Source organism: Cucumis sativus, chromosome 5 (genome assembly GCF_000004075.3).
Source record: "Cucumis sativus cultivar 9930 chromosome 5, Cucumber_9930_V3, whole genome shotgun sequence".
In the NCBI taxonomy this organism is placed as follows: domain Eukaryota; kingdom Viridiplantae; phylum Streptophyta; class Magnoliopsida; order Cucurbitales; family Cucurbitaceae; genus Cucumis; species Cucumis sativus.
In genome coordinates this window covers 13,689,620-13,761,708 of record NC_026659.2, presented here as the reverse complement: position 1 = coordinate 13,761,708, position 72,089 = coordinate 13,689,620, and the positions used below count along the sequence as shown (strand labels likewise).

The 72,089-nt window shown below is 31.9% G+C and overlaps 5 protein-coding genes across 10 annotated transcripts; 3 read left to right on the top strand and 2 right to left on the bottom strand.

Annotated features, from left to right (window-relative positions):
• Window positions 1-20,722: 20,722 nt before the first annotated feature.
• Window positions 20,723-24,597, top strand: LOC101208987 (serine/threonine-protein kinase BRI1-like 2). Its single transcript, XM_004150104.3, has one exon. It carries the CDS (start codon window positions 20,977-20,979, stop codon window positions 24,448-24,450), a length of 3,474 nt encoding a protein of 1,157 aa, XP_004150152.1. The 5' UTR covers window positions 20,723-20,976; the 3' UTR covers window positions 24,451-24,597.
• An 8,251-nt stretch (window positions 24,598-32,848) lies between these two features.
• Window positions 32,849-35,414, bottom strand: LOC101210468 (zinc finger protein SHOOT GRAVITROPISM 5). Its single transcript, XM_004150109.3, has 3 exons — window positions 35,096-35,414; window positions 34,590-35,010; window positions 32,849-34,010 (listed from the first exon to the last, which is right to left on the bottom strand). The coding sequence occupies exons 1-3, from the start codon at window positions 35,220-35,222 to the stop codon at window positions 33,359-33,361; spliced, it is 1,200 nt and encodes a 399-aa protein (XP_004150157.2). The 5' UTR covers window positions 35,223-35,414; the 3' UTR covers window positions 32,849-33,358.
• Window positions 35,415-54,144: 18,730 nt separating this feature from the next.
• On the top strand, window positions 54,145-57,744 carry LOC101208745 (protein BASIC PENTACYSTEINE2). Of its 5 annotated transcripts, XR_004216791.1 has the most exons (4): window positions 54,145-54,294; window positions 55,086-55,920; window positions 57,263-57,339; window positions 57,667-57,744. XR_004216791.1 is itself a non-coding variant. In XM_031885735.1 (3 exons), the coding sequence occupies exons 2-3, from the start codon at window positions 55,091-55,093 to the stop codon at window positions 57,719-57,721; spliced, it is 885 nt and encodes a 294-aa protein (XP_031741595.1). In that variant the 5' UTR covers window positions 54,145-54,294; window positions 55,086-55,090; the 3' UTR covers window positions 57,722-57,744. The 5 variants fall into 5 exon arrangements, 4 of the variants coding, with proteins under 4 accessions (XP_031741595.1, XP_031741597.1, XP_004150151.1 ...); XM_031885735.1 differs by lacking the exon at window positions 57,263-57,339; XM_031885737.1 differs by lacking the exon at window positions 57,667-57,744 and having other exon boundaries at window positions 57,263-57,648.
• An 834-nt stretch (window positions 57,745-58,578) lies between these two features.
• LOC101208504 (protein BASIC PENTACYSTEINE2) lies at window positions 58,579-60,680 on the top strand. Its single transcript, XM_011656223.2, has 2 exons — window positions 58,579-58,801; window positions 59,578-60,680. The coding sequence occupies exon 2, from the start codon at window positions 59,583-59,585 to the stop codon at window positions 60,420-60,422; it is 840 nt and encodes a 279-aa protein (XP_011654525.1). The 5' UTR covers window positions 58,579-58,801; window positions 59,578-59,582; the 3' UTR covers window positions 60,423-60,680.
• A 777-nt stretch (window positions 60,681-61,457) lies between these two features.
• On the bottom strand, window positions 61,458-66,608 carry LOC101208264 (65-kDa microtubule-associated protein 6). Of its 2 annotated transcripts, none has more exons than XM_004150101.3 (12): window positions 65,990-66,580; window positions 65,273-65,470; window positions 64,824-65,096; window positions 64,464-64,679; window positions 64,223-64,378; window positions 63,986-64,145; window positions 63,708-63,859; window positions 63,436-63,523; window positions 62,761-62,834; window positions 62,609-62,683; window positions 62,159-62,516; window positions 61,458-61,863 (listed from the first exon to the last, which is right to left on the bottom strand). In XM_004150101.3, exons 1-11 carry the CDS (start codon window positions 66,062-66,064, stop codon window positions 62,181-62,183), a joined length of 1,803 nt encoding a protein of 600 aa, XP_004150149.1. In that variant the 5' UTR covers window positions 66,065-66,580; the 3' UTR covers window positions 61,458-61,863; window positions 62,159-62,180. The 2 variants fall into 2 exon arrangements, 1 of the variants encoding a protein (XP_004150149.1); XR_004216790.1 differs by lacking the exon at window positions 61,458-61,863 and adding an exon at window positions 63,044-63,179 and having other exon boundaries at window positions 62,452-62,516; window positions 65,990-66,608.
• Between the last annotated feature and the right edge of the window lie 5,481 nt (window positions 66,609-72,089).

Sequence of the window (72,089 nt, the reverse complement as noted above, 5' to 3'; positions counted from 1 at the left end):
AGAAGACAATTCACAGCTGAAATCACTTGCAAGTAGGGAACAATATGAAAGTATAAGAACCTTTAACTCTGGAAAGGGTGAACTACACACTAGCAACACAAAAAGTATGATCGTGAAGGATAAAAAGGCTTCAAACCCATTGATTTTGCGCTATGTCCCTCTGTCGAGGTGCAAGAAAGCAAGTCACCGTTCGTGGAGTCTCTAAAAGGATTGAAGGTTGGTGACATCGAAGTCTTAAAAGAAAGTTTTACTACGCCACTAACTAAGATAACAAAGTATGAAATAAAGATAGACCTGACAGAAACAAACTTGCCTCAAAGGCGAACGACAGATGAATCTGACTCCAAGGCTTACAAATTGATGGTGAAAGCAGGTTATGACTTCACAACTCATACTGAGTTCAAAAGCTTGAAAATTCATGACCGACTTAAACTCTCATCAACTCAAAAGACGCTTTTACGGGAATGACATGTTATACTCTTGTCGAGAAAATGACTCGAATAGAAGTTTCCAGAGCCGATCCATATAACTAGAAAGGGGAAGGAGAGAGTGGTTGACAAAAATCATATAATTATAGAGGAGATTGACAGTATGAACGAAAAAGGAGGCGATAATCAAAGAATAGGCATTTGACTGAATTAGACCACATATTGCACGGCCCAAAGTATTTGAAAGACTAAGCATGACAGAGGCAGAAAGAGAAAGTCACTGGTCAGCGTTGAGCCTTGAGCTATAACCTCTATAAAGGAGAAAAGCATATGTCAGATCTCGACGACTACAAGACCATTAGCCTTTTAAAGGCTAGGTGTGTCTAAAAAGAAAATTGTACAAACACCCCATGCTCCAATTTTTAATCATCTTGGGGATAGAGGACTACATTTCAACATTGATTCCAACATAGATACATGAAGAAGGAATCAATATATCATTTGTCAGTTTGGCGTCGAATTCAACACACAAACATCAAGAATTTTCATAGTAAGGACTTTCCTTGTGAGGCAAAGAAAGGAAAAATTCATAGCAATGTTCCTTCTCAAATGAAAAGAAAAACCTGTGTTACTCTCAATACAAGTAAGGTTCGTTGAAGGTAAAAAGACATACTGTTATACTAACGAATCTTGAAAAGGAAGACTCAGAACAAGGAAAAGGTGAAACTTCATGTCATCACATCCCATTATTGAGGAATCAGAGATTGAAACTCATGAAGAAGACGCAGAAGATGTCCCACAGAGTTTAGAGGATGGTGGTCAATCTACCGTAGATGAGCTAAAAGAGGTGAACCTTGGTACAATTGAGGAACCACATCCAACTTTCATTAGTGCATCTCTCTTTAATGAAGAGGAGGATAAGTACATGAGTTTGCTCACTGAATACAAGGACATCTTTGCTTGGTTGTACAAGCAGATGTCAGAACTTGATTCAAAAGTAGCAGTCCATCCTCTCGCAATTAAACCAGGATATTGATTGATTAAACAAGCGCAACGACGTTTTCGATCAGAGCTTATTCCCTAAATCGACTGTAAGTCAACAAGTTGATTGAAGCAGGATTTATTCGTGAGGTTAAATATCCAACGTGGATAGCAAGCATTGTCCCTGTCAGAGAAAAGAACTGACAACTTCGTGTTTGTGTAGACTTTCATGACATGAATAATGCATGCCCTAAGGATGATTTTCTTTTTTCCATCACAAAAATCATGGGTGATGCATTTATGGATGGGTTGTATGGATATAACCAAATACGAATGACCCTTTCAAATGAAGAAATTATAGCTTTTAGGACTTCAAAGGGAATATACTGTTACAAGGTGATGCCCTTTAGATTGAAAAATGTTGGTACTACTTATCAACGCCCTATGTAGAAAGTGTTTCGATGATATGTTGCATAAGTATGTCGAATCCTATGTTGATGACCTTGTGGTCAAATTCAAGAAACGACAAGACCATTTGAAGGATCTAAAAGTTGTGTTCGATCGCTTGCGAAAATATCAGCTGAGAATGAAGCCTTTTAAGTGGGCATTTGGTTTCACTTTAGGAAAGTTTCTTGGTTTCAATGTAAGGCACCAAGGGATCAAAATAGACCAGTCCAAGATTGATGTCATTCAAAAGATGCCAAGGCCAAAGATTTTGCATGACCTAAGAAGGTTCGTCTCTAACCTGGCGAGTCGGTGTCAACCTTTTCAAAAGTTGATGAGAAAAGGAGAAAATTTTGTGTGGGATGAGACTTGTTAGAATGTCTTTGATAGCATAAATAAATACTTGCTTAGTCCTCTAGTGCTAGGAGCTCCAGTACCTGGAAAACCATTAATAATGTACATTGCTACATAAGAAAGATTATATATCCTTACGAGCATTACCGGCGCAAGGGGAGAAAAAGGGAAAAGAGCGTGCTCTCTACTATCTAAGTAGAACATTAATTGGGGCTGAAGTTAACTATTTTCTTATCAAGAAGATATGCCTCACACTTTTCTTTGCCATTGATAAGTTGAGGCATTATATGCAGGTCTTCATGGTTCATCTATTGGCAAAAGTGGACCCTATAAAGTATGTTCTGTCTAGGCCAATCATCTCTAGACGCTTTGCCAAATGAGCGATTCTACACAAACAATATGACATTGTCTATATTTTCCAAAAGGCGATAAAAGGACAAGCGCTATCAGACTTTTTAGCAAACTACACAATTCCTTCAGATTGGAAGTTATGTGAAGACCTGCCAGACGTTGAGGTTTTCTTCATGGAAGTTATGGAACCTTGGACTATGTACTTCGATGGTGCAACATGAAAAAGTGGTGCGAGGGCAAGTATCGTTCTCATTTCTCCTGAGAAGCATATGTTACCTTATAGCTTTGCACTGACTGAACTGTGCTGGAACAATGTGGCTGAATATCAGGCTTTGATAATTGACCTTCAAATGACATTGAAAATTGGAGTATCATTCATAGAAATTTATAGTGATACAAAGTTAATAATCAATCAACTCTCACTTTAGTATGATGTGAAACATGAAGACTTGAAGCCATACTTTGCTTATGCTCGTCAATTGATGGAAAGGTTCAATAGCATGATGTTGGAACATGTCCCTAGAGCAGAAAATAAGAGGGTGGATGCATTGGCAATTTAGCCATTGCCTTGATGATGTAACTCTGAATATACCCTACTTTGTCAATAATGGAAATTGCCTCCAATTATGTCAAGAAGTGAACGTGACATCCTATTTGATTAATGAAGAAGATCGGCGTCAACCCATCAATGAGTATCTTGAACATTGAAAGCTTTCAAAGGATTTTTGTCATAAAACTGAGGTACGAAGGGGAGCTGCGCACTTCATTTATTCGAAGTAACCTTACATCGTCATTCTCTTGAAGGACTCTTCCTTCGCTGTCTTGTAAAGGAAGAGTCGATAAAAGCTCTAAAGGAAGCACATGCAGGTGTTTGTGGAGCAAATCAATCTGGACCAAAGTTTCAATTCTAGCTAGAAAGAATGGGCTACTATTGACATAAGATGATCTAAGATTCAATAGACTATGCAAAGAAGTGCAAGGCTTGTTAATACCATGCAAACTTCAAACACCAACCTCTAGAGCCCCTTCATCCGACTATGGCTTCTTGGCCGTTCGAGGCTTGAAGACTCGATTTGATTGGTCACATTACACCAAAATCATCAGCAGGACATTCTTATATCCTTGCAGCAACAGACTATTTTTCAAGGTAGACTGAGGTCATGCCCTTGAGAGAAGCCAAGAAGGAGAATGTGGCAAATTTTATTCGAACGCACATCATCTATCAATATGGTATTCCTCACTAAACTATGATGGATAATGGAAGGAAAATCTTCAATAGCATGATAGACAAATTATGTGAAAAATTCAAGTTGAAGCAATACAAGTCATCCATGTACAATGCAGCCGCGAATGGGCTAGCAAAAGCATTCAACAAAATTTTGTGCAATCTTTTGAAAAAAATTGTCACCAAGTCAAAGAGAGATTGGCAAGGAAGGATTGGTGAGGCATTGTGGGCTTATCAAACTACTCATCGTACCCCTAGAGTGGTCACGCCATATTTGCTTGTTTACGGTGTGGAGGTTGTTCCTCCCTTTTAAGAGAAATTTCATCGCTAAGAATGGGAGTGCAAGAGGGATTGACTACTTTTGATAATGTCAAGTTACATCTTCAAGAGTTAGAAGCACTTGATGAAAAGCGATTAGAGACTCAACAAGCATTAGAATGCTATCCAGCGAGAATGTCCAAAGCTTTTGATAAGCATGCTAAACCTCGCTCCTTTCAAGTTGGTGATCTCGTACTTGCTCTAAGAAGACGAATCATCACAACAAATCATACAAGAAATAAGTTCACACCCAAATGGGATGGACTCTACATTGTTAAAGAAGTTTATACAAATGGTGCATACAAGATCGTTGATCAAAACAAACTACGAATTGGTCCAATCAACAATAATTTTTTAAAGAAATTTTATGTTTAATTTTGCTATGTAAAAAAGAAGAAAAATAAAGTTGAACTATGTTATGACTTAAGAAAAAAACAGTTGAACTACGTTATGACTTTATCCCTACATTATAAAGGGTACGTAGGCAACTTAAAGAAAACCTTAAGTCCAGTCCAGTAAAAAAAATTGTGAACTACGTTATGACTTGATCCCTACATTATAAAAGGTACAAAGACACTAAAGAAATTTAAGTTCAGTCGTATATTGGATAAAAAAAAAGGTCATTTGAGTTAATAAAGAGCATCATCTATCACAGTAAAGTGTACCATTGCGAAAAGCAAAATTCGTACCTAAGGGAAGCAATAGTCAGTAAAAAGAATGAAGAGAAAAAGAACAAAAAAATGAAAAGAAGAAAAAAAACAAAGCGAAAAAAAGAAAAATATGAAAGAAAAGAAAAGTGAAAACAAAAAACAAAAAAATAAAAAAATGAAGAAAAGAAAAGAACAAAGAATAAAGAAAAACGAAAAGAAGAAAAAAAATGAAGCAAAGAAAAGAAAATAAAAATGAAAACAAAAAAAGAGAAAAAAAGAAAAAGAAAAAGAAAAAGAGAAGAAGAACAAAGAAGCTCGATTGCTCCTACTAGGAAGGTGAATCTTCCAACAAAAGCCAAATCATCCTCTAGTAGAAGTTGGATCGTTGACGGAGAAGCAGAGCTGAGATGCCTGATCACTTCTACTAGAGAGGTGGATCTGACGATATGATCGTTCCCTAGTAGAAGTTGGATCGCTGACGGTGAAAAGAACTGAGATAACTGATCGTTCCTACGAGGGAGGTGGATCTGATGGCAAAAGTAAGAGGTGGATCTGATGGCAAAGTAGGAGTTGGATAGTTGACGACAAAGAAGAATCGAGATGTCTAATTGTTCCTACTAGGTGAATCTGACGAAAAAAAACTCGATCCTCTAGTAGAAGTTGGATCGCTAACGGCAAAGCAGAACCGAGATGGTCGATCTCGCTCCTACTAAAGAGGTGGATCTAACGATAAAAGCCATATCGTCCCTTTGTAGAAGTTAGATCGTTGATGGCAAAGCAGAATCGAGATGTCTGATTGCTCTTACTAGGAAGGTGGATCTGACGACAAAAGCCTGATCATCTCCTAGTAGAAGTTGGATGGCAAACGAGAGCCAAGATGTCTGATCGCTCCTACTAGGGTGGTGGATCTGACGGCCAAAGTCAGATCATCCCCTAGTAGAAGTTGGATCACTAATGGCGAAGAACCTAGATGTCCGATCGTTCCAGAGAGGTAGATCTGAATATCGTCTCCTAGTAGGAGTTGGATCGCTGACGATAAAGAACTGAAATGCCTAATCGTTTCTACTAGTGAGATGGATCTGGCTGCAAATGTCCGATCATACACTACTACAAAAAATGGCTTTCTTGACGTTTGTAGTTTTAATTACTTGACGTTTTTTTCAAAAAAACATCAAGAAATAGGTTATTTTAAATAATAAAATAAAAGTCATTAGACAAACAAAAGAAAAAACTGTTTTGGTAACATTTGTGATCAAGAGTTTGTTCCCACTAGAAGGTAAAGAAATTATGATCCTAAACATGCTAATTATCACATTTTTTTAATTGATGATGTGAGTTATTGAAATATGCACACATGTATTGATCAGGTTCTTGCGGCTTCTTGTTGATGTTTTGGCATTAGCTGCATCTTGTTTGGTAGATTGTGATCCATATGATTTTTACATTTTGACGACATATATTTTCAGTTCTATGGTTAGGCTCCTCAAATTGAACAATTAACTACTCATTTTCCCTTCAATTTTTTCGACCCATTTTCTTTTCAAATGTTATTTTCATATAGGTTTAAATATTCATGAGACGAGATTTGTGACTAATTGGAAATATATTCAACTGTTGATGTTTCTATTTTCTGAATATGTTTGTATCTTGTTTTGTATTCTTTGTAGGATGAACTCATCACTTGGTGACTAGGCTTCAAGGTAATATTGTTGAACAATGTTTAATGACATTAGCTATGAAGTATTTCTATAGTTGGGAAGTCTTGATAACTATCATGAGAACTTTTCATAGCTTGCTTCTAATACTTCTATCTTGAAATTAATCTTTCACTTATTCTCATTTGTGAAATTTGATCTCTTGTTGCCTTGGTTTGATATCAAACTCATACAAACACTTTAAGCTAAACTGAGAAGTAAAGAAACAAGGTTACTTTATGATGTGAATTACCTTTAACATCTTTTTTCTAGTGTATCCTTCTGATAAATCTATCATTTTTTTTTTTTTTTGTGGAGATTTAGAATGATTTTGACCATGTGGTTATATGGGTACAATATGTAGTTTATTAAAAATGGACTTGAAGAAGATGCCGATTTTGACGATGAAGAATATGAAATGGAGGACACTTGATGGTGTGGAAGTGGAACATCTATACATTTCAGATTGTCAAGGTTTTGCATTAATATTCGATTGATTTACTATAGTGATGAAACTACCAAGCAAGTGATTGATGTTTGATTCGTGACAAGACTTGTTGTAATTTAGTTATCAACGACAATACATTGTATTTAGTTTCTTTGAAAAAATATATTACCAAGGTTTAGTTTCTATTTTACTTGTATTTATTCCTTTTGGGAAAATTCGATAGATTTTGTGTACTTAGTTTCTTTGTAAAAAATATATCTATGTTACTGTTATATATGAAAGTTCTTATTTATATGTGTACTAGTTTTGTGTTGAAATAGAATCATTGAATTACATGAACAAAAATATAAATGAATTTCAATTTTTTTTTAAAAAAATCATAACATACTTGACGGTTTTAAAATGTCATAAACAAGTGCATCCTTGACGGTTTTTCAATGTTATAGACAATCAATTTCTTGACAGTTATTAAATGTCATAAACACTAAACTCTTGATGGTTTTAAACTGTCATAAACATTCACACTTTTGACAGTTTTTAACTGTCATGAACATTTGTATATTTGACGTTTATAAAACGTCAACGTTCAATATTTTTGACGTTTTTATCAATCGTCAAGAACTTTGGCTTTCTTGACACTGGCTTCAAGGACAGTTTTAAAACCGTCAAGAATAATGATTATTGACAGTTTAAAAACGTCAAGAGAGCCTGTTTTTGTAGTAGTGATCTTCTAGTAGAAGTTGAAGCGGTGATGACATAGTCACCGCTACAAACGATTGCAAAAAAAAAAAAAAAAAAAAAAGAGGAAATAAGAAGTTCTTATCTTTATCTTCTCAAAAAGGAGGACAAAAAAAAAAAAAAAAAATACAAAGACAAAAAAGACAAAAAGAGGAAGAGAGAAAGGGAGAATAGAAGTTTTTCATACATTTCTTTTGTTGGATGAGGAATAAATGATTAAAGCATTGTGTATTTATAAGGCCAACAAATTCAATTCCTACAAAGATTAGGAATGATATTTTAAATTGTTTCATTTTTGGGATAAATTTCAATTTTAACTTTTTAATAATTAAAATATTTAGATATTTAAAAATTAAAAAATTAAATTAGATCTTATTTCCAATTTTAAAATTAGAATTTGGGTTCCAATTCAAGTCAAATTAACTTGCATATATGACTTTTTTTTTTATCTCAAATTTAAAGCAAAGATGTAAATTCAATATTATCTCAAGATTGAGGGTCTCTTTTTATCTTAAATTAAAATTGATCATTTCAAACTCTTGTGCATCCTCAAGACAAATTAAAGTACGGTATAAACCTCATCATTATTTCAAACTAAAATTTAGGTTATGTTCCTAATTTTATTTTACTTTTAAAAAATCAAATTAAAATTTTTATCCTCAAATCAAATTAAATTGCGGATAAAACCGTGAACTTTTCAATTTGAATCAAACTCTTGTACTAAATAAAAAATACGTATTTTGACTTCAAATTTATCTTTTCCGAGATTCATTCACCCATATACGTGCATAAACCTCAAAAAGGGACATTTGTTGAATATGAAGTTTTTCGACCAATCACAAATTAGCCACATCATTAAAAAGTACAAATAATTGAATTTGAGACTAATTAAAAAAAAAAATACAAGATTGAAGTTTCTTTAAAGATACAAGCTTTCTGCCAAGGCTCCAACTTCTACAAGCTTTCTTGCAAGACTCTAACTTCCCTCGAAGATTGAAGTTCCTTAGAAGATACAAACCTTCTTCCAAGACTTCAACTTCAAGAACACTACGTGTTATGCTTTCTCAAATTAAGTGTAAGCATCCAATCAAAAGAGAATCAAATGATCAAATTCTAGAGATCAAACCACATCGCATCAAATCAACAAAAATATAACATAAGTTCAATTCCACGAATCAAATTTCTTCAAAAATCTCGTGCGAACTGTCTCTTTATGAGATATTTTGACTTCGATTTATTATGTAACGACCCAACTTTTCTAGGTAAGTCGAGGTCATTAATTTTTAACAAATAAAAGACTTTGATTAATATAAAACGAAACGTAAGCTAATTTAAAAACATCTTTAAGTCAGGCCTGATTTTCAAATATTCAAGAAAACATAAAAATAATACTATTTACAATAAACGTTTGTAAACTAAATTTCAATTCATCTTAAACCTCACAAGAACCCATAAGCGGAAGCAAATAACACGTTTCCTATGGCAATCACGCTTCCTTCTCGCCGGTTTGCCGCCTTTATTACCTTTGCCTGAAAATTAAACATAAGAAGGGTGAGTATTTAAATACTCAGTAAGAGACTCTCTACTGGTCCCGTCAGGGGAAAATAAATTGTTAACGTTCTATTGGGACACCCTATATCCCGTAGGATACACATCTCAGTCTAACGCCCCGAGGGACGTACATATCAGTCTAGTGTTCTGCAGAAACACATATCAGTCTAATGCTCCAGAATGTGCAAAATAAATTGGTGATCCTGTGGGACACCTACAAGGTACACATCCCAATACAAACTAACAATTTTCCCCTCATTCCATTCAATCCATCTTTCAATTACTTCAAAACATAAAGTTCTTTCAATCCATCTTTCAATTACTTCAAAACATAAAGTTCTTTCTCTCAACGTCCTAACAGTCAATTTATCTCACTTTAGTCATATGTCTATCAATAATATACTAATATGTCAGTCCCTCAGTTCACCAGCACATAGTCATACTTTAGCGTAACGTACGAAAATCACAAGTTCACATCTGCATCTCATACAAACACAATCTACAATCTTCGTCCTGTCCACATACACACTTATATATATACAATCACGATATAAATTCGTCGTTAAGTCTAACAATTCACAAACTGGTTGTGAATGTAAGGGAGCCTAACGTTACTCCCAACACCTCAACGCACGAATGTCGAACTCGCAGCAAAAATCCTAAGTGTGGGTCGGTCAGCGGTCGGCCAAATGAGACATGGCGGCTGCCTCAAAATCGATCGACGATCTGACGTGGCGACCGGGCGGAGGTGAAGACAGACGCGGTCGGAGAGTCGTGCGGCAGTGCAGAAAACAGAGGAGGACGGAACGGGCGGCGGCTGGAAACGGAGGTTGCGCGGCAGGACTGCACGAACCGGCCGACAGTTGCGAGCGGCGGATCTGGGTTACTGCGAACTACCAGGGTGAAGCACGAGCGTCGGCGAGGACCTGGACGGCTCGGCGTTGCAGATCTGGACGACGGTTGTGAGCGGAGGGCGTGGCGGTTACTGTTTCACGCGGCGGCTTTGGCTTCGACGGAGACAGAGCAATGGCGCGGAGATGGTTGCAGCGGCGGTGAGGACTGGGCACGGCGACGCAGATCTGGACGGAAAGTTACGCGGCGGCCGACGGTTTTGGATTGAAGAAGAAAAGAATGTGGGTTCGGCTTCGGTGAACGGAGGAAGAAACAGATGAGACGTTGCGGTTGAGTTCGGCTCGACCTGGTGGAACGGAGAGGAGAAGAGAAGAAGGGGATGGTCGGCGGCTTGCTGCGAACGGAAGGAGAAGAAGACGGATTGGAGGGTCGCGGCGCACGGGAGGAAGAAGAAGAGAAAAAAAAAGAAAGAAAAAAAAATAAAATAAAATAAAAACAAATATTTATATATAATATATATTATATATATAATATATAATATATATATCTTTGGGGCGTTACAGTATCTACTTTTGTTTATATTGTTGAGTCATTTGTTTGGCATGACAGACTAGGACATGTTAATTTTAATTCTTTGCGAAGACTAATTAATATGAACTTGATTTCAAAATTCACTTTTGACACAAATCATCGATGTGAGGTGTGTGTGGAATCAAAGATGACTAAAGCACATTTTCATTCAACTCATAGAATTACCAAACCTTTAGAGTTAATTCATAGTGATATTTGTGACTTGAAATTTGTGCAAACTAGAGGTGGAAAAAAGTACTTTATTACTTTTATCGATGATAGCACAAGATATTGTTATGTTTATCTGCTAAAAAGCAAAGATGAGGCAATTAAAGTGTTTAAGCTTTATAAAAAAGAGGTTGAAAATCAACTTAGCACAAAAATTAAGGCAATAAGAAGTGATCGAGGTGGTGAATATGATCCTCCTTTTTTACAATTTTGTTCAGAACATGACATTATTCATCAAACTACTGCTCCTTACTCACCTCAATCCAATGGAATTGATGAACGCAAAAACCGAACACTTAAGGAAATGATGAACGCAATGCTTATAAGTTCAGGTTTACCCCAAAATTTGTGGGGAGAAGCTTTGTTAACAGCAAATTATTTATTATACAGAATTCCTCATAAGAAGTCACAAAATATTCCTTATGAAAAATGAAAAGGAAGAAAACCTTCATATAAATTCTTAAAAGTATGGGGGTGCCTAGCAAACGTTGTCGTGCCTAAACCTAAAATGGTTAAAATTGGACCAAAAACTGTTGATTGCATATTCATTGGTTATGCTAGTAACAGTTGTGCATATCGATTTATAGTTCATAAATTAGATATTTCAGATATACATGTTAATATAATCATGGAATCAAGGAATGCAACATTCTTTGAGAATATTTTTCCTCATAAAATGTTTTGTGAAGCAAGGTTACAAAAACGTGCGTTTGATGCTATAACGAGTGAATCTCACAATAGATCAAATGTTGAGTTAACGAACAATGAGGAACTTCGACGAAGTAAAAGGATGAGGATCTCAAAATCATTTGGGCCTGATTATTTAACTTATTTGTTAGAAAACGAACCTCAAACATTTAAAGAGGCCATGTCCTCTCTTGAAGCTCCATATTGGAAAGAGGTTGTGAATAGTGAAATTGAGTCCATTATGCATAACCATACTTGGGAACTAGTTGATCTTCCATTAGGAAGTAAACCACTTGGTTGCAAGTTGATTTTCAAACGAAAATTGAAGACTGATGGATCAATAGATAAATATAAAGCAAGACTTGTCGCTAAAGGTTACAAGCAACAAGAAGGACTTGACTATTTTGATACATACTCACCAGTTACTCGAATTACTTCCATTCGCATGCTCATAGCAATATCAGCTTTGCATGGATTTGAGATACATCAGATGGATGTCAAGACGACATTTTTAAACGCTGAGTTAGATGAAGAGATCTACATGCAACAACCTGAAGGGTTTGTTTCTTTAGGTCAAGAAAAGAAAGTCTGCAAATTAATTATGTCTCTTTATGGACTAAAACAAGCACCGAAACAATGGCATGAAAATTTTGACAGTGTAATGATGGCCAATGGATTTAAAATCAATGAATGTGACAAATGTGTCTATGTCAAAAGCAATGAGCATGACCATGTCATTGTGTGCTTATATGTTGATGATATGCTAATTATAGGTAGCAATATCAACATTATTAAGAAAACCAAACAAATATTGGCCAATAAATTTGAGATGAAAGACATGGGTGTCACAGATGTTATTCTAGGTATCAAAATTTCTACAACCCCACAAGGGTTAGTGCTATCTCAATCACATTATATTGATAAAATATTGAAGAAATATACAAAACATGAAATTGTGATTGCAAAGACCCCAATTGATGGAAGTCTCCATTTAAGTAAAAATAATGGAGATAGTATAGCACAGTTAGAATACTCTTGCATCATTGGTAGTTTGATGTACATCATGAGTTGTACACGTCCTGATATAGAGTATGCGGTAAGCAAGTTAAGTCGTTATACAAGTAATCCAGGTCATGATCATTGGAAAGCTATCTTGAGAGTTTTGGTATACTTAAAGCATACTAAAAATTATGGAATACACTATACTCGATATCCTGCTGTACTTGAAGGCTATAGTGATGCCAATTGGATATCGAGCACTAAAGACTCCAAATCCACCGGTGGTTACATTTTTACCCTTAGAGGCGGTGCTGTTTCTTAGAAATCTTCCAAACAAACATGTATAGCACGATCCACAATGGAATCTGAATTTATAGCCTTAGACAAGGCTGGAGAAGAAGCAGAATGGCTTCGAAATTTTTTGGAAGATATTCCCAATTGGTCTAAACCAGTGCCTGCAATATGTATACATAGTGATAGCCAGGCAGCTATTGGAAGGGCACATAATATTATGTATAATGGTAAGTCTTGACATATACGACGGAGACATAATACAATGAGGCAACTACTCTCTAGTGGAATTATCACAATTGACTTTGTGAGGTCAAAAGATAATATAGCGGATCTACTTACTAAAGGCCTAATTAGGGAGTTGGTTGAAAATTCATAAAAAAGAATGGGATTAAAGCCTATAATATGAAGTTATCTAAAGAGGCAACCCAACCTAGTTGACTGGAGATCCCAAGATCTAGGTTCAACGGGAAAACCGATCTCTAAATAATACAACAAGCACTGCATTAAAAGATTTTCCCATTTTACGAATGATGAGGTAGTGTCAGTATAGTTTTAGGGTAAGCTTTATGCTTTTAATGATTTTTGTTAGTGATATTTATTAACAAAAGAACATATACGATGTTCTATACAGGAATCACCTATGTGAGTGTGAAGGGGCCGTTTCTGTGAGAATTTTTAAGGCAACATTCTCTAAAACACTCATGAGACTAGGCGGTGTTCAAGGCCAAAACGAACACAAAACATGAGAACAAACTTTGTTATAATGAGAAGCTGTGTGATATCTATTGTTTTAGTTTACTCTAGAACGGTTGACAGTTCAAGACATCATGTTCACTAATTAACCAAGTAAACTCGATTGATTTTCACTAAGGAAAGTTTAAATTTTATACTACTTATCCTCATGCAGGTTCTCCATTGGAAAATACCGACCGCTTATTTTCTCTCATTTGTCAAATTACCATTTATGGGGGGGGGATTGTTGGAATAAATGGTTATGATTCTTCATGAATGGATGTACTTAGGGTGAGTAAATTTGTCTTAAGGAGACAACGTTAATTCGTTGAGCTCAGATCTATATTTGTGTATGATTTTTCTGTTCACTGTGATAATAATATACCTAGCAATTGATAATCTACATAACAATAAGTTAAGCCAACAAATCAAGTTGGCAATCGTTTCATGTGGTGGAAATTTTAGGTGCACAAAGAGTCTCAACAACTTTATTAAATTAATGAAGTATTCGTTATGAGCCAAGGTCTCCGTTACATAATACAAATCATATATAAACAATCAAGATCATTTGTCAAGTGTATGCTAAAAATACTTCATACTCCTCTATACTACCGCAATATTCATCCTAACTTCTTGCTAACTTATAAATTGTCAAATGTTGGTATCTTGACACTGCACATTAGCGAGAATTTCTTCATTTGTGCACACTCCAGTTGAACTATTCTCCTTAAAAAATATAAATTTACGGTTGTTCCATTTTTTTAGCATCAACAATATTAAATAAAAGATAGAGGCTTATATGATATTATTTACAACTATGTAACTAAAAACAAAATCTACGACCAGTTATTTCATTTCAAACGACGTCGATAAAATCATTTACACAATCAAACATGTAGTTGTCATGTCTAGACAAAGTTTGTTTAGTTTCATTCCTTCATTTTTCTTTTCTTTGTTTATTGAGGAAGAATGCATGATAAGTTTTCTTATCGTCTAGCTAATTTTGAGATAACATTCTCCATTAACTTAGGGTCGAATTAGATTACCTATGAAAAAACTACTTTTTTTTTGTAAAAATATATTTTTTTAAAAAACTTTTTTTTAATGAGTTTAAAATCTAAATACTTACATGTTTAGTTTGACATCTTTATAAATATTTATATGCAAAATTGTATTTGATTTGTCCTATACTAACAATGTTTATACTTGGGTCAAATTATCATAAAAGACTATTAAACATTATGAACTAATTTCATAAATAAATACACACATTTAAAATTTTTTTTTTAAATATATTTTAAAATTTATTGTAGGTTATCTTGAAATTATTGATTTCTTTATTTACTTGAAACCAAATATTAATTTCTTCTTCTTTTTTTGTATTAATTTTTTTAGATAATTCAATTTTAAAAGCACAAATATCTTGAAATGTAAATACATAACCATACATTGAAAAAATATTCAAAGAATTAAAAAAAAAAAAACAACAGAGTGAAGAATAGATAGTAAATAGAAATACAAAAAAATAGAGAGAGATAGATATTTGTGAGAAATTTTTCATTAAACACACAAAATAGACATTTATTCTAAAATTTGGGTATGTTTTCTCTAAAATGATTTATTTCGTAATCCTATGTTTCTAAAAGTTATTTTAAATCAACGTCAAACACCCGTTTATCTTAAAATAAATTATTTTAATAATTAAATACTTTAAAAAGCAACCCAAATACATCTTAAAAAGTTTAAACTAATTCATTAAAAGCAAGATTAATATCATATAGTAAAAGAAAAAATATAGCAGAGTGCAAATAGAAGGAAATTGATTTTTTTTAAAAAAAAAATAATCATTTTAGGAGGATTATTATTTAAGAACAAAATTATGTACAACTGGAAAACCTAAAATGAATGAAATTAAAATGACCTAATTATTAAACCAACAAATCTCACTTTGTAGTCTAATTGATAGACGTGCAGTCCAAAATAAACACTCTCATCATTTGAAAAGTCCCCCTTCCTATGTCTTTCATTTTTTGTTTCCTTAATTTAGAAAATTAAACATATTTTCTTTAGTTTTTTTAAACTTAACCAATCATATACTAAAAAAAATTATCTGAATAATTGAAATTATTAGTTCATTAATAGCTATCTACTATGTAGTAATTCATTTTTACCGATCTTATTTGCCATAGATATATCTAGAAAATGAACTGCTTCTTTACGATTTCTTCAGTTTATAAAGAAGTTTATTTTTTATCTTTTCTACAGTTTGACTATCTTAATGAAAATTGTTTTTTATATACATGAAACTGGGCGTTTGAATATAGGGATCATCACCAATGATTTGGATAGTGTGGAAAAGTGACATCACAAATTTCTGAAAAAGAAAAAAATCCCATAAAAATTAGGCATTAGCTTGGCGTGCCATTCACGACAACGTCTCTTTTCTTTTCTTTTCTTTTCTTTTCTTTTCCAACAAAAAGGAAAAAACTTAAATGGCATTGAAAGACTCAAAAATTCCCATAAGAAATTGTGAGGTAAGAAGAACTAAGATTACATACATATCATCACCACCGTCCCATTAAACCATATATTTTCAACACTGCCACGTGCTTGAGATCTAACGCCCTTATGGTTTCTTTTGAAAAACCTTGGAGTCCCCAAAACATTACAATTCATAGCTTATCCAAATCCATTACCTATTCTTTTTCCATTTTTCTTTTTCTAAGAATCATATTTTCCCTATTTATTGGTTCTCAATTATTCAACACTTTTTTTTTCTCCTACTCAAACTATTAGTACGTACTGCCTTTTTATTTTTTATATATATACATATCACTTTTGCTAATAATGATGTCACTTACTATAAGGTAATCATATTTTACATCAATCTTAAAACTTATGTTACGCCACTGTTTTGACTAAAATCAGATTCCAAACTATATATTACATTTCTATACTCCTTCTTTGTAGCCTTTCTTTTTTTTAGAAAATATAACAATTTACTTTACTTTTAATTTATTAATAGTAATGATGGTTGTGACATATTCATAATTTTTTCATCCCTTTTCATCATTTTTTCATTGTAATATTAATGATATCAGTAATTGTAACAATATTCTCACATAATTTTCAACTACTATTGAATTCATCACCCTTCGTTGCGAAATTAGATTGCAACATTGGGGTTTTGATTACATACTTCAAAATGGACCTCTCGTCTCATTGTAATTATGAAACACTAGTAAAACAACATCGAACAAACATATTTAAATGTGGCATTTTTTTATATTACGTTTGATTTATTATGTTTCTAGTAGGTAAATATGGTCTTAATTAACTCCCGTAAATGTGACCTTGATTGGTTCTTAATTACCTTCCTTGAGTTTTACATAAAGGTCAATTATTCTTTAGGTGATACATATTCTTTAGAGAATTCAATCAATGCGATCGATGACCTTTTCAAGTTGTTTGTTGCCTCAACAAAGTTGTTCCTATGTTGAGGGAGATTACCGGGGCATCGTTGTGCAAATGGAGGTGGATCTATGTCTCTTTCTTCGATGAAGTCGATCAACCGGCTCAATTTTATCGTCTTGACTAGCAAAACTCCTTCGGGCTATTCTCTACAAGTCTCTTAAGGATCAACCTTTTCTTTTTTGCCCAATGGGTCCTCTAGGCAGTCCTTAAAAGATTGTCAAAATTTTCTTTAGGCGCATGACCTCTTCAATTTGATCTTTAAGGGTAACACAACCACCCATGTTGTGCTTGTGATTGTGAAGAAACTTACAATATTCGTTATAATCCCTACAACTTAAGGCAGACGGTTTGTTTTTTTCTTTTTCCCATGTGAGAATCCTACATTCCTCCATTGCAACCCAAGATCTGGTGAATAGGTCAATGAACAAAGGTGTACCACTTATGCCCAACATCATTGTTTTTTTTTTTAGCTTGGGTGGGAACATGAAAGTCATATAGCATGGAATCATTAGGTTGTTCATGCTCTTTGACTCAGTGCGACAAATTTTCCCCCCTTTACGACCCACTTGCCTCGACATGCTTAGTTGCTGTGATATGCCTCTAAGCTCGAGACAAGATTTTAGCGTAGGAGGTTGAAGCTTAATGAATGGAGGAGGCTAACAACAAGGGCTAAGCAAATAGTATCTTTGGAGCACTCTTCCATTTTTAGTGTCTCAACTTTGAAATGCATGATGTAATCTCAAAGTACCTCGTCTTATCACTAGCGCACTAAGAACAATTGCGTAAACGAGTGCAAGGCTTCATGATCAACCACAAATTAGTCGATAAAGGTGTAGGAGAGCTCCTATAACGAACCAAACAACCTCTTGGGCAATTATCAACACTAAGTTTGAGCTACAATGGTGAGGTATATATGGAAAAACACAATAGCATATGGCTTTTAGCACCCTATGCAGCTCCATGGCCGACTGGTACGTTTGAGAATCTTAATCGATTAAGTGTTCTCATCATATTCTTTGGTAGTGAGGAGCTTGAGAGTTTGAGAAGCTCTTTTGCTATGATATTAGTGAATGAGACACTATCTTTTTTTAACCGTTTTACAACGAGCTCTATATGCCTTAGCGATGTGCTGCTTTTTTTAGTTGTTCTAGCCTATACTCTATTAAAATTTCCAAATTCAAACTTTCATAGTCAGAGACTCCTTTCTTGATTTGATCAATCGATTTGTTGGTTGATCTCATAGTTGATACAAGTGGTGCAATCTTCTTGTAAATGACGCATACTAGTAGAGGAGAGGTCCAACCATAATCACTAGGACACGTCTTGCAAGAGACCTCTAGGAGTGGGCTAGTTTGGTGTTCTAAGACCTTTTTCTTCCAGCGTTGAGTTAATGTTACCATTTTCCACGTGCTGAAAAAACGTAGCCTTCCTCTTGGCTTCTTTCTAAGTAACAACTTAGTCATCTCTATTTGGATTTTGAAAAGTTATTGACGGCCGCCCTCATCGGGGCTTGTGGCTTGCTCGACTTTCATGATAGTTTTGTAGTTTGGTTGTCTAGCCTCCCGATGGTCCCTTCCCTTTGGGTTTGAGATCTCATTGCTAGGCTCAGCTCACCCTATATCAACAAATAAAGAGGTTAGAGATACAAAGTTGAAAGTTGTAATTTTTTTTTAATATATACTGTATTTTCAAGAATCTAAAACAGGGTGAAGTAAGATTAAAAAGAAAAGATCCAAAATAAAGAATTAATTAATTAATAAATGCACTATTTTGTACTTTTGGAAACAAAGTCCTCTTTCACATATACAATGTGAATATATATATGTAATGGGAATTGGTATCCAGTTTGTATCCCCAAAGAAAAGGAAATAGAAAGTTGTAATTATGGACCCAAAGCCAAAATGATTAATAAAAGGGCCACCATCTTCATCTTGGATACTGAGATCTTATATCTAATAATTACCCATTTCTACCATTCTGTTTCATGGTCAATATCCCAATCAACATTTATCATATCACTCCCCAACTTTCTTCAACCACATCTCAACATTTACACTAACTAATTATGTATATTTCAAGAGTCAAATCAAGAGGAGGAACTCATTCTTGCCCTTGCCTAGGACCATTGCCCTATAACTTCTATTATCATCAATCATATATAATTGCATTCTTCTCAACTTTTCTGATTCATGTTTATAATGCAATTTGATTGATTCATGCGCCTTTAAAGTTATAGTAGGAATCTTGGTTTTAGAGTATGTAGACCAATTCAACTTAAACTCACGATTATATTTTTTTGTCAAGTAGAAAAAATATTCATATTTTCTAAAAATTTTCAATATTACAATTGTCCTTTCATAATTGTTTCAAAACTACCATTCAAATAGAACTCATTTAGAAATTTAGATTTAAATTATTACTTGAAATGGTGTGACGATTACCTAAAACAAAATTGTGGATCAACACACAATTATCAGTCATCGCTATATTGTTTTAGGTCATAATTTTCATCTGAAACCTTAAACAACTTTTCTTTTCCTGCCTTGAGTGTATTTTTTAAACATTTACCAAAAGTTAAAAGATATATTGCAACTTATGTTTTAGTCTCTGGTTGTTTCTGTAGGTAAGTTTTCTTTTCTTTTTTTTTTGTAAAAAAAAAGTGCACTCACATCATGAGGGAATGGTGAAATATGGCATCTCTTCATTAGTGAGAAGTTAGAAGTGAATTGCTGATGAAGGGAAAAGAATGGGAAAAAAATAAATAAATAAAAACTAAGCCAATGGAGCAATTGAAAGCATCATTACCACCCCCATACCATTACCACTAGCTGCATTCATGTTGTTCCTTGGTGGGGCCTTTTCTTCCTTTGTTTTCTTTTTCTAATGTCATTTCTTTACCTTTTTTTTTTCTTTTGATTTTCTTTTCAGGGAGAATTTTTTTCACCAATTGAACTGTATCATTGATTCTCCCAAATTTTCAGCATTTGGTCCCACACTGCACCACCATTTTCTTCTTTAAAAACCCCATTGTTTCCCTTTCCTTTTCTTTACAACCTTCTTCAATATTAAAAAAATAATAATAAAAAGTCATTGAACCTACAGTGATGATATGAAGTAGCCTTAGGGCCATAGGCTTTTGTGGGCTCAAAATGAAATATCACATGATTCTAAGGGTTTCCTACAAATACACCAATTTTTAATATTTGATACTGTTATATACAGAGTAATTTTACTTGGGAATAATATGGCCATGCAGTACTGTTGATGAAATTTGGGTTTTATGATCCACAAGCTAGGAATAAAGAACAAAAAAATATATATATATTTACATAGTTCACTAACAATGTATTAACTACGTTCATGTGAATGGCGGTCTGAAGTATCAAATTCCATACGCCTTCCACTTTCCCAGTTTCTGTTCCCTTTCTTCAACAATTCTTAAAACATTCCCTTCTAACAGTCACGCCTTACTGACACAAAATTGACATCTTGGATCATTCACTCATCTGTTTGTGTCTCTTTTATTGTGAAAAACAACTGTGTCTATTAAAGCAGGCGCCGATCCTAAGATTGAGAATTTAAGATAGACCCTTTGTTTGTGGGGTAGGTGGGTCCTATTCCTTTTGACCAAAAGTAAACTCAACCCTTTTATTTCTGTCTATTTCTACATATCTCTTCATATAGGATACGGTTGCTTCATTTGCTGTACTATAGAAGTTGTATCAGGAAAATTCAATCACCAACTTTCTTCTAACTTCTTTCCCTTCTTTTTTATATTCCATTTCCACTTTTCCCTCCTTTACATTTTGCAAAAAATCACTCATAAATGACTAAAGCAAACAGCTTGCTTCTTTTTTCTAAAGCTTCCCCTCTCCTTCTCATCATGCTCACCACAAAACATATTTTTCTAAATCTTCACTACTACCTTTAACTTTTATCCTTCTTCCTTTCTGTTGCAATGTTTCTCAGCTCTTTGTTGAGTTTTCCACAGAAGAAAAGAAACATTTTGCTTCTTAATCCAATGGAAAGAAACTTCTTTCAGTTTTCTCTTCCTTCTCTTGCTTTGCCAGTGATCTTTATCTTATTTGCTGCTTTGGCTTCTTCAGCAGAACAAGAGGGTATGACTTCAATAAAAACTGATGTTGCAGCTCTTCTTAAGTTCAAGGATTTGATTGACAAGGACCCAAATGGAGTGTTGTCCAATTGGAAGCTTGAAAACAATCCATGTTCATGGTATGGAGTTTCATGTCAATCTAAACGAGTGATTGCTCTTGATTTGAGTGGCTGTAGTCTTACAGGGAATGTTTATTTTGATCCTCTGTCTTCTATGGATATGTTGTTGGCTTTGAATTTATCTACAAATTCTTTCACTATAAATTCAACTACTTTGCTTCAGCTTCCTTATAATTTGCAGCAACTTGAGCTTTCTCTTGCCAAAGTTGTAGGTAGTGTGCCTGAGAATCTTTTCTCAAAGTGTCCAAACCTTGTGTTTGTGGATCTTTCATTCAACAATTTGACAAGCTATCTGCCTGAAAATCTTCTTTTGAATGCTAATAAGCTTCAAGATCTTGATATCTCTTACAATAATCTAACTGGGTTGATCTCAGGATTGAGAATTGATGAGAATTCTTGCAACTCTTTGTTGCGGGTTGATCTTTCGGCAAATCGAATCATCGGTTCGATTCCGAGTTCCATTTCAAACTGCACGAATCTGCAGACACTTGGTTTGGCTGACAATTTACTCAGTGGGGAAATACCAAGATCTTTAGGGGAACTCAGTAGTTTACAAAGGGTTGATATATCTCATAATCAGCTCACTGGTTGGCTCCCTTCTGATTGGAGAAATGCTTGCAATTCACTTCAAGAACTAAAGCTTTGCTACAACAACATTTCTGGTGTAATTCCTGCTTCCTTCTCTGCTTGCTCTTGGCTTCAAATTATGGATCTTTCAAACAACAACATATCTGGTCCTTTACCAGATTCCATCTTCAAGAATCTTATCTCTTTACAGAGCTTGTTATTGAGTAATAACATAATCTCTGGACCATTGCCTTCATCCATATCTCACTGCAAGAAACTTCAGCTTGTAGACTTAAGTTCCAATAGAATTTCTGGGTTGGTTCCACCAGGTATATGCCCAGGTGCTGAGTCACTTCAAGAACTGAAAATGCCAGACAATCTCATAATAGGAGGAATCCCACCTGAACTCTCACTATGTTCACAGTTAAAGACAATTGATTTTAGTTTAAACTATCTGAATGGGTCAATTCCTGCAGAGCTTGGAAGGCTTCAGAATCTTGAACAGCTGATAGCATGGTTTAATAGCTTAGAAGGGAAAATCCCACCAGAATTGGGGAAGTGTAGAAGCTTGAAAGATGTTATACTAAATAACAATCGTTTAAGTGGGGAAATTCCCACTGAATTGTTCAATTGTAGCAACCTTGAATGGATTTCGCTCACAAGTAATGAACTCACTGGCGAGGTACCAAAAGAGTTTGGTCTTTTGTCAAGGTTGGCTGTGCTGCAACTCGGGAACAATAGCTTAAGTGGTCAGATACCAGGGGAGTTGGCAAACTGCAGCACTTTGGTTTGGTTGGATTTGAACAGCAACAAGCTCACAGGAGAAATTCCACCTAGACTTGGGAGGCAGCTTGGAGCCAAATCATTGAATGGGATTCTTTCTGGAAATACTCTAGTGTTCGTTCGAAATGTTGGGAATTCGTGTAAAGGAGTTGGGGGCTTGTTAGAGTTTGCTGGAATCAGACCTGAACGACTACAGCAGGAACCAACATTGAAGACCTGTGATTTCACTAGATTGTACTCCGGTCCAGTCCTCAGTTTGTTTACGAAGTACCAAACTTTGGAGTATTTGGATCTTTCTTACAATGAGCTTCGTGGGAGAATACCAGAAGAGTTTGGAGATATGGTTGCTTTGCAGGTTCTCGAATTATCACACAACCAACTTTCTGGCGAGATTCCAGAATCCTTTGGCCGCTTAAAGAACTTAGGAGTGTTTGATGCATCACATAATAGACTGCAGGGTCACATTCCAGATTCATTCTCAAACTTATCATTCTTAGTGCAAATTGATCTATCTTACAATGAACTAACCGGGAGAATTCCATCAAGGGGACAACTTAGTACACTGCCGGCAAGTCAGTATGCAAACAATCCAGGACTTTGTGGAGTTCCTTTGCCTGAATGCCCGAGTGATGACCAGCAGCAGACAAGTCCTAATGGAGATGCTAGCAAAGGAAGAACAAAGCCAGAAGTCGGGTCATGGGTTAACAGTATTGTTTTAGGTGTTCTTATCTCCATTGCCTGTGTCTGCATTTTGATTGTATGGGCCATTGCCATGCGTGCAAGACGAAAAGAAGCAGAGGAAGTGAAGATGCTTAATAGTTTACAAGCAATACATGCCCCTACTACATGGAAAATTGACAAAGAGAAAGAACCCCTGAGTATCAATGTGGCAACTTTCCAAAGACAACTAAGGAAGCTCAAGTTCTCCCAACTGATTGAAGCTACTAATGGCTTCTCAGCAGAAAGTCTCATAGGGAGTGGCGGGTTCGGTGAAGTATTTAAAGCAACACTAAAGGATGGATCAAGTGTTGCAATCAAGAAACTGATCCGTCTTAGTTGCCAGGGAGATCGTGAATTCATGGCGGAGATGGAAACTTTAGGAAAGATCAAACATGGAAACTTAGTACCTCTTTTGGGTTACTGTAAAATAGGTGAAGAGAGGCTTCTAGTGTATGAGTTTATGGAGTTTGGTAGCCTAGAAGAGATGCTTCATGGAAGAGCAAAGATGCAGGATCGAAGAATTCTAACATGGGATGAAAGGAAAAAGATTGCCAGAGGTGCTGCTAAAGGACTTTGTTTCCTACACCACAACTGCATTCCACACATAATACACAGAGACATGAAGTCCAGCAATGTACTCCTGGACCATGACTTAGAAGCAAGAGTTTCGGATTTTGGAATGGCAAGGCTGATAAGTGCTCTTGACACCCATCTGAGTGTAAGCACACTTGCAGGCACTCCTGGTTATGTCCCTCCTGAATACTACCAAAGCTTCAGATGCACAGCAAAAGGCGATGTTTATTCATTCGGGGTCGTCCTCTTAGAACTCTTGACAGGGAAACGACCAACCGATAAGGAGGATTTTGGGGACACCAACTTGGTGGGATGGGTCAAAATGAAAGTAAACGATGGAAAACAAATGGAAGTGATTGATCCAGAGTTGCTGTCAGTAACCAAAACAAGTGATGAATCAGAAGCAGAAGAGGTTAAAGAAATGGTTAGATATTTGGAGATAACTCTTCGGTGTGTAGAAGAGTTTCCTTCCAAAAGGCCTAACATGTTGCAGGTGGTGACAATGCTGCGAGAGTTGATGCCCGGATCAACCAATGGAAGCAGCAACAGTGCTTGAATCAGGTTTTTTGTTTACTAAATCTGATCTAGCCTTTACCAAGATAAGCTTTGTAACATTTGTTTTTTCAGCTGTGAAGAGTTACTTGTATTCTATTCTTCTTTTGCTATAACCATTGTCTCAACTCAATTATTGATAGAAAAAAAATGTCATGTTACAGTTTCATAACAAAAAAAAAAAAAAAAAAAGATCAAAACTTTCAGACATGAAAAAGTTAGAATGATACTGAGGTAGGCATTTTATGAAACAAAAGGTGATCAGTAACATTAAAGCAGCTTTAGCTAGAAACTTGAACCAAGAACATTCTTCATATAAAGCCAAGCCGAAAACCCAATAAGCTAAGATCATAAAACAGAATATTCAGTAATCTTCAAAAGAAACTCAAGATAGTAATAGAAAATCTCAGTTCTCAACTTATTTTTCAATTTCTTTGGATGTGGTGTTTAAAATTATGGTAAACTGACTAATAGTAACACCAATGGTGTGCAGAGAGTTCAAGAAGATTTGAATAGTCCCATGCTGAATTGAACTGAAGAAAGATAGTACTTTTTATAACTTTTATCAACCAAAAACATTGAAATAGAAAAACAAGAGAGAGACAAAAGAAAACCAAAGCCATGTGAATGGTGGGCTCCTAGAGATTGTAAATTGTCTGCATAAAGGCCTTCTGAATAGATAAAGATTGGGCTCTCAAAACCAAATTGTGTTGGACCACAATCAAGTCCATCTCCATTTTCTCAAGGATAGAGATTGAAATGCTCAAAACATATTTTGGGTTGCACTTCAAAATGCAAATAATAATATAATAATTTCAACCATATAAATATTCAATATGTACATAGATTTCAAGTTGGTGTAAATATTGGGTAGAAGAAAATATTGAATGTCCTTTGCTTTATATGATTCCAAGTTACTTTAGCCATCATTGATTTTCCCTCAAAAGAAGGATGGAAAATTGATGAGGTTGAAGATTTTGCTCCTACCCAATCAACCTTCCTCAAAATAATTGATTTCTAAAACACCATAATTACAAACATCAAATCTATAAAACCCTTTTCATTAACATGAAACTTCCAACAGTAACTCATTAAATTTATAAATGTATACGTGGTTGTTTAATTACAATTATTTTATTTGGTTGTATTTTTTATATAATTAATGATTTTATAAAACAAATTAAAATCTAGGAAAATTTTTAATAAGAAAAAGCAACAGCTTTCCTATCTAGATTTTTAGTGATTTTTGAAAAGGGTCTACCCTTAAAGTAAAATTATTAGTAAGTATACAATTTTTCAAAAGTAAGAAATCTATATAAACTATATTTTCAACCATCCCAAGGATATGCTTTTGTTGAAGTGATTGGTCTTCCCATCACTTATCTCAATAAGACAATAAGTCTATATGATTAGTCATGCTAGTGTAGTTAAGTCCTTCCATGTGCTGCAAGATTTAGAGAGTGACTTGATATGTATTGTTGTTATATATATGTATATATTTTGACAGATGAGTAAAAATTAGCTTTTGTATCTGTCTTCTGCTACTTCTAATGATTTGATAAGTTGTTGATTTAATGTGTCTGTTTAGTATGTTTCACTTTGCTAGAAGTTATTCATAAAATCTGTTGTCTTGAATCATGTTAATAATTACTTATTTGAGTGTTAGATGGTTTGGTTGAATATTTTGTTTATGGTTTATGTTTTGTTTATTTCATGATCTCCAGCTTTTTGTTCTTCAATTCAATAACCTTTGGAAAAGAAAATTAAAATTAATAATAAACAAACTCTCCCTATATATAATCATTATCTTTCTTTTAAATTATTCTTCATTTTTGGTGCAATGGAAGGGCAAAGATGTCCATTTAAACCATATAGGTACTGCCCAACAATTAAATGCCTTCATGATTAAAGTTAAAGGGCATATGTTATTCACAGTTTAATTTAGAGCTTTTTTTAGTTTTGCCTTTCATTTTTTTACAAAATAGTTCAAATTAACTTTTCTTTTTTTAAATGTCACTTTCACTTTTCTACTGAATTTATGAACCAAAATCATTCATTTAATAGCTCCAAAGTTTGATATCAAAATTTTCAAGCATATTTAACTTTAACTACCCTATACCTATGTAATGACTTTTTAAATAACCAAAACCATACCTTTCTTAGTCCTTTTGTTTTGTGTAAAGCAAACTGTAAGATTATATCTGGGAGTAACTATAAAATTGTTAAACTTTACTTCTTCTTCTTTTTTTTTCTTGTCTGGATCAGAATCATTTTAAAAATTATTCAAAAATTGTATTTCAAACTATAAACTTAATCATGATAAATTGGATTTGATAAGGTTTACAAACCGGTTTTAAAGTGATATAAATGTAAATTTTAACAATTTTAAAATTCTTGCAAATATAGAAAATGATAATGGACAAAAACAGCAAACCATGTATAGTGCATATGATTTGAAAGTAACAGAAAAACCTTTCAAAACGTAAAAAAAATTAACATATATTCAATTTAATTTTTATAAAATGATATTATATCATTAGCAACTACTCTTTGGAACACTAAATCAAATCTTTTTATTGATTAATGATGTCTCTACATTAGTTCTTAACTCGAACACCTTTGTCGAGCTTCATTTATGTTATCTTGTTTGTGTGGAGAGTTTTTTTTTCTAACTCTATGTGTACGTGTTGAATAATCTTATTCCATTTTGAATGAATGTATCTCTACTGAAAATCTAAAACATAATACAAATGTTGAAAATGTGTCAACTTAATTGATTGCGATAACATCCATGCACCTCTTGATCTTTATTTTACTTTGATATAGTGTAAAAAGATTACTTTCGACCACGCCCTTGAATAATACAAGAATGGTAGGAGCCACAGGCAAAGTTGCATTCATATCATATCACAATATAAAGAACATCCTATTATTCATATAGTATTAGTTTATTTGTTATATTTATTAATTTAAAAGGAAGTGTACAAAAAAGTTTGAAGTGAGTGGGTATGAAGGGGTCCAAGAAGAAGAAGAAGAAGAAGAAGAAGGGAAGTTGATGAGGAAGAAAATTGTAGAGGACTATGATGTAAAGGGAAAGTTAAATATGTGGTGAAAATGAGAAAAGTAAGAAACATATGGTCCCAACAAAGTAAATTCAAAAGAGAAACACTTTTCAATTCTCTCTCTTTCTTTCTTTCTTTCTTTCAAATGGTTTCCTTTTATATATATATATAGATAGATATTCCTTTTACTTGTGCTTGGAGTTAAAATCATGAAGAAGAAGAAAAAAACCAATAATTACACACAACTTCTCTTACTTTTTCTCGCAAGTACCAACAATTACACTATTTACCCCCACCAACTTTTTTTTTTTTAATTTTATATAAAATAATTTTTTTAATATAACAAATTGACAAAATATTTATATTAGTATAACAATTTCAAAAATAGAAAAAGTGCACACACCAAAATGAAAAGCATTATCTCAGTCAACATGAAATTAATTGGCCAATCGCGCTCATGATATATTTAATACGCAATCTTGTACCAAGATTCGTTTAGATTTGGTACATGATTGTGTAGTTAAATCTAAACGACATGATCGTATACCAATATCTTAATTTCTTTTAAGATCACGTACCAAATAAATCTTCTATATTTGATACACGATCGTTTAGATATGATACACAATCGTGTACCAAAAACTAAACTACTAATTTGGTACACGATCTCGTGTAGCCAAATCTAACGATCTACTAGTATCCTAACGATTTTTTGTCAAGATTGTGTATCAGATAAATCTTTTATATTTGGTACACAGTCGTTACCCAAATCTAAACTACTAATATCACGATGATTTTTGTTTCATGGTATCAATAATATTCAACGATTTTTGTTCAAGATCGTGTACAAAAATTTATATTTAGTACACAATCTTCAACAAAAAAAAAAAAATAATACAAGATTTATGGTTGATTGAAAACAAGATTATGATTTCAACAAAATATAAAAAAAATGCAGAAGAAGAAGAGAAGAAAGAATATGGAATGGAAGGGTAAATCTCAAATATTTTTAAAAAATAGTTAGTTTTATAAGTTTTTTTTTGTTACACAATTCGTAAATATTTTGGTGTTTTTTTATATTTATGAAAAGTTTACTTTTATATATGATGTAGGCTATATATAGTTTTTTATTTTGGGAAATTGCATAAGATGACAAAAACATTTATGAAAAATCAGTCAATCATACATCTTTTTTGGCATATTGCAAATATAACAAATATGACAATTAATTAATTATATCAGACAACAATCAGATAACTATTCAAGAGTTATCTGATGACTATCATAGTAGACTCATTGACTTTTAAATTTGTTACTTTTTAAATTTAGAAAACGTAGTTTAATGAAAATTCTATGTAATCATAAATTGTTTTGATATTTATTTTTTGTGTAATTGTCCCTATTATTTTTAACAAAGGAAAGCTCAATTCATTTACTTTAAGTTAAAGGATTGTTATCCATTAAATAAGTGTTTAGTTGAATTAGTAAATTTATTAACATTTTTTCATTTAAGATTAAATAGATAGCAACAATTTTCTGATATTTTTTCTACTTATTTACTAAAAATTAAGTGAAAATATTTCTTATCACACTTGGGTAGAATTGTGGGATTGGAGCATATGATAATTTTACTAAGATGAATGTGTGTTTATTTCTTTTTAGTACCCAACCACTCATGATCTCTTGTTTTAAAATCAAGTGAAAATACTATAAATATTTTCTAAAGGGTTAGAAACAGATGGAATACATCATACAAAAGAAAAATGAATGAAAATGACAAAACTATTTAAATATTTATAAATTATAGTAAAGTTTTACAATAGACTTCTATCCATCTCTATTAATATCATTCGTATATACTGATTGAAGTATGGTAGATTTGAAATTTTGATTATTTTCTAAATATTTTGATTCAAATTTTATTATTTTAATTTGAAAATATTTTGATTCAATTTTTGTTAAATGAGAAATGTGTGTAATACAAATTTAGAGTTTGAAATGAATAGGTTGTGAAGTTTTAAACAGTTACCACCCGTAGCGTTTTAAGAGAATAAGTATTGATTTTTCCTCCTAAATTTTTAAGCTTAAAAACCTTAAGTTACTTGTAGTCCTCTAGTTCAAACTTCTTTTTCTTAAATTAAATAAATCAATAGACTTTAGTTTATGAAATTTTAATTTTGTATTTAATTCTATCTCTGAACGATAATTTTTTTTGCAAAAAGTTCTCCTCCAAATTCAACCACATATTTAATAGATTTGATGAATTAATGATCGGTTTAGATTTATTTTAAAAAAAATATATTTTAAGAAATTCATTTTTGTTTAAACTCATTTTTCTAAAATTTGTTTTAAATGAACTTAAAATTTATTTTATATAATTTATTTTATAAATTAAACACATGAAAGATAATCCAAACATACCATAAATTTTTTAAAATTATTTGATATTTCTAAAATTTTAATTTAAAAATTATTAAACACAATTGAACTCTAATATACTTTTAAAGCTTCTAGATATATTAGATGTAGACAACAACCAAGAAAGTTGAGAGACTAAACTTGTATCATTAAAATTTCAAGCGACATAAACACCGACTTTAGATGTTAAATCTAACGGGTCAAACACCCTCTAAAAGACTTAATTGATAGTGTAGATGATCAATATTGTTTTCTTTAATAACAATTTTATCCTTATTCACTATATATATATATATATATATATGAATATGTATACATACATATATATATTATGTATATATACACATTTATCTATATATATATTAGAAAGAAATATATACTTTTGAATACCTAAGTCTTGGATTTGGTTTATGTAGCGTCCTCATTTGCGGAAAGCACACAATGATGTAATATTGTGTTAAAGTGTCATGATGCTCTAAACTTGTCTCGATCGAGTAAACCATCAGTTCTACGAAGCTGTTCCTAGCACCACGACCTCATTACGATTTTATATAAATTAATTTTTCGCTATCTAAGTCCGTTCATCTACGATTCCAGCTGGCCTTTGCTCAATCTCTCTCTATTTTTTTGTGTCATTTATTCTAGTTTTATGTTCTTGAATACCTTCATCATCTAGCATGTGGATAAGAAGCTAAGGTAAAATTTTATAGATTGAGTCTTTATGATTCTTTCCCAGTTATTTTATTGTTTGTGAGTTTTTTAATCATGACTTTGATGTATGGTTGATTCAATTATGTTTTATCAAGATTGAGACATATTATCATATGTTTGTGGATATATGTTTACGGCTTGAATTAATATACAATATCATGACACTTAACTACATAGATTTTTCTAAAGGCAATGAATTGAGTTGACTTACCATTCAATTGGATGAGTATTATTGGACTAACCAATTTAAAATTGAATCCATAGTATAACTAGCGAGGCGCTTGAAAGTTGATTATTCACCCAACATGTCCTAGATCTTAATGTTATTAGGATAAATCCAACATGTATGCTTTTCATCCGGTTGAATTGTACTAAATTGTAGTTCAAGAAAATTTTGTTAGCTTTTCTAATTATATTGGTTGAGATTTAACATTAAGAATCGGTAATAATAGTGTCATGATTAAACAAATTGAAACATGTAATTCCATTCATCCCCAAGCTAGCTAGATCTTTAAGTCTTTGAACATCTTCTCAATTTTTCTCTTTGCATTATTCTTTTGTAATTTGCTATCAAAACATATAAGGTTACCTCCGATTGAAAACTACTTTATCTTGAGAAATTATTTATACTCCTTATATAGAACTTGTACTAATTACCACTGATAGTAGTTGTTAGAGCTAGTGTGATTTAATAAATTAAAATACGTAAATCTAGTCACCAAATATAAATTCTTAAACTTTATAATTCTTTTTAAAAAAATCAAATTTCAAACCACAACAAATGTAACATTTTAAAAGAAAAATCCCAATAAGATACTTTTATATTATATATATATATATATAAAAGAGATGTCTCTCCCCTTTCTCATGGATTCATATGGATGTGTTTCTTTTCTTCTTTTGAAGAGTGAGAGGGACGAGTGCCTGAGCATGAGGAAAAGCAACTGTGGCACTGAAAAACATGGTGGGTTTTTTTTTTAATAAGCATTTACGTTTTACAAAGGAACACAAATGCATTGAAAACGACCTCACACATTTCTCTTTCCTTTTTTTGTTTATTAAATAAATTTGCCTTTCACATTTTATTAATAATATACATCTTTTTTCTATAAAAAAGATATTCATAATATTCATACAAAAAAAAAATCACATATACATACAAAGAAGGTCACAAGAACCTTTTCCTTTATTTTTTGTTTGTTTGAAAGCTTCATTCCTTTTAATACACTTAGAATGGTCCCCAAAACAAGTAATATATATATATAGATATGTGAATATGTGTATATCTATTTACATATATTTCAGACCCTCATTCATTTCCTACATTTATGACATGGGTCCAATCATCTATCCGTTTGGAATAATACTCACTTTCCCCTATTTATTTTTAGTATCCTCGTTTCAATACCCTCCAAAATGACTCCCTTCTTAAGGGCTTCAGTTCTTATTTTCGTGTGTGAGTTTAATATAAAAAAAAATCCTTGATATATTCCCAAATCTAAGCTCTTTGAGTGGATGTGAGGGTGCTCCCAAGTTGGAGGACAAAAAAAAGTCTTTCGACTACACTACTAATTATCTGAGTTCGTTTCTAGATTTCTAATAATAACCCATTTGAATATAGATTAAAAAGATCATTACGAATTTAAAGATGGTATAAACCATAAACTGCACCATTGAAACCTCCCCAAATAAATTTAGAGAAAAAAGTGATCTTTTTTATTAATCTTTTCTAATTTTTTTTCCGTGGTGTATTCTACTTTTTGAATATATATTTCATACAATAGTGTACTGTTTTAAGTAAGAAGAAGACATGTTTACATAAAATTGTAGTAGAGACGACCTTACCAAGGGAGTGAAGAGGGAAATGTTTTAAAAGTTCTTAATTAACTCTATTTGGTGAGTAATTTAAGAGCATGCACAAAATAATTGAAGAAGAACATAAATTATATATTTTCTTTTACCTTCAAGTATCTGCTGTAGGCTTTCTATTAAAATATTCAAGAAAGTTAGTTAGGTTTTACTGTGGTAAAAATGAGAAAGGATGAAAAATTCTTTACCATCTGTTAATACATTAAATAGTAATGAAAAAAGGGTACTGTAAAGAAATGTTTCTTCTTCACACACAATAATGAGTGATTCTTTTGATATTATTATTGTACTTTTGAAGAATTCAAATAATGGGATTTTTCTTTGCAGCTAAAAACCAACATAAATTATTAAAACCTAACACCTCAAGTTTTTCGTCCCTCGAGACACTGCAATAATCATATCACATATACAATAATTCAACAAAATCATGAGTCTAAAAAGAAACCCAAAAAAAAAAAAAATAATACAATTACAAATACAAATACAAATGCAAATACACACACAAACAACAAAACCAGACCCTATGCAAATTTTAATCCAATCTACGTCCATATATCTTGATTCAATTGTTCCAACTTGCGATTGATCATCTTTCATATGCCACAAATCCTCAAAAAATTAATAACTCTAATACATGTTTCGTCTCAAAAAAGTTATATAATCCATGAGATATATATATTTTTTAAAGAGTCTAGAACAATGTGGCTACGGATCAAAAATTCGATCAAGCCTTAAGCTAAATAGGCTATTAGAAAGATTGTCATAACGAGAATACTTCTAAAACTTTCGAACAAGTCACTGTTTTTTAAAAAAATTGTTAGTCACATTGTTCTAGACTCTTTAAATATATATTCACTCTCCATCACCTTCTGTTGTAGCAGACGACATGTAGCTGATGGCGAGTGAGGTCTCCTCGGGCATGGCGGAGCTGACGTGAAAATGCAACCGGCAAGTTTGGCAAGTGATTTCCATAATGGTGGAGTTCATTTTCCGGCTAGCTTCTTCCTTCAAGATCCTTGCTTTCTCCAATTCCGCTTGTGCTTGCTGTCTTATCATTTTTGCATTTGCAAACTCGACCTCGGCAATTTCGATCTGTCGTTTTGCCTCTCGTCTTGCTTCATCCGCATATGCCTTCTCCGCTATCGCCAGCTCGAGTTGACGGTCATCGTTTGGCTCCTTGTTGGACGACCCAATTGAGAGCTTCAAAAAAGCTGAGCTTGGAGAAGAGAGATGGAGCTCAAGATCATGGCGATCGGGTAAATTAATGTTGATGTTTCGATCTGAGTTTGATGATAAAATTGGAAACCCTCGTAATGGAGTACTAGCCATTTGAAATGCATGATCGTTGCTGGTGGAGGCGCCAGTGTAAGATACTGATCGTGAGTTATAGGGTTGCAATAACAGTGGTGGTGGTGGTGGCGGCCGTACCACCGCCGACTGCAACTGATCGGACCTCATATGGCGCAGATTGCAAGTGTCTTGATGCTCTATGAAACTCTCCACTCTGAAAAGAGTAAACCAAGAAGGGAAATTTTGTTTATTACATAAATGGGAAAAATACTATGTAATAGTACAATGAATAAATAAATTATATTATTAATATAAATTCAAACTTCGACTACCTTATTTCTTCAATATTAATTCCTCCATTTATATAAAGAGAAGAAAATCAAAGTAATTCTAAGCCTAAAACAATATAATAATTGATAGGTTTTACACGAACAAAAAAGAAAATGTATTTTATTCCTTTATATATTGAGAGTCATCCGAAATCACCTGTCAACTCAACCATAAGCTGATTAGTTTATCTATTAAATTTGATATCTTATCAAATCAAGTTTTGAACCCATTCACTAGAAGAGATAACAAAACTCCAATTAACGTCGATAAGTAAGGAAGCAACAAAATTATGGACTTGTCAACCTTTCTATATATAGCGATTGTGAATATGAGGAATCAAATTAAAGCTTCTACTTAAAAGGGATGATTCATGTTAATTATGGTTGAACTGAAACTAGTACGAAATAAGTTTGAAATTGAAGAGAGAGAGAGAGAGAGAGAGAGAGAGAGAGAGAGAGAGGACCTGGAAAAGACACGACCACAATCACAAGAGTGGCCACGAGTGCCACAAGTTTTGAGGTGAGCTTTGAAATCAGAATGAACAGCATAAGCCTTAGAGCATTTGTCACAAACCCACTGTTTTTGGTTACTATGCTTTCTCCGGAAGTGTTTTTTAATCCCAACTAGATCACCAAGAGCATGGCAAGGGTGATGATGTAGACACGTAGGCTCTGGACAAACAAAAACCTTTTTCTTCACAACAACATTACTACTACTACTCTCCGCCTCCGCCCTCTTCACCAACTTCCACGGCACCTTGTGGCGCCGTCGATGCATCTGGAGATTCTGATCTCTTTGAAACCCTTGATTGCATATCTCACAAACGTACCGATCAGATTCAAGTAGCGTCTTGGGTGATAAAGAAACCACTTCCGCATCCGGATCTAATTTTATTCAATTTAATATAATTTAATGAATTGATTGGAAAATTAGAAATAATAATGGTTAAAAATAATTATTTGTTATTACCTGGAGTGCCGGCGGGTCTTCGTTTTCGTTTGGTGGTGATGGAATATTGGTCGGAATTGGGGGGAGGAGGAGGAGGAGGAGGAGGAAGAAGGGGTGTGGAAGAAGAAGAAGAGGAAGGTTTCAACATTTAGATAATTTAATGATATGATGAAGAAGCTGAATAATAATGGGAAGAAAAAGGGGTGGGAGGAAGAGATTATATATATAAAGAGAGGAATATATATATATATATATATTTTTGTGTATATGGTAATGCTATATGGAAGTGTGAAAAAGGATGAATTAATAATATGATAAAAAGAAGGAGATAATTGGGGGAAGAGAGATGGGGCTGCCTGACCACCCCCGATCACATTACCTTCTAATGTTTAGGGCCCCTTTTTCTTTTTCTTTTTCTTTTTTTCTTTCTTTCTTTCTTTTCTCTTTCCTCAACTTGGAACATCAACAATAATAACATATCTCTACATATATTGGAAAATAATTTTAAACCTAAAAGCTTCTAATTAAATATATATATATATTTTTTTAAAAATATTGTAATCTATTTTTGATACATCCACCATCTATCAACTCAAACAAACTATAATTAGTTGTGTCTATCATCATATAGATACTAAAAAATATTAGTTTATCTTAATCTATTGTTGTTTATCGCAAATAGATTGTAACATTTTGATATATTTACAAATTCTTTTACATTGTGTTATATATGCAAATACTTTAATTTTTAGGTTATTGAGGGAAGGAGGATTGTAATGTGAGACTTGTTCGAGGGTTCGGATTGTGAATCCGACCAATATCCCACATCGATTAGATAGGAGGATAATATTTGGTATATAACTAAGAACAACTATCTCCGTTAGTATGAAACCTTTTGAAATTATACTAAAAGCAAGCAAAGTCATGAAGGTGTATACCAAAGTGGACAATAGCATACTATTGTAGAGAGAAGATAGGTAAGAAATGGGTGGACACTCACTCGAAGTTTGAGGCTCAAACATCTCTTTTAGTCTTTAGTTTAATTTTGGAGGTTATTGGTGACAAACTTATTATTATTATTATTAGATAGTAATTGAAGTTTGGTTACATGTGTTTCTCCATTGAGGACCATTCTTTCAAAAAGAAAATCATTCACAATGTTTGGTATATTTTAGTACAAAAACAAGTTAATTTCATTTTGGTCAAACTCTTATCATTACTTTTGTTTTGTATAATTGTGTGTGAATATTGGTGAATATATTGGATAATATAGCTTCAAATAGGTTGGATGTGGGAAAATAAGAACAAAATTGAAAATACAGTTTGTGTATGGAATGAAAAAAGAAAAGGAAAAGAAAAGTTTATGAAGCAAAAGTTTAATGTAGAGATTGAAAATGGATATGAACTTTAGTTTTAAAAAGTTTTGAGTAAATATTAGGTTTAGAATATTCTTAATCTTAGTCTCCTCTTAACTTTTATATATACTTTGCTTTATTTTATCTTTCTAAAAGTTTCTTTTGTTTGGTACTTTAAACTTTTCTAAATATTTTATTTGGCCTTTATTTGTTAACAATTTTGTATAGATCACACCTTTTCTGAACTTTGGATTCATATCAAAATTAAATATACATGTGATTTATAACACACCATCCTCAAATGATGTCAAACAAAACCAATATATATATAAAATTTAAATTTATCACACATAACCAAATACTATTATTTTTGTAAAGTTAAATATTCAAAATACTTGAAATTAGGGAGATTAAAAAACTAAGTAAATTATATTAAAAAAAAAATACTCAAGATCAAAATATATAATTAAGTTTCAAAATTATAGTTAATATTATTATTTTTTAGTTCAACTCAAATATATATTACAATTAATAATTCAAACATTACTGTGCAAATTATCACATGCAAGACTTTATTGACTGATGATGGTTGACAATCTTACTTCCTGTAGATGCATGTAGAGTTAAAATTAAAAGTTATTTATTTATTTATTTATTTCACACAATTATAAATTACCTTTGCAGAAGAAAAAAGAAAGTAAGATAATTTAGCACTTTTCCCTATCCTCGTTTTATTGAGTATAATAAACTAAATTTTTATATTAAAAGATGATGAATAATTTAGTTATTGTCTAGTTATCAACAGTATATCTTTATAAATAAACGTAAAATAATTTTAATATTGTTAAAATTTCTAAAGATGAGTTATAAATGTATATACCTAATAAGACTTTTTTTATTGTCATTTGAAAAAGTAATATTTAATTTGATTACAAGGTGGGCATAGTTAAATAAACTAATTATTTCCACACTCACATTATGTTATAAGAAATTAAAAGGTTGCTTAATAATTACACTTTTATTAACCAAATATTAACAATCAAGTGGTATTAGATGAGAGATTAATTATTAATTTTTTCCCCCAAACTGTTTATATATATTCACCCAAAAAAGAAAGAGGTTTACATAATTGAGTACCAAACACAAAGTCAAAATGGAATCAAACACCTTATTTCCCCCCCTTGCTTTTAGGCTAATTATAAACGTAATATATGATAAAGTTCCAATATAATTCAAAACAAAAATTAAAGTAATTATTACAAATTTATGTGAGGAAATCACATATAACAAGAAACTATTAGGATCGGATATGAACAGTATTATGATATTTAATGTATGTTAAGGAGTCAAATGCATAGTTTATTTTATGTATGCATATAATTTCTCAGTCAACAATGGAATGAAAAGGATATATGAGTTCTATGAAAAATGATATCTTGAGATATAAATAAAATTGTTGATGCACAATGTCATATACAACTTGTAATCCTTCATTTCAGTAGGATAACCCACAAACACCGCTAGTATAGCCCTAAGATCAAATTTTGTTCTCTAGCATGATAATGATGAAATCAAAAGGGGAAGTTTTGATGACAATACTCTTCATATCTTAAAATGAACATAGTCCAACAATTAATACAATTTACCAACTTGAACTTCTAAGACCAAAAAAACAAATCAAATCAAATCCAGTTTTGAGATCTAAAAAAACAAAATTTAACTTGATTTTATTTTTTGGAATCGGACTAATAATTCGTAAAAAAAATATACAAAAATTAAAACAATTAGGAAACTGGGTGATAATTTATTTGATTCCAATTCTTACAAGTTAAAAAAGATATATTCTCATGTGCCCACATCATTTTTCTTTTTTTGTACTAAAAGAGAAATTGTGAAGAAGAAAAAAAGTAAGAAGAGTTGAAGAAATTAATAGCATTTGCAATTATTGCTTATAGAAAATAAGTATGTGGAAGAAAATAAATTTTAGAATAAAGTTCAGAATGCAACAAAATTATCTTTTTCTTTCTTCCTTTCTTTGTTGAATCAGTAAAAAAAGTGATTTGAACTTTAGATATATTATATGTGTTCTTTTTAGCTGTCATGGAGACACAAACCAAAACACACTTTCATCAAAAAGATAAAATGGAGAGGGAGAGAAATATGGTCTTATAATATGATATTGATAGGGGAAATCTAAATATATATAATAAATGAGTTTGACTTCAAGGGTAGATTATATATATATATTTAGAAAAAGTAATTGTTTAATTACTATAAATTAAAAGATATATATATATATTTAACACATAAAAGTATAAACTTTAATTTTGTTGAGTTGGAAAGAAGTTGGGGGGCACACAAGTTGTCTTCTAAAAAAGAAAGAAAGCATATAGGACATAATCATGGTTCCCAAGTGTCTAGGATTCCAAATCTAATAAGCCTCTCTTTAATACTATTTTTAAACACAAACTTTAATTATAATAAAAACACATTTACACTTTTCTCTTTTTTGTCTTAATCAAAACTTCATTAATTAATCCCAAATTTTATTTTTAATTATACCTACTTGCCTTATCTTTTCAATACTAAATATTTAACATTCATACATCTTGAAATTGAAATAGTAAATGTAAGACTCAAATTATGCATATATAAATTAATTTTCTATCTCGATAATATAATTTTAGTTTACATATATCCGCTAGCTTAAGTTTTGAAGAGATGAATTAGTGATTTGAGATGGTATATTAGAATACGTGGTCTAGAAAAAAAGTGTATTATATGTACAAACTATTGCACTGTTAGAGTTTTTATTTGTTGGGTACTCTTCACATATATATATATATATATATTTTAAGATTAGAAATGAGTGAGAGTGTTGAATAAAAGAAGTCACTGTTGAGTAGAAGGAAAGGAGGAGTCTTTGTGATAATAAGAGAGTCTCTTATTGGTTCATTAATTAATCACATACCCTAATGGAAAGAAGAAAGGGTGTAGCAGAGAAATTAGGTGAAAGGACATAAATGAATGAATGGGGGAGGAAGAGAGGTTGTATTTTTCTTTGATTTTTGAAAACAACAACATATAAAAGTGAAGCTTATGACACAGAAATAAATGATATATACAAAAATAAAAATAAAAGATTATTAGACAGAGAACTGATTAAAACAAAGTTTTAAAAAAATGGAGAGAGAGAGAGAGATTTTGTCTGAATTCCTTTGTTGGTATCCAAAGAAGTGAACCAAACTTGGCATCTATTCCCTTCTCCTTTTAACATACACTCCCCACTACTCAATACCATTCATATATTAAATCCCTCTCAATTAATCATCACATACCAAGAAAAAGAAAAACCCACCTTACTTACTTACTTGCATGTTGAATTTCATGTTCATGAGCATTCTTTGATAAAGACGATATTTCTTTTTTTGAAATTGAGATGTTCATCGAGAATATTCTTTTCATATCAATAAACATATATTGTTAATACAATGCACCTTTTTCATATTATTCTTATAGAGAAGCACAAATTCGGTCTACTACATTACCGCTTTGGCTTTCTCGTAAGGATGTTTTTCTTTATTTGGAAAAGAGAAAGACTTTTTTAGATAGTATTCCCCCACTCGTAGATTAAAGAAATATCAAGAGTAGTGGGTTGTAGTTGTTGTTTGCCTTATCGACAATTCTTGTCTCGAAAAAATAAAAAAAATCACTACATTTTAAAAAAATGTTTCAAAACATACAATATCATGTATTGACTTTCGTAAATATTTCAAAACCATCTTTAGAATATAGACATAATAAAGAAGATCAATAGGGTAAACTGAGACAACTAAACTTTTAAATTTGTGGAGACGTGCAAATATGTGGTCAATGACCTAAAACAGTGTTATATTATTGCAAACTTTTGAGTATATGGTATATGTATGTGTGTGTGTATATATATATATAATGAAAGGAAAAATTGAAAAAGGCATTTGATATTATAATTAAAGCAAAAAAAGGAAGGAAAAGAAATTAAATTAAGTAAAAAAAAGTGGTGTGTGTATGATTTGTAATTTGTCTGTTTGTTTGTTTCAGATTGTTTGTTTTTGTGTATGGTGTAAGGAATTTTCATTCTTGTTTTCCTTGAAATTTTGTGTGTCTCTGCTGTACTATTATTGTCACTAATATGAATTATGAGTGAGAGAGAGATAGAGAGAGGAAGAGAGAGTCATAGAAAGAGAGGGAGACTGACAAAAGTTTTTTTTGTTAGGTAAGGTCAGGTCTGATAACCCAACGTGCCCTGCTACCTCTTACTAATTTTAATTAAAATTCATCCCCATATATTACCTACAATCTTTCTAATTAAACTAACTACTCTTTTGAACAAACATATTTTCTTTACAAGTGTTTTGTAGATATACAAAATTATAGATGACGATGGATCCTTCTAATTAATCTACTTACTCTTTGTTTTCTAGGAATTCTTTTGCAATATCGTGGTTTTTTCATACCATTTTTACTATGTACAGTGATGTTGTTTATTAATACATTAGTAATTTGATATAATTTGAACTTATATGTAGCATATTTGTTTTTATTTTTCACAACAAAGTCATGTATATAATTTAAGAATTTTTTTATAAATTAAATATTAATCTGAATTTAAATTTAAATATATTGTTAAAATTAATAAGAATTACGATATAACAAAAAAAAAAAATCTATAGTTGACTATTTATTTTAATTCTATAATACAAATAAAGATTTATTATATATAATAGAAAAGAACAAAAGTGTAAAATGGGATATCAAAAATATGAAAATTTATGTTTCAACTATCCGAATACACTATGTTCGAGCATTCTGGTATGTTTGAGAATCTCATGATGTTGAGCATATTATAGCATTACAAAACAAACATAGTAGCTAGTTTAGATGTCCAGTCTATGAAAATCTGAAATGCTCGTAAAACAAAATGTTCTTCATTTACTAAATTTTGTTGGTGTAATTAAATTATAAGTTTAGTCGCTCAACTTTTATGTACATCCATAAATGCATTTTTATGTTTATTATATTTATAAACTTTAAAAACGTCCAATTATGTCTAAATTTGAATTTCTTTTTTAAAAAGAACACAAAGTAAGAATGAAAATTCAATGATTTCCTATATACATAACACAATTATAATAAAAACATTTTAAGTTTTTTTAGTTTATCGGATATGTTACCTATATAAATCTATAATTACTAGATGAGAAGGATTTATCATGTTCAACCAAAAAAAACTTTAATATGCATTAACTCACTTGAACAATTTCTATTATAGATAATTAATCAAGACATGAGATAAGGAATTAAATTCTTTAATCTCAAGATTATAATAAAATCCCTACTAATAGACGCATTTTACCTATTTAAGTTGAAAATAATTTGAGATATCTAAACTATTAAAAAATATATATATTTGTTGAAAACTAAATAATGGAGTTATGATAAAAAAAATAATAAAACCTATATATACATTGGTAGCAAATATTATAAGTTTATGGTGGTTTTATTTATTGAATAGAGAGCTATGATTGAATTTGTTTGAAGGTTACAAAATAAAAAGATACATCAAAATCAAGGAAAGATGACATACATATACAAACACACACACACAAAACTAACATAACATATCCATTTCTTGTGTCAATTTTGGTCGATTTTATTCGTTCAAAAGATAGATTTTTGTCCCCTCCCAATTTTCATAACGTTTTGCTTTTCGTTTTATATATTGTCTTTTTTTTTTTTTTTGCTAATGTTAATGTTAATTGAATTATAGTACCCTTGGTTCGGTTCATGCATAGAAAATCTCACCAAATTTCAATCTACGTTCAAAAAAAGAAAAAAACAAAGCCAATTAGAAGAAAGAAAATACCCAAATATATGGTAGTAGTTTCAATTACATCCCATAACTCATAGAGATATTTAGAACAATGATCCTAATAACCTTCTCTTGCTGTAACAATTATTACAATTTTTTATTCTTTGCTATAATATTTGTTGTTTCTTCTCAAGCAAAAGTAGTTTACACCTCTAAAACATATTACTACTACTCAAATTAAAATAATGTACATCTCAACATAAATGAATTAATCAATTCCTGGACCTAAACACTTCTTTAATTGTAATATTTGAATCGTAGACTTGTTTATTGGACTCTCAAACAACTTAAAATTGTTTAAAAAAAATAGCACAATGTAAATAAATAAAAAATAAAATATGACTAGTAGATGGGGAAATTATAAATATTTAAAACATTTTTTAGTCGTGGTGAAAACAATTTTGCAACTGTTGTAATTAAAATTAGAAGCAAAAATAACAAAAATTGAGGTGTGAGATTTATAGAATTTGAAATAGAAATTTTTGGAATTTATGTGAAAAAACAAAAGATAAAAAGGGTGAAAAGAGAGAGAATAGGAAAGAGGAGAGGAGAGAGGGGGGAAGTGAAGCGAAAGGAAAAGAAATGAAAGGAGAGAAAAGATAGGGAACAGAGAGAGAGTCAGAGAGACAAATATACCCTAATTATTCATTTTCACTCCATTTTCTTTCTGTGTGGACCTACTCGCTATACATAGTAACATACACATACACACACATACATACATATATATATATATATCTTTCTTTGATTTAACATAATTCACTGCTACCATTTAAAGCTTTTTTTTCTTTTTTCCTTTTAATCTTTCACAACCTCAGCATGTGATATATAACACAACATATAATAATGATTTCTCTTAACTATTGACCTAAGAAGAGTGTACTGTTTCAACTTTCAAGTGTGTGTTTCTTGTTCAAATTTGTGTTGGAAATTTAGAAATACATACACTTTTGCTTTTGAGGAATGAGGAAAGGTTTTAAATTGTTGTTCATGTTTTTGTTTTGAGTTACAGCAGTAGTTGATTAATAGTTATAAAATGTAGGAGTATTCCATTAGTGTGATTGGTTGGATTAAAACTACTTTTTAGATTCAGTCTTATTCTTCTCAGTGTCGTAAATTTCTTTAATTCAAATCATTCTTGCTAAAGAAAGAAACCAACCAAACAATCAAATATTTGAGTTGGATTGGTTCGAGTTACTTGTATAATTTATTTAATTTTTTGTTCTAAACAAATAATATTTCATACATACAAATATTGTTTGATTAATTTCGTATAATGAATTACGTTTAATTACCCAATTTCAATTTATTAGGAGTTGTTGTAAAATAAATTAGGTAAAAGGTAATGTGTGTATATATATAATTTGTAAAAAATGCATTCGTCGAATACAAAATAAATTAAATATTATTTATTTTGGCTAAAGTTCAATTGAGCAAAAAAACAAAAAAGCTTCGTTCCACTTAAATACTAAATATGACTTAAATTTATGTGGTTGAGTCAACGAGTCTGTTCTATTGATTAATTAGGCCCAAGCTTATAAAGATCATTAGAGAACTCTATAAATCAGGGTTGGGTTGGGAGACATTCTCAACCCAATCCATATTTTCGGGTTATATGGGTTGGCTACCCGAATAACCTGAACTTAGTTTCCAACCCTACCCGTAAGTATATGGATTGGGTTGTCGAATTCTATTTATATATATATATATATATGCTTGACTAGGGCGGAGGGGATTTAAGTTTTGGGGAAGATTGGAGATGTCGGAGACGGAGGAGAGCTGAGATCGAGGAGACGGAGGAGGTGTGATATGAGATCTGCCTGATGGAGGAGACGTCAGAGATGCTGCGGCGCATGAGGGAGCTGAGTTGGAGGTGAAGTGTCACGTGACGGTGTGAGAATTGAGAAGATGATTTCGCATAGGTTGTGAGAAGTGAAAGGGAAAACTAAGAAAAACTAATTAGTAATTTTCTTTTCTTATTAAATATAATATATATATTATATTAATTCGAGTTGGGTTGGGTTGAACCGAATTTTTCAATCCCAACCCAAGATCCAACCCAATCCGAAAAAATTCTATTTTTCTAACCCAATCCTTATAATATGAGTTGGGTAATACGAATTATTCGGGTTCAACCCATATTCTTACACCCCTACTATAAATAGAGAAATTCTCTTCATTTGTGGTGGTTGGAATTTTTTTACCCTAGAAGATCTAAAGAGAAATCTCCCAAGAGCCAGAAGACTCCTAAAAACTTTGAAGCTGACTTTCGAATATTGGAATTCCTTTAAAGATACAAGTTTTCTTCTATAACTCCAACTTCAATAACATCATATGTCTCGCTTCCTTAAATCAAGTGTAAGCATCCAACTGAGAGAGAATCAAATGATCAAATACTAGACACATTGCATCAAATCAACACAAAATCTATTTAATTTAATTCGAAAATCTGATGTAAACAGTATTTTAATCTTAATAAGTTCGAATAAGTTAAAGTTAGTTTAGATAAATCCATAATTGAGTTTTTTTTTTTTTTAATAGCTTTAGTAAGAATGAGTGGCCAATATATTGTTAATTGGACGTTTACTTTTCTCTCTTTCACTTACAATTCTATTGAATTTCGTTTTCACCATAATCAGTAATTTTTTATAATTGTATCGTGGAAGGAAGGACATAGAGTCAACATCATACTTAAATATAAGATTGTATTAATATATTTTCTTCCATACTAATGGATATAATCAACATATTTATTTTGATTAAAGAAATTTTTGTTTAAAAAATTCATTTTTATTTCAACATCTTTTTACCAACACTTCAAAAACTATTCTAAAAATGGTTGTCAAATACTTAAGTGTGGTTTTAATATTACTTATTTTTTAAACTAAACATGTATTCCACACTCACTCCAAAATGTTCTTATTAACATTGGGCTTGTGTTATTATTGAATTTCAAACTAAGCTTGTGTTATTGAATTTCAAAGTTTTTATAAATTTCTATTTACGATTTCATAAAATTTTAAACATACGTAATATTTTGATTGTAGAGTATTAATCAATTTTGTTTTAATATAAGAAAAGAGGAAGAAAATTATATTAGACGTCAAAAAAAAATTGAAATAAAAATATTTGTTATATCCATCAAATGGGTTGGAACATTGAATTAATTAAATGGGCTAAAAAGTGAAACTTTACAAATAGGCTTCGTTATGGCCCAGAAACAGGATAATGTGGCCCACTCAGCCCAAATAGCACCAATTGGTTAAAAAAAATAGGGCTAAACACCCATATTTGCAAATTTAGCCATTATTTTCGAATGAGATTCAAAATAATCAAATATATATAGTAACATTTTAAAAAATTTGCAAATATAGTAAAATTTGTCAAATTCTATCAACGATACAAGTCTATCACCGATAGACCATAAGAGTCTATCAACGATACAAGTCTATCAGCGATTGTTTTGCTATATTTGCAATTTTTTTTAAATGTTGCTATATCCTTATTTATTATTCATAAAATGACCATCAATTACAATTACCCAAATTTTAAAGAATCGTTTTAAAAATGACAAATATGTTTTGAAATTAAAAAAAAAAAGATAAATGGTAAAAAATAGAATATTTAACAAAATATTTAAAAATGATATGTAATAAATTTTGTCTTTTAATAATTTTGTTCTATAGAGTGAAAATAGTCTACCACCTCCATTTTTTAAATAGTCCCTCCAAAATGACAAAATGATTTTCTTGATTGATAATTATTAATTATCAATGTACAAAAACACCTCTAACCACCAAAAAAAACTGTTTATAACATATATATATATATATATATGTGTGTGGATTTGTTAAAAAAATAAAGAAAAATAACAAACTATTTACAAACTAAACCACTGAAAAAAAAACAAAATTTATTACATTTGGTTTTGATTTTTGTAGGAAAGTAAATATTTTATCATTTTTTTTTTTTAACAATTTCTCATATATATTATTTAAATGATTTTATATAAATAGTTAAAAAAAATTAAAAATTGATATGGTTTCAAAAACTATTTTAAGCAATTTAAATCAAATACAGCCTAAATAGCTTACAAGGAAGAATTGTTAACAAAAATAGTTGGTAGTGAAAAATATGTAACTTGAAAGTGTTGTTGCAAAATTCATTTATAGGAGAGTAAAATGAAGATGTTTATATCCCTCGTATATTTGCTTATTTAACTCAAACCATCTCATCTCAATAAAAAGATTTTTTTTTCTTTTTTTTTTGGATTATTTAAAAAAAGAAGATATTTTTGGGATTGTTAGAGAGATAAAAAGTTGATGTGTTCCATTTTATATCCTTGGCAAAAAAAAAAAAAAAACAAAGGTTAACCTGGTGTTATATCGTTGATCTAAAGTTAATGACAATATAATCAACCCAATGAAAAGAAATGTGTAATGACATGTGCAAGTTGTTAACTGAGCTCGATGTAACATTACCAACATTTAGGGAACTATTTGTCCAATTGAGAGAAGATTTACAAGAGTTCAAGAGGTTTATAAGTACCCCAACTTATCTAGCTAATGAATGAACTATGTTTCGATACAACAAATCACACAAGATAAAGTCTAGACTCCCTTTTAAACTTGTTGAAGCATGGTTTTACTGCCACCTCTGTCTTAAGGCTTCCTTGAACGTGAATCTTTAGAGATCTCTAAAGTTAGGCTCCCCGGTAACAATAATCTTCACAGAGGTTGCTGAGATCTTCTTCTTCTTATGAACATTTTAAAAATGTGTGGAACAAAAAGACCTTACTTACTTGATACCCTTTTCTGGTTTTTTCCTCGTCATACATAAAGCAACCAAAGAATACCTTTTTATATAGAAAGCCAAGAAGGAAAGAGACGGAGACAACCATGAAGATCACAACCAAACAAGGAAAACTCTCCATACAAACAGGAAACAAAAAGGAAGGTTCCGAAAAGGAAAACACCAAACAGTACAAAAACCAAAAGAGTAAAAGAAAACTTTTAAGCCAAAAACTATTTTGAATTGATTGTCAAACACTCCAACTTTTTTCTAAAATCACTTTAAAAAACTATTTACCTCCTCTAGGGTTGTCATATTGATCCTACAATTAGTTTGCTGGATTTAGGGTTATTAAGATAAGATTAATACTAAGTAATCGATAGCTCTTAATATTGAAATGATAACAATTAATAACACTTTATTGATAGTGGTCAATTGTTTACATTTACTATTTACAGGTTTTAGAACATAGAATCCAACAGGTATGAAATTTTCTCTTGAGGCAGTGAAAGGGTAGGACCTCATTGTTCACGTCTCGGAGTTACAAGTTAAGAGAACTACTCATCTACTTTACCCCTAGGTGAGAAGGAGTAAATTAATTTCATTTTATGAACTTGTGCTTTCCGCTCTTCTTCGTTCGATCAAATCTCTCAAAATGATAGATGTATTAAGTCGACAACTTGAGTCATTCTCACCCATGCAAACCAAGGGATGATCAATTCTCATAAATAGGAGTTTCATTACTAATTTAGGAACAACTTCCAAGTTAATTAGAAGTTTCATGAGCCAAAAAAACTTCTTTCTTTGGGAACTATTCAAGCAACTACATATTCAACTTCCAATGGTAGATTTTGCAATGCATACTTGTTCTGATGCTCTACCACACTATTGCTTTTCCTTTTAATTGTAATAACATGGATCAGGTATCAATTTTAAGTACAAACACAACTACTTTCCTTCAAGCTCAGTAACTTCAAACATTCCTCGAGTTAGCTTTACGATGAAAAGAATGCAATTTCCAATCGCAACCTTCCTTTCACTGTTTGCATTTTACATATACCGTATATCTTGGTTCCATTTTACATTAAAGATCTAATAGTATTCTTTCACACACACTATTTCACTGACTATATGTAAATCTTTTTTTGGTGTCAAATCAATTTGTTTTTTCTTTTTTGTATTAGACTAGCTTTGTACACATCTTCCTCTTTCCTCCAATAATGTTGGCTATTCTTCACAAATTGAATAAGTAATACCTCACTCTACTCGTGTAAATATCTATGATGCAACAATTCGTTTTCATCTTTTGCATTTGATTTTTCTCTAAATAATTCATCAAAATTTACCTCAATATCACTATCTCCATCATTTCTAAGTTCAAGAATGACTATATCTTCGAGATGCAATTGACATATTTAACCAATTTGTTTACCCACGTTAAAATTAAGAAATATTAATCCAAAGTTTCAAGTCCAAGTTAAACATACCCAACATCACTCCAAATTTCTTATTTATTTAACAAATAAAATAGTCCAAATCTTAAAAAAAAAAAAAAAACAATGTACAAATGTGGCAAATTTTTTATTTCTTTTTTTATATTCCTAAAATACCCTTGTTTTAAGAGTAGTTGCAAGAGTAATTGCAATGAGTGAAGAATTAATTAATGATATTGGAAACTTTAAAACAAATAGCAATTATAACAAATTTCCTCCAATATTCTTATTATTTTTTGTTTATTCCAAAAATAGCTTTGATTTCAAATGAAGCAAATCTAGCATGATTTTTTTAGCCATCTTCTTAACTGAACAATCATCATATTTGTTGTGATTCTCTCGTCCTTTACTCACTCAATCCATGGTCTCCATGTTTTTCAGTCATTTGCTCAGGTCGAAATTTGTAAGAAATGATGAAATTGAGAGTTTGGATTTCTCCACAAATGAAGTTTTTAGGTTCCATCCTAGAGAATATTAGAAGCTAATCGAAGTTTTTAACTAAAGTAATAACAATCAAGCAAATGTAATTAATTTATGAGTTTAGACTTCATGTAATCAATTTGTAAGTGGAATATATTCATATAAGAACGGTGTGAGTTTAGACTTAAGTCATAACGTTCCAATTAGTGAAATCTCATTTATATTCATTCAAATTTCTATCCTACCTCTTATTCAATTTATTGTTAAAATGAATACATCGACACCAAATTCCATCACATATAAATATTTCTACAGTCATTTATATGAAACATTATCAACAATAGGAGTGTTTTTACGAGGAAAAACAAAAAAAAACTAAAACTAAAACTAAAACAACACCAATACAAATCTATACATTTTCTTGAAAAATAAATTTAACTTTTCTTTTAAATCTATAATTTAGTGATAAAACTTAATATTGATGGAGACTCTAATCCACGTAATATAAACAACAATGAAATTATCTTTCTTCAAGTCTATAAAATCTATCATCAATAGACTTAAATCAACGAAACACTTTAAAAAACAATAATGAAACTATACCTTTACTTATCTTTTATGAAAATAAATTCAATTCATTTTTCAAGTCTATCGATTTGGACTTATTAACAAGTACACTAAAATAACAACAATGATATACATATTATTCTAGGGTCCTTGCAAAAATAGCAAAATAAATTATGATAATAGGCTTCATGTCACTACATTTTCTAAATTGCAAAAGTAGTAAATTTAAAAGTTGATGACCCTATGATTACTATCTAATAGTCTTCCGATAGCCTTATGATAGCTGTCTGATATCACTAATTTTGTCATATTTGCAAATTGCAAAAAATATATATCATGAATTGTTTTTTTTTTTCTAAATGTTTTTGTTATTTGATGCAATTTTTTCCTATTATTTTCACTTTCCATATGAAAATTCAACTTTCTCCAAGTCTATCAAGGATAGAAACCTATCGTCGATGAACTCTAATCAACAAAAAAATAAAAATAAAAATAAAACTATCGATTTTCTTATTTTTTATGAAAATAAATTTAACTTTATTCCAATCTACCAATGAAAGAAACTAAAACGAATCACTGATGGACTATCAAATATACAACAAAAACATAATTGAAACTACATGAAAAAATTAAAAAAATTTCAAGTCTATCAATAATCGAAAGTCATGATCAATAAACTATAAACAATAGCCAAAAGAAAAAGAAGAAGAAGAAAGAATATAAAAAGGAAAAAGAAACTATACAATTTGTCACTTTTCATGAAAAATATATATTTAACTTTCTTCTACTCTATCACTAATAGAAACCTATCAATCAACAACCTCAAAAACAACATTGAAATTATGTATTTTCTTACTTTTCATGAAAATAAATTCAAATTTTTTCAAGTCTACCGTTGGTATAAAAACATATCGTCGAACAGACTAAAAAAGATGGAACTATACTCGTTTTCATAAAAATATATTAATTTTTTTTTCATAGACACTTATCAACAACATAAAAAAAAAAAAAAGCAAAGAAACTATGGATTTTTTCTTACTTTTCATAAAAGAAATTCAACTTTTTTCAAATCTATCAATGGTAAAAACCTCTCCTCGATAGACTCTAATGAACAACATTTTAAAAAAAGTAGGCAACCACTTTAAATATCTTTTCTATGGTATGGTTCTATAATTGATGGAAGTTTATTAATGATAAAAGTTTATCATTCATAGAATCATTAATGATTAATTTCTATGAATTATTCAAAACTAAACAAAAATTGTGAATTATGGTAATATGTTTTCAAGAATATGTGTATTTTCATCGTCAATAAAAGTTTATCAATGACAAAAGTGTATCATTAATAGGTTGGAACTATTATTAATCAATTTTTATTATTTATAAAAAAAAATCAAGAACCACATTAGTATATTTTTAATGATGTGCTTCTATCATGGATAGAATTTAATCACTTGCAAAAGTATATATTTTTATTTTGCAAAGGTAGTGTAATAAATACTGGAGTGGAAATTTGAACCTGGGACCTCTTGTCCACAAGAACATACGGTGCCAGTTGAGCTAAGCTCATGTTGATTATAAAAGTATATATTTGATAGTATTTTATTACTAAGGGGGTATTTGGCTCATGAGTTCGGAATTTGGGGGGTTTGGTATTTGAAGCCAAACCAATGTTTGGACACTTGGAATAAAATCTCTCGAATTAAGATTCCAAACCATGAGTTTAGAATATGTTTTTTTTATTATTATTATTGAATTTCATATGTTTTAGAATTTTTTTCACTTCAACATCTTATCAATGATCATCGATGATGGTTGGCATTGACAACAAATGTTAATCAACTTCACGATCAACCACGATGACCGGTCATGATTGATCAACGATCACAACAATCGATCATCTTAATTATCGGCTCCAAATCATTTTGATCGTTGGCTCTGGATCTTCTTGACTATCGATTATCAATTGTCTTGATTGTCGGTGACTAGTTACATGCAAGTGGGTTAGACTGAGTCCATGTTGACATTATTTTCTCAATATTTTAGCCTTATTTTGCTACATATGTAAGGAGCCCAAATAAAAAAGAAACCACGACTCAATCCAATATAAGTACAAACTAAAATAAGAGGGGATAATTGCAAATATAACAATTAGATTCAAAATATTTGTATATGTATCAACATTTTAAAAAATTTGTAAATATAACAAAATCAGTCATAGTCTATTATGATATATATTTTTATCCCTAGATATATATTTTTATCCCTAGTAGAACTAGTAGACCATGTTGAAAATATTGTCTATCATTCAATCATAGAATTTACTATATCTATAATTTTTTAAAAATATTGTTATATATTTAATTATTATTTTTAAAATTGCTACCTATTATAATTACTCAAAACTCAACCGTCCAAAAACCAATATGAGTCCAAATTTAAACAAAAACAAACCATAAAACGTTCTACATCCATGTATCTATCTAGCGATCCACAATTAATTTTTATAAAAAATATGGGATCTATGATATTAAATACAATACCATATATTGAAAAGAGAAAACAAAAACTATGAAAAAAAGGTTATGTGCCATTGGCGGAATAATACGTGTAACAGTTGAGCAAATGACAGACAATAGACAACCGGAGAGTGGAAGCAAAATAATGAAATTAAGAGAAAAGTGTGAAGTCTTGTATCTGATCCATGAGAGCCCCTACTCGATGATGAATGACAAAGAGGTGGTAGGTCAAAACAAATATCTATCAATATTGATGTGAACGTAACTTCTTGACATTGTATATGTTTTTGCTATTAATCATGGTTCATTGTTAACTTAAGTATATGTGGACTTAGTCCACGATTTCATTGTCCTACTTTTATCCATCTATTCGATCTTGGTTTAGAAATTAAACTTGGAAAATATCCATTTTGAAAGGTTAAATGTTTGCTCCAACCCTTCACTTTCTTTGTAACTTTCAAAAGCAAGGCAATTATTTGGCAATATTTTAATGCTTTGTAACTCAATATTAACTTGTTGAACAATTGTATATGCTCACATTATGACTAAAAGAATCAACACGAAATAAAATAAAATGGATACCGGGTTTTAAAGACAAATAATTATTTTATAAAATATGAAATATGGTCGTGAAACATAAATAGATTGATAATCGATTCCATTGACTAGATCAACGTCAATTTGGTCAGTTTGTAGAGTTGTCACTATTTTCATTTTTCACTTTTAAAATATAGTTTAGTTGGTTGACCAATCTAAAAAAAACACAAAGTCGATCGAATTATTTAGTTGCTTATTTTGAAAAAATATTTTTTATATTCGAACCTTAAACTAAAGTATAAGTTCCTCCACTCCCTAATCCGAGTATTTTTGTTTTTCGTTTTTCTCAATTTTTCTCTACATCTCTCGTCGTCAACGTCGCTCTCCCTCCACTTTATTATATTGTCATTTCTATTGTCTTCATGTTCCTTCACTCTTATTGTCTTACTAAGTACCACAAACCTTTGATATTGGAGATAACTTAAAATGAACAAAGGATTTTTCAATGCATCTCAAAAATGTTGAAAATGCACGTTATTTCCAATGTCATAAAGTGAAACATTGGAGATAGTTTCAACCCATGTTGATATTTCACTAATGGCGTCGATATTAGTTGGAGTTTTCAAGACGTTCCTGCATGACGTCAAGAAAATTTAAACAATTTAATTAACTATTTAATTTTCTCCGACACAGTAAACGTAGACATCCAAGAGAGTTAAACAACTAAATTAACTATTTCCATTTTTTTGTGACGAATTTTGCCTAGATATTGGGAAAAGTGGAATAATCAAATAATTATTTTTAGCTTCTTCGACGAGTCTTACCTAGTTGTCAGAAGAAGTTAAATAATTAAATAATCTTTTTACTTTCACGGTCGTTTTTTCATTACGTCGGCAAAACGTGAATAAAATTTTAAAAAAATATATTAGTGGATCAGTTCCGACGTTATAATTAAGACGTTGGGATTGCACCCGTATACTGACAGTACTTTCCAAGTGTCTGAAATAGTAGGATATCACGACCTATTAATTTTCGACATTTATTTGAGGTTAAGAATTGTTGGATTTTATGTAGTGATAAAAATAAAAATATAAAAATGATTGGTTTGGATAGTAAATTCAATACTATATTTTAAAAATTAAAAATTGGCGCAATGGAGAGATGCACAACTCACTAGAAACTAATATTAAGTTGAATTAAGTTTGCAAATGAAAATTAAAATAAGAATTAGAAAAAAGAAAAGAAAAGAAAAAAAAGATATTTAAAAGGGAGAGTAAATGCAACCAAAACATTCTCTTTGATCAAACTTCCACCAAAATACAATAATCAAATAATGATATCTTCAAAAAAAGAAAAAAGAGAAAAGAGAAAAGAATTGATCCCATAAAGATAATGATAAATTAATTTAGGTTGGAAGATTTTTGTCACAACCTTCTCTATTTCTCTCGTACTCATAAACTCATAAGATAAATAACATATTATATATATATATATCAAAAGAACCCTTTCCTTTTTCACCCACTTTTTCTCCTTCTTTTCCTTTTCCTTCCCTTTCTCTCTCTCTCTCTCCCTTTCAGTTTCTCTCTCCTCCGGCAAAAACCCTAAAGTGCCGTTTACACCCACCCAAGTAAGTTTTCTCTCTCCTCCTCCTCCTCCTCTCTCTCTCTCTCTCTCTCTCTCTCTCTCTCTGTCTTTGTCTCCTCTCTCTCTCTCATCTCTCAATATATGGGGTCCTTCTTTGTGCTCTTTGACCATTACTGACATTTTCATATATAAATATTGCTATCCTTTGTTCTTTATATATACTTCTTCTATGTCCACTTTTTTATTATATTTTTTTCATTCCTTTTTGTTTCTGATCAACTTTGGTTTCTGACGGTTTATTCCAATATATTTCCTAACCCTGATTTTTGTTTATGTAACCGTATGATGAGAATTTTGAATCTTAAAGTTGTCTCCGTTTTAGGGTTTTATGGTGGAAATCTATGTTAACGGATTACTTTATGTTTACCCTTCTATATGTATATTGAAAAGGGGCTTTAATTAGATAGAACCCCTAATTTTTAGTTGGTTGGTGGGATACTGGAATTTCCAATTTTGGAACTTTTCAATCAACAGTATGCTGTTAAATCAACCCATTTTGGTTATATCGAGATCTTGTTGGAATTAATTTATAATCCTCACTGTTGGGTTTGGAAAGACTTAATTTAAGTGTATTTGATGAGTTTTGTCTTCTTTAGGGCTTAATTGCGGGGACAGGGCAGTTCTTTAATTTGTAGGAATATCGAAGTGATGCTATTTGAAGTTGAAGCACACTGTTTTCTTCCTTCTTGGTGTTAATTTCTATGGTGGTTATGTTTTGAACATGGGAGTTTCTTGAGCTAACTTGTAATCTCTGCTTATTGTGTCACTCTGTAGTTCTAATGGATGGTGATGCTTTGAACATGCGTAATTGGGGTTACTATGAACCATCTTTGAAAGCGCATCTTGGACTGCAGCTCATGTCCACAATTGGTGAGCGAGATGTGAAACATTTTATGCCTGGACGGGACCCGTCAGCTATTGTTAACATGAATGCCGCATTTCATCCACGGGAGTCTGTTGTTTCTGAAGCACCGGTAGCGACGAACTGGGCGAGGGATGGTTGGATAAATCATAGGGACAAGCTTTTCAATGTGTTATCCCCCAATACTAGTTATTCTCTGCTTGCAGAGACGTCAGCGGCACAACCTTTGCAAATTTTACAGCCACTTGACACATCAAGAGATGAAATGGTTCTCAAGATTGAAGAACCACCTGTGAAGAAGGGAACTAAACAACCAAAGAAACGACAGAATGGAGGTGCTCCCAAAACTCCGAAACCAAAGAAGCCTCGAAAGCCTAAAAATAATGATCCTTCGGTTCAACAGGTGAAGGCACCAAAAAAGAAGATGGAGCTTGTTATAAATGGGTTTGACATGGATATATCTAGTATCCCAATTCCAGTATGTTCTTGCACTGGAACTCCTCACCAATGTTATAGATGGGGCTATGGTGGCTGGCAATCAGCTTGTTGTACCACAAGTTTATCTCTACATCCTTTGCCAATGAGTGAGAAGCGGCGAGGTGCAAGAATTGCTGGTCGAAAAATGAGTCAAGGTGCTTTTAAGAAGGTTTTGGAGAAACTAGCAGCTCAAGGCTATAACTTTTCTAACCCAATTGATTTAAGAAGCCATTGGGCAAGGCATGGGACCAATAAGTTTGTCACAATCAGGTAGTTTAGCAGAATATTGTGATGGTCATGGGCCGAGTCTGTTTTACATGTATATATTTGTGGCCTTTTGCAGCAATCATGGGGTAGCTATAGCCGTTAACTTTTTCTCCTTATAGTTTATGGGTAAAGTTAGGAAATTTCCATCCAGATCAATCTTGATTCGTTTTGTAGTAGTTTTCGATTTATTGGAATATCTTTTTATGCTGTTTTCTTTCACTCATTGTCTTGGATCAGTTATCTAATTATTATTCAACTTTTTTCCTTCCCGAGTTCTCTAAAATTGTGTAAAGAATGATGACAATGAATGATATGGTGGTAGAGTTAAGTTGAAGGTGTTCTGTTTTGATAAAGTTCAACGTGCATTCTTATTTATTTTGATCGATAGATATGAAGGACCATGCATTATTAGAGAAACAGAACTTGCAGTTAGCTGTATTATCGTATTTCTTCTCTGTTAACTTTTTTGTTTGGTTTTAAGTAACCTTGGTCTTTGCACTTTTAACTTCGATTCATTTTGATTGATTTTTGTACTTTTAGCTATAGTTGATTTTAGTTGATGCACTTTAGATATGTCCGTTTGGTCTCACTACTGTTAAATAATGACTATTTTGATCCTGCCGTTTCAAAGAATGACCCTCTTGGTTTTGTGCTTTGAAAAGGTGACCATTTTGGTCTCTTGAAAATGAAAATAAAGGGGCTGGACACTTTAAAAGTATGGAGACCAATATGTATTTAAGCCTTCTTGTTTTACAGAATTACAAAAGACTTGCATTTCATCTTCATCCTGATTTATCCAGGTACATGGCCTCTGAAATGGCCACTCATCCATTCATAAATTTTCTTTTGTACATGTTCAACAATTCACCAAAAACAATATGAAAATTCATTCAATCTTCAATTGCTCTCTATGAACTGATAAGTGTCGCATTAAAATTTTGGCATGTCTATATTGTTGTAATGCATGTTAGAAGTTGATACATGAATGCTGGACTTCGTGCCTGGTTGTCATGATATTGTATAACTGTTTCTGGAATTTGTTCTAGTTTGTTAAGAAGTATGTCTCTGAAGTTGAGGAAGTTCATTATTAAATTTTTGGTTCCATTCTGTTATTGTCCGTGGGTTCTGTTATCTTGCTGGGAAACATTTGTGAAGTAGCAATTGATTCCTTTCTGTTGGTTGTAGAAATGATATTTTCTATAAACTAATTATCAGAGTAATATGATTTCTTAACCAATGAAATTTGAGATTACAGGAGGATTAGAGAGTTCACAAAGTAATCGTTTAGTGAAAATTTTCAAGAACACACTGTTATTAGAAACTAAGCTGCTAAAGTTTTCTGTAGGTGTACTAATCCTGTCTCAAATTAACGATGGTGGATTTGCAAGGAGCAGATTCTAAGCTCAGTTGTTGGTTTAGATTGTAAGTTCCATTGTTAGTGTTAATTAAAGGTCAAGCAAGAAAGTAGATAGATGTCCTGCTATGCAATACAGCTTTGAAGAAGTGTGTTGGATGAAAAGCAATTTTCAAAGGTGTTGAGTTCTCTCAATTTTGAACCCCATGATTTGAACAGAAAGAGAGCAAATACAAATTCATGTTGATGAATCATTAGAGAAACTTTAGTTAGATCTTGTGTAATGATACTATAGAACTTTGAAGGTGTAAACTTCTATAATTTATTTGCTTGTATTTCAATGGTTAAGAAATCATATTAGTCTGATAATTAGTCTATATTATACCCCACTACAGGTCCATTATTACTAAAGAGACGGACCAGCTTATTTGTAGACCAAAGATTATATGAAGAGAATCCTATCTACCATCTAATAATTGAAATCGCATTACTATGATATCAATATTACAAAATTAGAGGTCAGATCAATCTCTTTTCCCTTCTTATATTTAAAGCTCTTGGCTATTGGATTAACATCGCTAAGGTACTTCATCTATGCCAAATGTGATTTGGTGTTTCAAAGTTACAAAAAAAACTCTACTAACGCTCTATAGTGTATCATTGATAGTCTCTTTATTCTATATTTACAAATTTGTGTACATTATGTTATTGTATTTACAACTATGTGTTTATTTATGTTGAAAATTTAGAAAATGGTAAAAGTTGAGAAATGAAATAATTAGAAACTGAAAAAAGTGTGATGGAATGTGATTAAATGGAAAGGATGATTGGGAAGAAAAGTGAAGTAGAAAGGAGAAAAGAAAAGAGAAGGAAATAATATAATAGGGAGAAACAAAATTAGAGTTGATAATGAGAAAGAGGAAGAATAGAATGAAGAAGAGGAGAAAGTAGATAAGAATAGATTAGACAATAGAATAAATAGAAAAGGGAAAGAAGAGAAATGGAATGTGGAGCCCTCAAAAACTCAAAAGAATAAGATTATAAGAATAAGAAGAAATAAATAATAAGAATTATAATTATAATTATAATTATAATTATAAAGATAGGGTTGTGTGATGTGGAAATTTCGCCTACTCCAAAACATGAAAACATGAAAACATGGTATATAAATTATATAATATAATAAATTTGTTTTGGGGGTTAAAAAGAAAAAAAAAAGAAAGAAAGAAAAAGAAAAAGAAAAAGAGTTAACAAAGAAAAGAAAAAAGGAAAGAAATTTATAGAATAGCTTTGGTTTGCCCTTTCCCTCTCTCCTTATTTTAAAGCGACAACTACTTCTTTGATAGATACCCATTTTTAGCTCTCTCTCTCTCTCTCTCTGTTTTCTCTTTCCTCTCTCTCTCTCTCTCTCTCTCTCTCTCTCAGGTTTCTCTCTCCTCTCTCCTCTCTCCTCTCTCCTCTCTCCTCTCTGTCTCTGTCTCTCTCTCTCCAGAAGGGCAAAACCCTAAAGAGCCGTTTACACCCACCCAAGTAAGTCCTCTCTCTCTTACCCCTTCTTTCTCTTTCTCTCTCTTCTTCCCTTTCTCTCTCCCTTTCTCTCTCTCGAGTTTGAATATATGGGTCCTTCTTGTACTATCTGCATCCCCATATAAATATGCATTTCCTTCTTTCTTTTGTTTTTCCGATTCTCCGATTTTTTATCTTCAATTTTGCTTAGATCTGTGGTTTTTCAGATTTGGATGTTGTGGAAACCCTAATCTTTTGCACTTTCTGCATGATGGGTGTCGGAGATCTGATGTTTTGAGGGGTTTTTGACTTTTGGGGATTTCTGTTTAGGGCTTCTGTTTTCATTTCGATGTTGCCAATGTGAACATGTTTTTATTTTGATGATTTCTTTTCTTTCTTTCTTTTTTTTTTGCGTATTATTTGAATATGTCAAGTTGTGGACTGCGGAAACGAGATCTGTACCCTAATTTATTTGATTGATTGAATTAAATGTTGGATCTGGAATCTTGTTTTTATCGTTAAAATTAATATCTAGAAAGAACGTCGATCTACACAATTAGCGTCTAGTTGCAAAATTTTGTTGTTGATTGTGTTCCCCATCTCTTGTAAGGTTTGTGTTGCGCTTTGATTGTTCTGTTGTTTTTTTTTTTCCATTTCGTTTCTCGTCTTGGGATATTTTGTTGTTTTCATTTCCAAGCCATTATGATGATGTGGTTGAACAATCGCCATCCAAGTACTGTTATTGGGAAGATTCAAAACCTGAGAATCTTTCTCTTATTGTTGTTATGTTTGGTATGTAGTTCTGATGGATGACGATGCGTTAAACATGCGTAATTGGGGTTATTATGAGCCGTCCTTCAAAGGGCATCTCGGCCTGCAGCTCATGTCCACCATTTCTGAGCGGGACATGAAACATTTCTTACCAGGCCGTGATCCTTCTGTTATGGTTAATGCCAATGGTTCCTTCCATCCTCGGGATTGCGTTGTTTCGGAAGCACCAGTGCATATGAACTATGTGAGGGACAATTGGGGGGGTAACAGAGATAGGTTTCTTAATATGTTACCTACCAATCACAGCTATCCTGTTATGCCAGAAACTTCAGGAGCTCACTCCTTGCAGATCTTGCAACCACCCTCTTCGTCGAGGGATGAAATAGCAGCAAGTAGAGTTGAAGAGCCTCCAGTGAAGAAGGAAGGTGGGAAAGCAAAGAAAAGACAGAGTAGTGAGGCTGGCCCCAAAGCCCCCAAAGCTAAAAAACCGAGGAAACCAAAAGATACTAGCACGGCTGTTCAGCGTGTGAAACCACCAAAGAAGAACATTGATCTTGTTATAAATGGGATTGATATGGACATCTCATGTATTCCAATCCCGGTTTGCTCTTGCACTGGAGCTCCTCATCAATGTTACAGGTGGGGATGTGGCGGTTGGCAATCTGCTTGTTGTACTACCAACATATCAACTTATCCTTTGCCCATGAGTGACAAAAGACGTGGGGCGAGGATAGCTGGGCGAAAAATGAGTCAGGGTGCGTTTAAGAAGGTACTTGAAAAACTAGCAGCTGATGGCTATAATTTTGCTAACCCAATCGATTTGAGGACTCACTGGGCGAGACATGGTACGAATAAGTTTGTCACAATCAGGTAGACTAATTCTCTTGGTACTTCATGGGTGGTTTCCGGGTTACATTACGTCTGCTTGAATTGTGTATATATCTGCACCCTTCTGCAGAGCTCTGGTGGTAGTTTGTAGTTCATGAGTTTTATTAACATTTCATAATTGCTTACGACATTTGGACACGTTGGTTCTTTTATTTATTTTCCCCTTCAGCTTATGTGATACATGCAAACAAAAGAATTTATCTGGATGAAGTTTCATTTAATTGATATTCCTTTTGAAAGTACTTATTCTTTGAATGTTGAAGATTAGTAACAGATCCTTCTATGTTCTAACTTCTAATTATTATTGAAGCTTGTGATACTTCCCCTCTATGTTGAAGATTATTAAAGGAGAGGGAGGAGAACACAGGCAAATCTGAACAAGTTAATCTTCTGTTTTGATATATATTGGTTCACTTCTACTCCAAATAACTTTAATCTATATTGGTTCATGAAGTCCTGTAACAGTAGTGTGAAATTTTTTGAAGTTGTTAATGTACATTGAACAAGCTTAAAGTTATTTGGAGTAGAAGGTGTTGCCTTTGCTTTTTCTTGTTTTGGATATTTTATTCATGGCTATCGCATATCCTCCAGTAGAAGCAAAGTTGAAGTGTACTGCCTGACCTCTGTTTCTCCCAGTCCAAGCAATCTCAAATTATCATGATGATGTTTTAGAGTGTAGTAGTTGTTAGTCAAATAGAACACTCATTTCTTTCGACTTTTCCCCATTTTGATTTGAAGTGTTCTGTAAGATCAGATTGAGATCTCTGTCGCAGCCTTTTCTTGTCCATTTTAACTTTTCAAATAATCAAGTTAAAATTAAGAACCAAAACTTATCTTGAATTAGAACTAAATCAGGTAGTTTGCCTTTGATCATCTTAAGTTGTGCACCAGCTTCAGTTTTCAGGTGTGTTTGGTAGAAATGAAACAGAACATGTTGGGTCATTACTCATGTTCTTCGAGGGAGGGGGATCGACCAGGGCATAATTTAAAGAAAATAGCAGGAAGATTAAAGTCACGTATAGAACACCTGAAATATGAATCTTTAAAATATCAAGAATCTAAAATCAAATGGTTGGTTTTGTTTGAGAAAGATAATATATACACAACACATGAAACACTAACAAAATCCACTGAACATTGTGGTTGCACTCCCTACTATATCAAATCATTCCTATTTCAACATTACAAGACTTTTAGATGCATTGTTCTGAGCTACTTATCTGTTATCGTCACTACCTATTTTATACCATACACTAAAAACCACATCATTTATGCCTTCTCGACCTGTTAGTTGCAATCCGTCCTCCAAGTCGTCCTATCAAATCACAGTTGTAAACTAGTTTACAATTTGTTTCCTATTCACAAAGTTGCTGCTGCTGCATTAGTTCATGTATATAGATATCCAAGTTGCGACCGCTGTGACCTTTCTGCAAATCAAATACAAGCTCTTCGTTAAAAACCTAAAAGAATCACAATTGGTGCCAAATAGCTAACAAAAAGAGTGCTGAGTATTTAAATCGAAGGTCTGTAAACACCTTTTTTACACTTATAAACACTCATTTAAAGATTTAGAAAGTCAATCCAAACACGTTATAAATGTTTACTGTTGAAAATAAACTTATTTTACCCTTTCTGAGTTGAAAAATGAATATGCAGAGCATGGCAACAAAAGAAATGACTCAAGACTAATTATATTAGAAGCGTTCAAACAAGTAGACATACCATATTGAGAGAGCATTAAGATTTAACTCTGGGGGGGAGAGCCTGGCTCAGATCCATAAATCGAAGCATACGACATCGTATCCTCCTTGGATATGGCCACAAAGTTCAATGGTGCAGTAGACAACCTCCTCATTTCTTTGAAGTATCCATTTTGGCGACCGGAATAAGATCTAGGAGTTAAAAGCTCTGGGGTTGCTCCACCAACAGAGTTTCGGCGAGGCGTGGGTGTCATCGATCCATTCCCATTTGCACGATATCCATTAGTCTTCCTAAAGCTGTTGCTCTTCCGAGGACTGGGTTTAGAACCGTACATAGCTTCCTTCTCAGTGAGGAGCATATCCTGAAGTTTCTTTTGATCCTGGCAATGGAAGATTGATCTTTCTTTTCAGGAAATGACAGTAAAAAAATGAATTAACCTGATAATTCAAAATGAGAACATAATTAAAGTACCCTGTGTCTCCTCTTCTCCTCTTCTCTTTGCTGTCTACTTAATTTATAATCTTCAAGTATTGTCACCAATCTTGCCTGAATGAAGATGAACTAATGAACATCCGAATACAAATGATGTAGATTGCAAAAGAAAACAGAGGAATAATCCTTACCCCATCATAAAGAAACATAGTCTTCTTTTCATCTTCCCAGGCCAGAGTTTTGTGTATCAGATTATCAACAATAGCTGAAAAGAAACACCATTAGCTCATTAGCTATTGCTGCTTTACCAATTCTTGGAAGGAATGCATTTTCTACCTCCAAGTCTAAACTTCTAAAAGTTTTCATGACAACGAATTAAATTTGAACATTCTGTGATATACGCTTCTTGAGGTTCTTATCCAAAAAAAAAAAAGAAAACGCTTCTTAAGGTAAAATTTCATGTCAGGTACCTACCAACTCTTTGGACGAAGTAGAGATACTGTGATTGCTATACTCATGTTGGTTGTTGCTTCAGAGATCTGTGGGCAAGGGTGAGCACTCTTGTAGTTTTGTGAAACTATTTTTGTGGGGGCTGGTCTCAGTGTCAGTACTGTGAGAATTGAGATTGGTTTTTATTGGGTTATGGTATTCAGATTAATGGTGTCTGAATATTTGTTTTCGCTATTTGTATGTTTTATGGGTTAGATTGAAGTAATTTATTGATAGTTTTGGAAAAGTTTTAAGTTCAAATCAACTTGATAAAGTTAAAACTTAAATTCGCCAATTAATCCACCCAACTTAAGGATAAAGAATGTTCTGTTCATCCTGATATGAGGAGAATAAAGTTTTCTTGCTAAGAAAAATACCTGGGATTTTGCTGATAGTCACTCTCGCTCGCTCTGCACGTTTCAGATTAACATGTGAACCTCTCCCTGCATTGTAACGGTTTTCGTCCTGCAATTCGAAAGACAAGATGTTAATGTAAACCTATATAATCTCGTTTCACTCTATAAGCAAAACAAGAAGAGTTCATAACCTCACTGACTACCCAAAAGTGCAGCGTAAAACGTTTATGAATGCAAAGAAGATATATAAAGTAGTCAATATCTCTCGGCAAAAACCAAGATACTCAGCTTACTTTATTGTACTCTTCAAGCCAATTTTCTTCCTCACATGCTGATAGCCAACGGTCTACTCTGTCCATTATGTCTTTTCTGCTGCTGGCTTCTTCTTTTACTTTGACGATTTGCACTTCAATGTTTGCAAGGAGTTCAGACGGGTCTACTAGACCTATAAAACACCAAGCATGTACAGTAATCAAGTTTCTTTTTTGCTTGACTATGGTATCATCCATTGTCTTTATTAAGATTGACATGATGGAAATTTGAATAATGTAGGATTTAATTACCAATTTACCTGAATCTATCAATGCATTTGATTTCTCAGAAGCTGTGCTAGGATCAGCTTCAATGTGAGTCATTTTACAAATCTCCTCCAACTCAGACCTCCTTTTCAGTACGAGTTGTTTCATTCGACCTGCTTTTAGTTTAGTTAACCTCTCCACTTCTGCTGACGCCTGGGGACATCAAAATGAAAATTGAGAGTTTTTGTTTTTAAGTCGACATGTAAATCATATTTGAGAATGCTTCAAACCTGTTCAATTGTCTCTGTGGAGAGAAGACCCGGTTCTGTGACCTCTGTTTCAGATACACGCATGATGGAAGTAATCCGTGAAAATTTACTCTTTTCATCACGTGAAGAGTCCATCAAATTCCAAAGTTCATATAATGATTTTAAAATGTCCTTCAACTGCAGGTTGAAGCAAGTTCTAAAGTTAGAAGAAAAAGACAACGACACAAAATCTTGAGCGAGGACCAAACCTACGCAAGCTTACCTTTTGGATTCGAGTTTTCCTCTCTGTTTTCAGTGTAAGAATAGTGTGTTCTAAGCCTTCCAATGTGCTATTGCTGATATTTGTAGCTTGTTCGATACTCGTCCTTTCTAAGCTCGGATGCACATCACTTACAGTCTGGCCGAAATCCAAGCCAAGGACACCACAGAGAGAATGGACCTCACTAATATGCTCCAAAACCTTATGAAGTCGATCGGACTGCAAAGAATTTCTAGTCAATCATCATTCAACTTAAAATAAATAGCTTTCAATATGTGAAGAACAGTCAAATGATAACAATGCAAAACTATAAAAAGGCACAATCCTCAATTACATGATATCTTATAGTTTCTATTTCCAAACCTTCTCCTTTTGCAGGGTGCGAAGACGTGTTTGATACTCATTGAGCTTTCTCAAAGACAGGTCTGTTTCTTCCAGGGTTAAAGAATTGATGATTATGTGATCATTAACATGGTTGCTGTAACCTGAAATTTCGACACTGATCTTCTCAATTTGGGCTTTTATATCTGCAAATTGTTTCAAACGCTCCTCTTTCTTCGTCTTCAATTCTTCTACTAGGGGAGTGACAGAAGCAAGCTTTTCTTTCAATGTTTTGGACCTCTTCTCAATTTGACTCTGCCACCACAGGAAACAAATAAGAAACACAAATGCCACCAAAATGGTAATGGGGAACATTCATTCAACTTTTGCCAATAATTAAGAACAATTTCAAGGATCCAAACTTAAAAGTTCTCCAAGCTTTAAAGAACGAGTATGCAGGAATATAATTTGCAAGAGAACTCTATCTTTACCGGAGAATTTAGTTCGCCAAGAGAAGCCATCAATGTTGCAACCTCAGCCTCCTTCGATGCAACAGATTGATGTAGTCGTGCCTTGGCATTCGCAGCTTCCTCGACCTTTCTCCGGTAGACTTCCAAGCATTCCCTCTCCAATTCCAGAAGCATACGGTCTTTATCAGCTTCACTCTCGCCAATGTCACTCCATATTTGCTGAATTCATAAGAATTGAGAGATTATCAGTAAACTTCTATCATGTGAGGAATCAGTAAAAGCTAAAAAGAAAGCCTAGAAACGTATCATTCAGGTGAACTATAATCATTAGTACATCAAACTGCTCCATATGATGCATCTCACTAAAAATCATAACGAGCTTAAGAACAGATATAGTGAAATTTAGGACAAAGTTAAACAAGAGTAACAGAGAAGAAGGTAAAATTAGGAAGAAGACCACAAAAAAGTGCTTTTAGAAGAAAGCCTTCGAGTTCTGAAATGTGAAAAAGTACAAACCAACCAGTCTCTCATGTTTCTAAGAGAAATCATTAGCACTAGCAGCTAGACTATAATAGCCCTTAAGAACTCATCATAAGCCTCCTTGAGAAGAAGCATATAACAAAGAGATTCTCACAAACCCATCATTGTGAAGCAGATTACAAAACAAAACAAGAAAGAAGAAAGCAAGAGAATGAAAAGTAGGAGAGAAAGAGAGTAGAAAGAAAAAAAGAGAAAGACCTGAAGTTCTCTGAGCAAAGCATTACAACTAGAGCTGGTACGAACACTTGTAAAAGGACTACCAACAGCCAACATTTTCTTTTCTCTTCTTTTCCTTTCAACAGATCTCGATTCCACCGATCAAAAAACAAACCACCAAATTGCTCAAAACCCCAAAAGGAAGACAGAATTTTGACCAAAAAGAACTAACAAACAGAAAATTCTTCAGAAGACTTGAGTTAAAACAGAGCTGAAATGAATAAACTCAAGAAGAGACCAAGAAAACAAGACACATTTTGTAGTGTCTAAGCTACTTGTACAAAACAGCTTCTGTTTCATCAGATCTGAGAACCCAAAAGCCATATCTCCACCATTAAAAAGCTCATCTTCATCTGTGCTTCAAATTTCTCTCTCTTTTCACAAAAACCCTTTTCTTTCCAGCTAGAACTAAACAGAGAATGCTAAATAAAATCTAAAAGAAAAAACCCAAATGAGAGAGGTTAGAGAAACGACAGAAAGAGAAATGGGTAAAGTATCAGGGGGAAAGAAATCATTCCTATCATTATTAGGAAAAAAAAATTATATATAAGTAAAGGGAAAACTACATCAGATTTTTTTATTTATTATTTTTTTTAAAAAAAGAGCTTTTTAAAATAAAAAGAAGAAAAAAAGGATGAACAAGAAGAAGGAAAGCAGTGAATGAACAATAATAATAAAAAGAAAAAGAAGCAAGTTTTAAGAATTTGGAGGTTGTGCTAAAATGAACTGACGTGGCAGTGAACAGTAATAGAACAATGGTGGCGCATGTTAGCAAAATTGTATAATTTCTAAAATTCTAAAATTGTAGGGTTTGGTTTATAGGTGAGTCAGAGAGCACTTGAGAATATTAAAAGAAACTTCATTTTATTATATTAATAGTGAAAAAGGAAGGAAGGAAGTAAGGAAGGAAGTAAGGAAGGAAGCAGCTTGTTTTTATTACATTAATAACTGACATGAAACCCCCACTTCCAATCTAGCTCGTGTCTTACACTCTCAAATAATAAGAGCGATTGTGTTTTTCCAAATATTGCATGGAGCGTCGGGGTATCAAAACTAGGAATTATTCTAACTAAAAGTTTCACACTTTTTTCTTTTTTCTTTCCTTTCTTCAGGATAATAAATTAAACAGTTAATAGTTAGCGCCATATTACTGTTTTCATTTTCTACATTTCCACCCTATTATTATCTTACAATGAAAATCAATTATTTCAATATACAATGAAAATAATAATAATATTTAAATACCTTACTTCTACTTCCTTTTAATCATCTTTGAGTTTTGAAAAATAACTTACAAACTTTGTATGCTTTTTTTTAATGGGAGGAATGATTGATTTGGTTCCTAAGACACAAAATAATTAAATAAATACAAACATATAATTAAAAAAATGTCTTTATCTAAATTAAGTGAAAGCTTAACCTATACTAATAATACAATTAAATTCCAAATGAGACCTTAATTACATCACATCAACCATGCTTTATTATCTTTTTTTTAAGTTTTTAAGTTAATTAAACATGATACCATTATCAAATAATAATAAAATTAAATAAATTATATATGGATTTTATATAGTTGGCTTACAAAACATTATAGCTTTTAGTTTTAATTTATGAGATAAAAGAAAAGAAAAGCATAAAACTATAGAGAGAATATAATTGGAGGGTCCAATATGTGTTATTATTCTTATTAATTATGGCAAAGCTCGGAAGTTAATTGAGAGGAATTTTATATGAATTTAATTAGTTGTGACCTTTCAATTACTTAATGATGGATTCTATAAGAAAGGCAGATTAGATTTTTGTAATAATATGCCTCATTTTGGAAATGCTTTTCTAACTCCAAATAATTTCTTAGGCAACCACTTCTTATATATCCTTACCTTTTTGCAATAAAATTATGATTTGAGAAAACTAAACATAAAACTATATTTCATTATAAATGTTGGTGTTGATGTGGAAAATTCACATACATTTGTTGTCTGTCGTGTGTCTTTTATGGATAAATGTTTTCTTTTTAGTCTCATTATTCAGATCGAGAGTTTCTTATACTAATGTGATGTTAAGTCTACAACACTTTGTTGTCTAAGTTAGTATATTGAAATTTAGCTAAACATAAAAGCATTGATCTCTCATTTGAAATTTTTTTAACCTTCTCCTGTGGAGTTGTCAAATGGAGTTAGTACTTATAACGCATTATTTCCTCTGACAATTGCATGGTTATGTGTAACTCCAATTATGTTAGGGTTGTTGTTGCACTCGAAACTGTAAAGCATTAAGTCGAGTCCAACTCCATTATTTCTCATTTTCTTTTTGTGATGCACACTTCTGAATTCCTCTTACGTTGTTTAGACCTATTATATTTTTTAATTTTGTTTAGAGAAAACTCTCAACAACAATATCTAATAACACATCAATTTTTCATGTAATAATGTTCTTCAAACTATGTCTAATATTTGTTTAGATGAGTTTTTATTGATGTAATTTTGTGTTAGGGTGGTTTGGTTAGATTAGAGTTAATTCATAATTGACCATTCTAAAATATTAATATATCAAAGCTAAATTCAAGATAAGAATGAAATGAGCTTTTCTAAAAAGTTTATTACTTCAACCAAATGTTAACTTTTGCAGCAGTGACATGAAAAATTTGAAGACTTCAACATGAGAATAAAAATAGTATATTTTAAATTTTCATTATAAAAATTTAGAATATAGTTTTGAAAGGGAATTGAAAAAAAAAAAAAAAAAAAATTCACAAAACAAACTTGCTATTTTTTGAAAATAAGAAGACAAGAAATTGGGAAACATGAATCAAACATATTCCAATGAGCCATAAAGAAAGAGAGAAAATGACCAACATTGTTGAGTTCAATACAACTCTATGTGAGTTGGCATTCTGAACCCTACAAAGTCTTTTGAATCCTTCAAAATAAAAGAAAATAATTATCACTATATGTGTTATGTAAAAGTTGCATTAAAATGAAACAATAATCACTCTTAACCCTAAAAGAGAGCTTAAAAAGATTATTACTTTTTTTAAATGAGCAATGAAACTCTCTCTCTCTTTCTCTCACCAAGTTCAAAGCAATTTCTCAACTTTTTACGTTTGTTTATGGGTTAAATGAGAGACAAAGTTATAACGCTGCACATGGGATTGGTATAAAAATTGGACAAAAGAAAAGAAATTTTCCCCTTTCCCTAAAAGAAAGTTATTAAGCTTTATTTATATATATATATAAATAAAAAGTTATTAAGTTAATTATGACAAATTGGGAGAGGAACTTAGAAATGCACATAAATTAAACCAAATAAAAAAAGCGGGTGGAAAAGAAAGAGATATGCATCGTTTTGGCTTGATTACATAGAATAGATAAAAAAAAAAAAGTAAACCTAAAATTCAATGCAATACATAGATAGAGGACGGAAAAGTGAGAAAAACTAGTGGTCATACGTCCAAAATAACTTCCCAAATCAAAAGATATGTTCTAAAAACTAAAGTTACGAATTTATATTCGCGCGAAGGTACTATAGGACTAAGTCATGGAGTTGTCACAAAAACGCAGATTATCAGTGCTATCAATATGAACGTGTTCTTAGGCCTTAATTTCTCATGGTTCTTATAATCTCTCTTAAGGCTTCTTCCTCTGCTCTCTCGAGGATCTTTTGAACTACTTCTAGGTTCCTTTGTGGGTCCTCTCCAACTCTCTCTAAGCTCCTTAGCTCTTAGTTCCTCTAATCCTTTTCACGAATCCTTTTTAGGTCCTCTAAGCCTTTTTAAGGCATTGGTGGGTTCTCTCTCCCTCCTAGACTCATCTATGAGTCATCTGGGCTACCTCTAGGTTTCCTTATTAGTTCTCTAGGCTCCCTCATGCGTTCTTTGAGCAGTCTCTATGCTTCTACGTGTGTCCTCTAAGTTCACTCTAGCTCCTCATGAATCCTCTAAGCAACCTCCAAGCTTCTGTTTGGGTCCTTTAATTAAATCCAATCTAGGCTCTCATGGATCCTTTGAGTTACTTTTAGGCGCACTCAAGAGTTCACTTTAAGTTTCACTCTAGACTCTCTAAGGTGGTTCTTTGTCAAACATAGGTTTCGTCAACTTTGTCATGTCAACTTGAGTTTCTATTTCTATCTATATATAGGCCTCATAGAGATATTAATCAATTCAACCAACAAAATACAAAGGTATTAGATTGATTTTTCCCTTAATTGAGATATTAAACAAATTGATATTAAACAGTGATCTCAATAGTTTATATGAACCTAGTAGGTTACTTACATTTAACAATTTTGATTTATGCTATTGAATATAATAGACATATGTTTCAAAATTTGAAGTGTTAATCTACCTCACCTTCAAAATGAAGAATACCCTTTTTTTTTTTTTTGCATTGGATTCTCATAGCAATCATTTTGCAACATTTGATTTCTCTCTATATATAAAGATGAAATGAGTTCAATGTTTGAAAAAGGAAAAAAATGGACTAAACATATGCAATAATTGAGCAAAATCAGTACAATCAAATGGTTCAGTTATAGTAAATTTTAATAACTTAATCTCTGTAAACTATTTGTTTCTTAACATTTTGAAATTAGAAAAACATAACATTTTTTTTTCTAAGGTATAACATCAAATTTCTCAATCAAATCTCAAATTCTAAAATCAAGCATAAAAAGTAGGCAACTAAAACATAAAAAATCAAATGAAAATCCAAATAATTATTGGATAAGACCTAAATTTAGTGGTGAAGTACTTAAAAAACTAGGTTAAATTTGATAAGGCATTTCTTATTTTGTTGCTATGTTGGCCCCCTTTCCCTAACCTTTCCCTTCACACAACTTGCCTCTACATTTCCCCTAAGATGTGACATTTCATCTGTCCAACACACCCATCTCTCTCACTTCCTAAAGTTTCCATTAATCCTATATTGCACATTTGGGTATTTTCAAAACTAAATATACATGCATCCAATGGTTGAAAATTAATTTGAAAAATATAAATGCATGGTAGTGATAGCTTGGTGTATATTAGCTTGGATATTTTTTCGATATAAATATAAAAAGGCACACATCTAAAAAATCTATCAAAAAGGTTAAAAGAAGTAATATGTGCCTTATTCATATAAACCAAATTCTTACACTTTTATTCATGTGTTACTATGTAGAACTCAAGCTAGGCTATTGTTATTATTTTTGTGTTGTTTAGGCTATGTTTGAAAATATGTTTTATCCTATATGAACTCTTTGGTTATAGGTTTGATCCAAATAATCATGATTTGACAATAATTATTAATTAAGATTAGTCTTTTTTACTATATATATCTCCAATATTTTTTGTTCACCTACTTGATAAAGACAATAATAATAAAATTTAAAAGAAAAAAAGAGTGAAGCAATGGACATTGGGAAGAAAATTTTGCATTGACAATTAATGAAGTGGGCATCTTTCCCTTCTATGATTGTTGTTATTTATTAATATTTCAAAAAGAAAAAAGAAAAAGAATTGGTAGGGTCCTTTATATTTCTCAAGGCCAGCTATAGTCCCTTTGTCTATATATACACACATATGTCTTTGGTAGCTTTTATCTTTTCCCCAACCATTTTTAATATAATGGGTATAAGTGCATATCAAACTTTACACATTTTAATTTAATATCTACACATTATTTCATATCATCTCTATCACCTAAACCATAAAATATAAACGTACTCATTATATATTGATAATATAGTTTTGTAAAATATAAAAAGTTGAAATAAAATAGAAAATATTTGGTTACATCCTATATACTATTTCATACATATATATCTTGACTATTATATTTATTCAATTATATATATATTTATAATTTCTTTTTGTATATTAAGTTATAACGAAATGGTTAACTCACCCTTTAGAATGGATTCCTATGTTGATACTGTATTTTGTAACACTTTAGATCCAAGATTTGAAATCTAAACTCGACATCTAATTGAATTTTATGAGAAAATTTTCATAAGATCACTCAGTATGTATAATTGCTCTACAAGTTAAGCACCATTAGTTTCAAAGTTTCTTCGATTAAGCCATCTAAAAGGAAGACGT

Excerpts from the sequence above, each read along its gene's own strand:
- LOC101208987 (XM_004150104.3), top strand. The coding sequence starts at position 20,977 with ATGTTTCTCAGCTCTTTGTTGAGTTTTCCACAGAAGAAAAGAAACATT.
- LOC101210468 (XM_004150109.3), bottom strand. The coding sequence starts at position 35,222 with ATGTTGAAACCTTCCTCTTCTTCTTCTTCCACACCCCTTCTTCCTCCT. Across the intron at positions 35,011-35,095 it reads AAGACCCGCCGGCACTCCAG|ATCCGGATGCGGAAGTGGTT; the intron begins GTAATAACAAAT and ends GAATAAAATTAG. Across the intron at positions 34,011-34,589 it reads TGTGGTCGTGTCTTTTCCAG|AGTGGAGAGTTTCATAGAGC; the intron begins GTCCTCTCTCTC and ends TACTCTTTTCAG.
- LOC101208745 (XM_031885735.1), top strand. The coding sequence starts at position 55,091 with ATGGATGGTGATGCTTTGAACATGCGTAATTGGGGTTACTATGAACCA. Across the intron at positions 55,921-57,666 it reads AATAAGTTTGTCACAATCAG|GTCCATTATTACTAAAGAGA; the intron begins GTAGTTTAGCAG and ends ACCCCACTACAG.
- LOC101208504 (XM_011656223.2), top strand. The coding sequence starts at position 59,583 with ATGGATGACGATGCGTTAAACATGCGTAATTGGGGTTATTATGAGCCG.
- LOC101208264 (XM_004150101.3), bottom strand. The coding sequence starts at position 66,064 with ATGTTGGCTGTTGGTAGTCCTTTTACAAGTGTTCGTACCAGCTCTAGT. Across the intron at positions 65,471-65,989 it reads CTTTGCTCAGAGAACTTCAG|CAAATATGGAGTGACATTGG; the intron begins GTCTTTCTCTTT and ends TTATGAATTCAG. Across the intron at positions 63,524-63,707 it reads GGCTTGAAGAGTACAATAAA|GACGAAAACCGTTACAATGC; the intron begins GTAAGCTGAGTA and ends TTCGAATTGCAG.